Source organism: Neomonachus schauinslandi, chromosome 13, assembly GCF_002201575.2.
Source record: "Neomonachus schauinslandi chromosome 13, ASM220157v2, whole genome shotgun sequence".
In the NCBI taxonomy this organism is placed as follows: domain Eukaryota; kingdom Metazoa; phylum Chordata; class Mammalia; order Carnivora; family Phocidae; genus Neomonachus; species Neomonachus schauinslandi.
The window spans coordinates 24,913,323-24,974,564 of NC_058415.1; the positions used below are offsets into that span (position 1 = coordinate 24,913,323).

Genomic DNA, 61,242 nt, shown 5'->3' on the forward strand with positions numbered 1-61,242 from the left:
TAAAACATTGTCACTGTTTCTCTAATGGAAAAGCTCATTTCAAAAGAAGTAGATTATACTACCCTAAACCACTCCAGCTCACCCATACTTAAAATACCCAAGGGGTGTGGCAGTGCAGCCTAATTTCTCCTTTGGGGAAACTATACCACAGTTATCATTCAAAGTTTTAAGTCATGTTGTGACAATTTCACTTACCAAGAGAACACTAAAAAGGGAGTTTCACCAAAATTCTGCCTTTAAGTGAGGTTTGCATGCATGTACTACTTATGTATATTACAGAAAACTACCTACTTCATCTTCGTATTACATGCAAGTCTTTTTCCTAAACTTAAAAAAAAGCAGAATGGCATTAAGTATTTTCCACAGAATTGAGCTGTTACGTTTTCTGAACAGTTGGCGGTTAACAGGTAGAAATTTTTGGAACTTGTGAGCCAGGAACCATACTCCCCAGTTGTTACATTTATTGGTCATTATTTTCAAACATGAAACTAGAGCTATCTTAAGAAACCTAAGAAACCCAAAATTTCTCATAGGTAATGTGAGAGTAGTCTTATTAAAGAATTGGATAATAATTCCAGCTCTCATCATGACTCCCCCTTTAACAGAGCTTAATGATTGGGATTTTGTATTTACCACCCCTACCAGATTTATGCTAGAAACACACTTCACACGAAAAAAAAAATGTAATTTAAGATTACTGTATTTCCTTACAAGAGGAACGTTTGAACAAATTTTACAGGTAGTCATCAACCCTCGTTCAAATTGGGTACACATCAAATCTAGCATTATGGGAGTTTTGTTTATTTGGAAGTGAACTTTTAACTATCAATACAAATGCCAAGATACTACACAAAACATCCACAGGAACTTTTTTCGTTTTTTTGAATTGTTCACAAACATTTCCTACATAATCCAACATATAACAGAGAAATGGTACATCTTTTTCCTTCAATTTGCATACAATGGAAAAAAACAAGAATATATATATATTTTACAAAGTTTAACTAATAGACACTAGCAGGCTGACAGTTTGTCTATAGGTGAGAAATTATCTAATAAAAAATAATAAGAATTTATTTAGCATCAGTTCCTTCCATAACCAAGTATTATTCTGATTAATAAAACTTGCTGCCATTAGGCTTCTGGCATATACTTATATCATTACAATTTGTAGTATTGCTCCCCACCTTGGTTCTCCATTCAATCACTAACATAGAAAACTGTTGCAGAGTAGGGGCAAGCATTTGCAAACAAAAAAAATCCCCAGCTTATTATAAGCATTAATGTGTATGACGGAATTTCTTCCCAAGCAATAGACTTTCAAATCATCAAGAAATCACCAGAATGGAATTAGCCAAGATATTTTGCCTATGTCCAAGAAGAGATGCATTTATTTATATCCAACAGAGGAGCTGAAAATCAAACTTAGTGTTTAGTTTGGGGTGGGTTGGGAATCCAGCCATTTGAAAAATGACTGTCTTAAAAAAAAAAAAAAATGACCACCAAAATAGGTTCACTAAATTTATTTTAAAAATCATAAAACGTTTCTTACAAAAGAGCATTACATTCTGCACACTGCTCTGAATAGATGCCAGGGACAAATGGACTATTGTTACTTTTCCTCCCTGTCCCACCCCCCCAAAATGTTACAGTGACCACAAAGCAAAGTGTTCACAATAATTACATGGGGGGAATTTTTTCTTTTAAACCACCAACAATGAACAAAAATTAAAATTCACTCACTCTGCTGCTGTTTCAAAATTTCAATGTTAGTTTTTGCACGCCCTTCCCCCCCCCACCCTGTTTGTAAGGAACTAAAACATTACATCTGGTGAACAGCAAAGATTTCACTACACCTCAAATGCAGAACACCTATGAAGCAGAGGAATGTTGGCTTTTTAAACAGAAGCAGATAAAAAAAAAAAGATGCAGGACTCCTTCAGTTCTTCACTAGTCTTAGAAAAACTTTCCAGAATACTGCTTCACACTATAAAAAAGAAAAAATATCTTGCATTAGAATCCTTCAACATCTGCATACTGCTTCACACTATAAAAGAAAAGAAAAAAAAGTACGAATTAGAATTTTTGTTCGTAACATCTTAATCAACATTAAGACAATTTCAATGCTAAATTAAAATGATAAACATGTCCATTACAATTAGAAAGAATTAAAACATTAGCAATTACAAAATTAGAGCAATGTAAAATTCAAGAAAATAATTAATAGTAAATCAGACATTAGTAGAGCAGAATTAGGAAAATGAAATTAAAAGTTGTTAATACTTGGTAGAAAAGACAAAGAAATGCCAGTAAGGTGTGAAATGCTGCATTTTACAGCACCAATCATTTGTCCTGTAGAGGCATGGCCTGTGCCATATGGCAGACTGTGATTTGTTGTCGATTTAGTTATCTAAAAACAACAAAATCACTAGTCTTCCACACAGAACTAGACCAACATCCACTGAATCTTCTATATTTTCTACAGGCTCTGTATAATTTATAACAAGTGGTTTTGGCAGCAGTTTTCACCAGAGAAATGAGAAGTTTGCTTGGTTAAGGCTTCTTCCAGCAAGATTAGTATTGAATGTCTTCGTTTTTAGTAAGAAAGCAGAAGAAAATCAAAGCAAAGCTATTAAGATGTTTAGAAGTTAGGTCCCCAAAAGGTTGAGACACCATGGCTTCTAAAAGAAAAATCAATTGAGAAGAAAAGCTTTTTAAAGTTTTAGTATGGGTATGCTAACATAAAGCTAAACCCAAACTGACCTGTTCTGCAGCAAATACTGTGCATTCTGTATCTGGTCCTGTGTTCCCGTAATGGTAATGATCCGATCTTCAGACCCTTCTAGAGGCTCGTCAATTTTGATCGAAGCTCCTGACTCATGACGGATTTGTTTAATCCGCTGACCACCTTTGCCAATGATAGATCCAGCCAACTGAAAAGATTTTTAAAAACAAGTGTTTATGATATACTTTAAAAATAACCATATTACTGATATTTTCAATGAATTGTCAAGTATTAACACTGCACAGTTCATTCTAGGATTAAAGATCTCCAACTCAACAAGGTTTGAATTAAGATGTATTTATGCTGCACATCAACATTTCCTTTAATAAACAAATCAAGGGCTCAGAGCCCTCTGCTTTTAAAAGTCAAACTAGAGAAAGACACCTTGCTGAAGTCTGTAAAACACAATTTTAATCCTAAGGTTCAGTACTTTAAGACCCTTAAAGCCAGGGAATTTAAAGAAAGTGATTCATTAAATGTTCCTTGTAACATTACAAGAACGTAAAAATTTAAAGAATACTACTTACATCTTTGGGAATAGTTACTTGTGTAGTAATAATAGGTCCACCAAGATCACCATATGAGCCACGACCCCCTGCATAGGAATAATCTGATTTAAATAATGAGCATTAAGTTCATTTAGAAAGCATGAAATAATGTTTTGATTTCACAAAGGAAAAAACTTACCATATCCGGAGCCACCCTAAAAATGGAAAGAAAAAATAAAAAATTACTTTGCCTTCAAAACTATTCTTCAGGTATTTTAATATTCCTAAAATCTTAGTTTAGAAAACTAAAGTCCTCCCATATTCTCCCTAGTATGTTTCAGAAGACAATCCTTGGGGGAAGAAACCCTTCAGGTACATAGCACAGGAGCAAAAACATTACACAAGGGGAAAACACACACTTACTGGCAAGTAGGCAAGCATTTTAAATTGTTACTGATATGAATACAAACACCCTGATACTCAACCTGTGGTTCATAAGCCATCTGCCATTCTGATGGGCTCCATGTATCTATTGCAGAGTCCCAAGTTTCATCAGCACTGAAACCAACCTGTGTCAGAGATAGAAGTATTAACATAACCTGCCGTTTCAGCCACAGAGCTACCGTTTTTATACGCATTTCTATCCTGTGTCACTAAAATACCTATCATTGGCAGCAATCACACATTCTCCAGGAACAAAAATAGCTAAATAAAATCTTAATATTCTAGCTAACAACTGAAATGATTTAACTAGTTGTCTAAGAAGTCCATTCAAGCTTCCAATTAACAATCATCTTCAACAAAGTGTCAACTACATGACTTTAGAACCCTAAAAGCTCTCATATACGTTGATAAATGAAGAGTTCTTACCATGCCATCGTAGCGGTCTCCAGGTCTTCCTCTTCTGTCATAGGCCATTAGATCTCTGCAAGCATAGTACTTGTTGTTGTCATCTGTTCGCTTACATGTCACACACACCAAATAAAAACCTACCCTATCTACCCATAGAATGAAGCCTCTTACAAATTAGCAATGTGTGGATGGAAGAAACCTACCCTCCTCTAGGTGGTGGTGGTGGAGGAAGAGGAAGATTCCGAGCTCTGCTACCACCCCGGCCACCTCGTCCAGGAGGAGGTGGAGGAGGTCCCCGACGAGGGCTCATATCGTCATAATCTCTTCTAGATGGAGGCATAGGACGCCCACCCCGACCAGGAGGCATTCTGTCAAAACCACCTCTTCCCCGCATGGGAAATCCCACAGGACGTCCACGGCGGTCATCAAACATCATTGTAAAACCACCATAATCGTAGGTTTCATCATAAAAATTGGGATCATAAGGCTGTGCACGTCCTTTGATGGGAGACTAAAACAAAAACAGAGCAATGTTACAGACTGAAAAGAGCCTTGTTTCATATCAAATGATTAACAAGCCGAACGTTTCAAGTCCTTTATTTCTCCTGGGAGGTACTTGTGACAGGGAAAGGAATGCAGGCAAAGGTTAACAGTAGAAAGAATTTAAAAAAATGGAGAATTTTTGTTGAGTCCTAAACAAAGTTTTAGCAGCCTGCTTTTATTGTTCCATCTCAAGAGACTTGTACAAACCCCATTCATACATTTCACAATGGGGTCTGTAAAGAACAAAGTATCTCAAGGACTGAGGCAATCAGTATCTTGTATAAGAAGTCTGTAACTCATACTGAAGCACAGGTGGGAAGCTGTGCAATGTGGTACTATAGAGGAACTATAGAAACTTCATTTGAAGGACCAAAGGCTATTAAAAATCCTCACCAATGATCAAATGACCTCTCCCCCTGCTCAAATTTTTAAATTGAAGTGATAGCTAAAAAATTAGCTGAAGAGTAACGACAAATAAAAACCATTTGTCTCAACACTGTGAAACTAAGAATAAAACATCTGTTCCATGGAATTAAATGTAAATAAAATATTCCGAAGGTACCTCTGATATAAGATCAAGGATGATCTTGATGCACTCTACAACCCTATCAGGTTTTCCTCCAATAAGAACGACTCTGTCAGTGGAATGAGGACAGCATTCCTGGAAAAGCTTGATTGTTGTCTGTGTGTTCTGTGGTAAATTTACGAAAAAGGGGAAGCGTTAATCAGAAGGGGAAAAAGAAAATAAAGTTTCTTGGGTTCAGAAAAATTTACATTCACATCCAGGAACCCCCCTCCCATAAAAACCCTGTTAGTAACTCTAGGACTTTGCCATGGTATTGGCGAAAGAACTTGTCCTAGCATGTCCAGGCCTGTTAGATTTTAAAAGTGAACTAGATAAACAGAAGTGGTAAGGAATTTAAGGAGAGAACTCAAAAGGGGGAATGAGAGAAGCCCACTGACCCAGCTCTATATGAAATACTATTGTCTAGTAATACAGCAAGGAAAACAACTGCTTTTTACCTCTCGAAGTTCTTTGATTTTAGCACCTTTGACCCCAATAATTCCTCCTGCCAGACTCTGATGAATCAACAGTCTCAACTCGCAGTCAAAGTCACTTCCTTTATAGTGCTGGTACTGCAGAGGGAGAATTATAAAATTTTAGTCCCAAATCAAGGAATCCCCAATACACACTTATCTGCTATAAGCATGACAATATACTGTTGCAGTGAGCAACCTGAATTTATATTTCAATAACTTTACCAGTTATGTGCTTATTATCCTCAATAGCCAGGCCCAAAAAGGACATTCTGCACCACCTTAAAAAACTATTTTATTTTCAGGTCCTGCAACACCATACCCACACTGCAGCCATTTAGCATGTCGCTGTTACCACAAAATTATTATTAACATTCAAATAACACCATAATAAAAATGACTGCAAAGCACTTTGCAAATGTAGTTAATTCCCACTGCAGCATGGAGCAGGGTCAACAGTGAGTTGTAAGACCATTCATTTATCATGTCTTTAAGCCTTTTTCTATAGAGACGGGAAAAGTACGCTATGTTAAAAATAAAATTGATCCTATGGGCCAGGCTCCATACTTCAGTGGGGTTCAATGGCACTATGACATACATTTAAGCATTCCACAGCATCAGATTCGAGCGGGAGCTGGCTGGTTGCAGTGGGTGATGGCAACTGCAGGCCCTGAAAGTAGAAAAATAAGAGTAATAGGTTAAGTGTCTAGTGTGATCAGGCTATTGTCGCATATATTGGTAAAGCTACTACAACATATTTCACATCTATAACGTTAAAGAAAAATTGCTTATCTATTCTTAAGAATCAATGTGTAACCTTCTATATACCCAATAAATACATGATTACATAGAACTAAAAAAAAATCCTTGAACTAGATCATAGTCCTTTCCAACAGAGTCCCACAATCAATATTCTAATTAAAAAAAAACACCCCCCCTATAACCACAGTCCATGAAATACATGCTAAACCCATGTGCATGACCACAGGTAATTCGTATTTACTCTGGAGTGGCCAGACTACATTAAAATTTTTTTTTCAGATTACATTTTAAAACAATGTGCAATAGTAACCATATACATTTTGTTATATAAGATGTTGCTGCTACAAACTGTTATAGCCACTGTCTCTCCACCGCCCCCATTTAGCCCCAATAAAACACTTCAACAATCCCTCCTCAATTGCCAAATACATTAAAAACAAAAAAAGAGCCTACCTCTTCCAAGGTAGGGATGATTTTCTTCAGAATTTCTCCAATTGTTTCAATATCAGCACTGATACTCAATATGCTGTCAAACATCACAAATACCAGATAGTACAAAAAAGGTGGAAAAGAAAAATGAGTTTTGTGTTCATCATCAGTAGTCATACAAACTTTTACAGAGAAGTTACATACAATTATTTAATCTCCCCATTTAAAGTAGCCTATTTATAGATTTTTCACATGCATTTTGTTTTATGCCCAATACAGACATGGTAACAATATTAGGAGACTTGCAGAGAGACAGAGAGAATGGGCTCTTGGAAGGGCTCAGATTAAGTGGGCAATAAATTGACCAGAACTGAAGCAGAGTTGAATATTTATGTTCCCCGCCACCACTAAGTTAATTAAGGATACCCTCGCTGTTACATTGGTAAAACTGGCACACCTTCTCTTAGGCAAAAGTGGGGGAATATGCAAGTGGTGAACATTATATTTGGAGTAAGGTTATGGATACCAGTTAGAAATTAGATCACTAATGGGCTCTGCAAGAAAACAAATACAAATGCGAGACAAAACAAAGACAACACAAATGAGAAGTGAAGGAAAGTGAACCAGAGTTAGCATTTCATCAGAAAAAATTATGAACAGGCAATGTTGGGAAGCAAGGTGGGCCACAAAGACAGAGCGAGAGACTATTTTGGTAACAATTTGATTTACAATGCAGCAAATATGCAACACTTGAAGCTGTGCTCCTTCCATCGAAATAAAATTAGTGGATCGTTTGGGTGGGCAACTCACGGTAAAAGTTCAGTGACAAAAAGACTTAATGGGGAAAATAAGACAGAAACTTGAAAAACAATACACCGTCTAAAGGGGATACTATTTAATTATATAAAAGGCAGGTAATAAAATACATTTCTCTCTTTCTAATCAGGCAGTGAGGCATAAACTGTTGGGACATACCGCTCGGGGCCACTGCTGTCTGGGACTGAAACACTGGCATTGTACTGCATTGGTCATTGGCGTTCGTGGATGTTGGCATTGGGCATGGGCATTCAATCAGAAGTTGTCAAGTATGGTACCCGTTTGGCAACGAGCACATTTTTGGGCATAGCCAACCAGGGTTTTCACATGGGCGTTCAGGGGCGGATGGGCCAACGTCATGGTGGGCAACGCAGGGGTAAGTCGATCCAGTACATGGGCAACGGAGATATATGGCCAAAAAAACAAGGAGAGGGAAAAGGGGGAAAAGCAATAAATTTTAATTTAATACAAACTATACTCATACTCTCAATTAATGAAACAAGCTTAAGTTGTTCTGAAGACTAACACAATAATGGACTTCTCTATATCTGACTGTGGCTTAACATTTAAGGACCTTAAATGATGGTACTATTTTTTTTTTTTTTTTTTTAAAAAAAACAAACGATGTTTCAGTAGCAGGCTGGCTCATGAGGGTAGACACAAAACCTGTCATGACTCAGTTTACTGAAATTCTTGAGGAAATGGGGAAATAACCCAGATAATTATATAGAACATCTGGATTAAGAGGAGAGAGGTTTATAAAAGACAAAACAAAAATTCCCACACCACCAAAAACCCTAACTCTTAAAAAGATCAGGTTTGGTTTCCTGGAGGTTTAAAACGCATTCCTAGATCCTAGCAGGCAAGTAAAATTTTAAACAAAATTTCAAGTTCAGTTTACAAGAGGAACATACAAAGATCTGCGACCAAGAGAGAAATGAAATACTGTCAATAAGTATTCAACACAAAGTTATTATTTGCCTCAACTTTAGCAAGGAAACATTAAAAGAGTATGTACACTATGAGAAAAAAATTTAGTAATTTTGGTGTAGCCAAGTCCTAGAAATATGCTCACTTCTGGTGATACCAACATTTAATGTGTCTAATCACAAGAGTCAACCCACTATAAAATACGAAGACTCAAACAATCTTTGGCATTGACAAATGGTTTCCCAATTAAGTGTCTATTCTTTACCCATATTTAAATCATGCAACCTCAAATTAATCTGTGCTCCATGTGCAAACTGTTAAACAGATGGACGATTAAAAAAAGGAAATAAAAATTTGAGTTTAATCAGCCACCTGCAATGGTTTTGATATACTGTAATTGATTCACACACAGTAAATGGTGTAATTAAGGGTTTTTACGCTGTCGTTATTTTCTAATTAAAATGTTATCTTGAAGTGAATAATTTGGTGGAAAGTTATCAGAAAGTGAAGAGGTTTAATACAGACCCACCCCTCCCCAAACTCAATCTGGGCTTTGTTATATCAGGAATGGCAAACTGAAATCATCTATGTAATCAATTATTACAAATGGCTTGTATCTAGGCTATTAAATGATTTCTATGATGCAAAATCTTTAAATTTCTACACACAAACTGAAGCTGCTCGTTTAGTATTTAAACTCTTTAATACTTACGTCTGTACGGAGGGCCTTAATATTCTTGCCTCCTTTTCCAATCACTGCCCCAGCATTCTGGAGGAGAGAAAAAAACAAGAAGCTTACTTTTCCTTTTCCTATGTTAATGCCTTCCTATGCTCTTAAACTGTAGCAACCCCCCCCCCCCCCAAACCGTAAAACCTAATCTCTCCCTTTTTTGGTCAGAGAGCTGAAAATCTATCAGAGACAACAAACTCAAATCATCAGGTTAAAAAAAGAAAAATGAGTCTGTGGCTTCAGGGACTAAACATCAAGACAGCTTTGGAATATTCAGCATGCCAAAAAGTACACGGAACATCAAAGTTAAGCACTGATTACAGTTTTCTTCTCAAAAACAATTTAAACATTATCAGGTACCTTCACATTGTGACATGTGGTATTATCAATCAAGTAAGCCGCCAACTAGGGTGTTTTCCCCACAATGCAATCAAGGTATAAACTTTAATCCACCAATGCTTTAAGCATCACCTACACCCTTTCTGCTACTTTGACCTGCAAGGACTCATTTTATATTAAGTGCTTTCGTTTTATCAAAATAACGTGGCCTATAGATCTGTTTAGAAAGAGCCACACAAATCTTTCTTCAATCTGTAAGGCTTAGAATGCTTCCCAGAGGACCAAACCAGAACTTATTTTAATTTCCACTTTAGTTAAGAACCACTTTTAAATTTCCAAGAATAAAATTTATACCTTGCTCTGAAGCAAAATGCGTAATTCAACCATCTCATCAGTATTTCTAGATCTTTTAAAAGCTTGTTCCTCTTCCATATCTTCTGCAGGGCGTTTACCTAGAAATTAACAGTTCAGATTTCAAAGAAAGCACCAGTTATCAGCAAGAAAAAGTACCTTTAATTCAATTACATTTTAATTTCAACCCGTAGGTCAGGGAAAGCAGCTCCATTCTGTTTGTGGAGATTTGTTGCTAACTCAGTCAAAGCCCGTTCCCTTCCAATAATACTTTCTAAACACAAAACAATGTGACAAAATGCTTCAAAGGATTGAAATTATAAAATGCAAAGAAAAGGTATTTTTACTGTTTCTATCTTTAAAATCACCAATGCAAATAACAATTACATGTAGTTCATAAATAAAAACGAAGAGAAATCCGACAGGGATGTCAGACTAAACAGTTCTAAACGAAATTAACAAAATGGAAAACCCAAAAATTGTAAATTAAAATGTCTTCTCACCAAATTCACCATTGGTTTCGGTGTTGGGGAAGGTTTCCTCTGGCTGTTCAGTTTCCATTTTCTTGTATTAAATGGATACACCAATCTGTTGAAAGATAGAGAGACTGGTACATTTGGTTTACTGGAAAAATAAGCTTTGTGTCTCGCTAAATAATAAAAAAAAAAGCAAAGAAATGACTCTGCTTCTAGAACGTACCAGGTATAATATATCCTTGCAGAGCAGAACTGAAGTGTTCTGGGCAGGACCAACTGACACCCTAGTGCTGCTGTAGCCTATAAAAACCAACATAAATCAGTTTTGCTTTTTGGTTGATTACTGAATACTAATCAACAGTGATTTGAATACAAACTCAACAACTTTCTAAAATTGGGTCTTACACTCTCAAATGATCGCCTTAGGAAAAACCAAAAACCGAAGGACCCTATCTGATTTTTTGCAAAAAGAAAACCACGCAATTTTTAGCCACTGGACGGGAGTCCCACCACCGTAACTAATTGTTTTATACAATAAAGACCAAAAGTCTGTAAGACCTATACATAAGCCCAAGAGCCTTCAATTTTGTCCCTAAAGGTACACATTTACAGATGTATAAAATTAGTTATATTGGATTTTTAAATTGCGTGTGGGTTTCTTCCCTTTGGTGACTTGAAATGCCATTCTCTGCAATCTCTAAAGTTTACAAATATGAAGGCAAATTCAAGCTATATCCAACAATCCGGTCAATGTACTGAAGAAAAGATTAAATCTTAAAACCTCATACAGGAGCAGACCCCAACTGCCAATAATACCCGATTATTCAAACAGGGCAAATGAAGCCCTAGAACGCTAATACTGCCACTACCAGAATATTTTAAGTTACGTTTTAAAAGTCTATAACCTAACAATTACACCTTTAACGCCGGAGTGATGGGACTGCAAACAGCCTTTCACCAGCGCTCACAGGACTAGCAGAAAGAGGCGACAGTGGCCTCTGGTAGGTAAAAGACGGATACCTAGACAGCCCAGAACTACATTCATGGCTCCCGTTCTTCCGTAACGTTTGTCGATAACCGACTAACTGAAACGCTACCCTCACCGCCCATCACTCAGCTAAATGTTGAGGCATGATAGATTTAGATAAAGGAACTTAAAGACGGCGGGCTCTACTTCTAAGGAAAGCGTTGCCACGGTTCATCGTTCAGGTCCTTCAGTCACCATTCCTCAAATCGCTAAATATGGGAGCGACCAGCGAACGCAAACATGCCCCCCCCCCCCCCCGCCAGGCCCCGCACGGTACCGGGGATCAGCAACAGCCGAATAACAGGAGTTGAAAAAGCTGAAGGAGAGAGCAGAAGCGCCGCGCCGCTCCTCACCCAGACCCGACAGGAAATGGCGGCCCGCGTAATGGCGACTACGTGCTACTAGGCGGAGCCGAGCGCGGACCCCCCTCCCCCACCCACCACGCGGTCCCGAGATCTCATCCCCCGCACCCTCCCCCCACCGCGGGAGAGACAAAGCAACGGAGGCAGCCTCGACTATTCCATCTCCCCCGCTCAAGCTCCCAGCTCGGGCCGGGAGGGCCCAAGTGCGGCGGGACTCACACAAAGACAGCGGCGGCGTTCTCCACTGCCCTTGGGTCCCGCCCGCCGGCCGCTTCTGCTTCCTACACAAGGTGCCTAGTTTTGAAGACTATGAAGACTACGAAACTACAGCTCATCCTACAGGCACACGCCTCGCAATTACCCGAAGCCTCTAGCACCACAACGCGGACTGCGGATATACGCTCAGGGAAATGGCGGAGGTGGGGGGAGGGGAAACCGGGCAACGTTCCCTCTGCGAGAATCGGCCAACCACCAAGCAGCCCCCAAACGCCTCCCTCAGGCGCCAAACTTGATCTCTGACCCTCGCCCCCACGCGCCGTTCGTCCAGCCCCACTCCTCACCGCGCGAGGCCGCCGTCCCTGTACCGCCGCGCCGCCTCAGCCGGTCACAGCCAGACAGAGAACGAGCGCAGGCCCCCGCCGCCTTCCCCCGCCTCCCCGCGGTCTACCCCGCCGCCGAGCCCAATTGGTTGCCCGGGGTCTAGCGGTGGCGCGAGGGCAAAGCGATTGGCCCAAGGCCGCGTCAATCAAAGCGCCGAAGGCGGCGACGCCACGCCTCGCGCCGGCGCCTCCCTTCAGATTGTGAGGCCGCTAAGGGCCCAAGAAAAGCCGGGCTTGAAAAAAGTCAACGCAGCCTTTAGGGAGGCCAAACCCATGCCTGAATCTATAATACCCTAGCGCCAAAAACCCCAATTACCTATAGGCCGCAAGAAAGAGGGACGTAGGCAAGACGTCGATGTTGCTGCAGCAGAGAAACAGAGGATAATGGCGTCTGCAGTGCTTTCGCCTGGAGCGCCCTCCTCCTTTCTCGTTCGCGCACTCACTAGCGGCAGAGGGGAGGGAGGGGGGAAAAACCTCTCGCGAGAACTGAAGGCTACCCCGTTCACGCGCACTGGGAGGGGGCGAGGAAGGGGCGTTTTCAGGGCCGAAAAAGTCTTTTAGGTTTGGAGGAGGGGCGTCAGCGCGCGGGAAATCGGGCGGGAAGAGGCAAAAAAGGATTAGGGCGCGCACCGTGGCGGTTCCTGTTCTTACAGTCGCGCGGCCCAGGGACCGCTGTTGCGCGAGAGGAAGGCGGGACGCCCAGGTCGGTGCCAGGCCCAGAGAAATGCCCCCGTTTCCACAGTCCACAATCGCGTCTCCCTCCCACCCCTCACCCCGCTTCCCGCCCGGCCTGCGGGGCGAGCTGCGCGGCGGTGAGTGCAGCCCGCCGGGGAAACGCGCTGTTTGTAACGGGTCGCCCCGAGTCCGGGGCACAGCTGGCGGTTTGCGGCCCGCCATCCTCCGTTGGTTCCGGCGGGATCCCGGGAAACGCGGGCGGGTCGGCTGGCTTGTGGCGGGCCAGCCTCGGAGTCTCAGAGAACGGTCCCCCTTGCTTCCGACCCTCAGCCAGCGCTCCCTGAAGATCCCAAGTGTCTTCACGGGCGTTCTGAGGAGATTATTCTTTTTTTTTCTCTTTTTCTTCTTCTCCCCCACCCCGCCCCCATTTTTGTTAATGGAGCCTATGAGAAGAGTATCTTGTAGTGTCGCTGCAGTTTATCTGTGAAAAATTTTTTGGAAGTATTGCATTCTATCTCCCCAAATGAATGCAAATCGCACAATAAGTTGTAGACGTCCGCGTTCTGTTCATTCAGCTGTTTGAAGCTCCGACCGAGTGAGTCGGTATTCAGCAGTGGTGAAAACAGACCCACAACCTGGTCCTCAAATATTTTGTTACTGTTGTAGCGTGTTCAAGTTTGTACTTGCTTTGTGTTCGGTTACTTCTAAGGCCCTGTGCCAAGCTTTGATGATTTCTTTTGTTAAGGCCCTTAAGGTCACTTCGAATCGGTGACGACCCTGGGAAATCGCCTGGCCTGGTAGTAGCCAGTATCCGTATCCTTACTCTTCGACCATCTAGCCTTCACTCACACCCCCAAATATGTGTTGAAGCATAAAGATGTTATAATTTACATATAAAGCCAAGTCCACCATTAGCGGAATACACATATATATTTTGTAATGATGAATTTGTGCTGATTCATCCTATTGTAACTTGATTTCCCTCTTGAATAATTCGCAAAATGGATGTAACCAGCGTCGTTTATTGTATGATTGCGTTCATCCATTATCTTTTACTTGCCTGATTAGGAAGAAACTCTTGTTTGGGGGAACTGAGGACTTCATGAAGCATGAACATTTACTGGCTAGGAGGATAGTTAAATACTGTTAGAGCATAGTGCCTGGGATTGTGGAGTTTGTAGGTCCCTTTAAATGGTAATGTAATTTTTTGTGAACGTCCCCCTCCATGAAGAGTGTATCTTCACGAAGAGTCTTGTTAAGAGGTAAAACTTAGTTCACGTTTTGATTCTATGTTACATGGTTCAGGTCTTTTTTAAATATTCAGCCAAGAATTGATGCATGTATGTAGGGGTTGGGAATACTTGGATTATAGAGATTTAATCTGCTAGTCAGGATTTGCAACATTTAATTGCTGTTTAAAACCTGGGACATTTTACTAACTCTAAGAGGCACATATAGGGGTACTGTACTACTGCTGCTTTCTTTCAAGCTAGTATTTCTGGTGTAGCCATCATTTTCTACCTTGATAAAGGGAACAGAAGGAAAACAAAGTAAACAGCTCTATCTAAGAACTTCCTCCTCCCAGTTTCGCAGTCTTCTGACTGGACCCTAACTGGTGAAAGCTGTTACTGACCTTTTTTAGATGCCAGTACCTGATAGGGTTTTTCTTCTTTCTTCTTTTTCCACGTGTTTCCTCCTCAACCTGTTTTAATTTATTTTTTAGGGTTACTCTTTAAATAACAGGAAAGTCCGTCTTTTCACCATTTTTTCATCTATTGTTTTCAACTAAACTACTGTATTGTACTTTTGCTTATTCAAGGACTTGCCAACTTGATGGATACATTCAGTGGCTCCTGTCCTGTATAATTAATTTTATGGTCATTTTGAACTCTCAGTGAATTTAGAGCTAGTATTTACTTTACTTTAGATAAGCTAACATAATTGAGATTGTACGCTAGCCAGCTAGATGATTGTATTTATAACTACCATTTCCTGAGTTCCTCACTATGTGCCCTACCTTGTGCTGGCAGTTTTAAAACTTACTACAGTTCTACGAATAAGTTGTCATCTTTGTTTTATGGATAAGAAAATTAAGACACCGGGCGCCTGGGTGGCTCAGTCCGTTAAACGTCTGCCTTCCGCTCCTGTCATGATCTCGGGGTCCTGGGATCCAGCCCTGGGTGGGGCTCCCTGCTCAGCCAGTAGCCTGCTTCTCCCTCTCCCTCTGCTGCTCCCCCTGCTTGTGCTTTCTTACTCAAAAAAATAAATAAATAAAATCTTAAAAAAAAAAAAAGAAAATTAAGACTGAGAAGTTAAAGAACCTGTCCTAAGTCACATAGCAGAGGTGGGATTCAAGCTCCTAAACCTATTCTCTTTCTGTCTTTTCCTTACAGTAGGTTATGGAGGATCCACAAACAGCCCCACTGATAACTTCCTTCTAATTTCAGTCATTAAATATAACTTTTCCCCCTAACTTTCAGAGAATACCTTCTCAAAATTTTGAAGTTATCCCCAGTGAGTTAAGACATACTTTTTAGATGAAGCTAATGTAAACATGGAATGATTATGATTTCAATATTTGTTAGTGCTTTTAAGTCTCAGCTATTTGTTGAATGCCACATACAATGTCCAAAAGGATGGTACTTCTGCCATTTGTTCAGTTTTTTAAAAATGGAATAGGTGAGGCTGACTGAAAATTAACTTATAAATCCAATATGTCTAAGTCTTTGTGGTGAATGGTAGGATTTTCCTACTTTATTATAATTTCCTGGTCAGTTCCTGCAGTCAAGAACTTAAATGTAGATTATTGTGTTAAGTTTAGTGTGTATAAAATCAGTTTTTTAGAAAGCATTTTTTCATGATTATGAAATTAATGGGGATTAAGATGTATGTAATTTTGTATCTGGCCTTTTTCCTAACAAAATAAAATATGAACATATTTTCATATTATTAAAAAGGGTTTTAGGAATTTTTTTTAAAGACTATAACCTTCCATTTCATGGATCCAGTTTAGTGTAATTTCCCCCCCCGTTGTTGAACATTTAGACTGTTTCTCTTTTTTTCCGTACTATATCAACAGTGATAAACATTCTGGCACATAAATCTTTGTCCTCCTTTCTGATTGTTTTCTTAAGATTCATTTTGGAGAGTCAAAGAAGTGATGGTATGAACATTTCTTAATGTACAATTTAAAAAACATACCTTTCCCTATTTTTTTTTCTTTTCTTGGACAATGATGTTCTTGAGGATCAGGGGCTGTTCATTGTGTATGAGCAGTTGGGAAATGGTGCTCTCCAGCTCACACCTCCCCTCTTCAGTTGTTTCTACCTGCTGTGACTGTGATTGCTCAATTTCTCCAGAAAGAGAGGAAGGAAAACCTTAAGAATTCTCAGGAGTAGATGCAAGAATACAATTTATTAAATTATTAACAGGTTTGGTTATTGAAACCCAGTCTAAACTTCATAATAAATATAGATCCCACGTGATAATACTTTTCCACTTAATTAAACGTTTATTTTTTTTTAAAGATTTTATTTATTTATTTATCAGAGAGAGAGCGAGAGAGAGAGAGAGAGAGGGTGCACAAGCAGGGAGTGTCAGGCAGAGGGAGAAGCAGGTTCCCCACTGAGCAAGGAGCCCCATGTGGGGACTAGATCTCAGGACCCTGGGATTATGACCTCAGCTGAAGGCAGACACTTAACCGACTGAGCCACCCAGGTGTCCCTCCATTTAATTAAAATTTTAAATAAAATTTTCTTTCTAACCTGTAGGAAAAAATCCTATTATGTATGGAATCCTCTTTTTATTGCATTTGTTATAACATGCAGTTGGTCGGTGGGGGGGGGGGGGAACTACATCCATGTCTCTGATCAGTATAGCCTATAATTATTTGCTTTTAAATGAAGAATTCTGTGTAACAGATGTTCATTTAGCAGTCAGTTTTTTCCCCAAAGTTCTTGACTGTTTTGGTAAAATACTTGAGATTAGCTATATTTGAGTGCTTGGCACAATGTTAAGTATGTCTTATCACATTTACTTGTGTTTTAAATATGTCTTGGTTATCTTTTGGGGTTTTAGTCATTAGAATTTTTTTCTTTGCCTACTTATGGTAACATTATTATAAAATTATAGTATGTCAGCTCGAGAAGTGGAGATTTAAATCCAAGAGGATAGTACTTGGAGAAAATTATTAATTAGGAATGCCACACATTAATAGAACAATTTAGTTGTGGTTCGCTGAGCAGTGTTTCTCAGAATTTGTCCCAACTGTCATTTGAAAGGAGTTTGTCAGTTGTCATGTTAACAATGCTAACAAGGAGGTGCATGTTTGAAGTAAAGAAAAAAAAATGGATACATGTTTTAAAATATTAGTTTGTAATTTTTAAAAATTTTGAAGTTTTATGTGGTATTTTTGCAGAGTTATAGCAGAGGAAAAGTAGTAATTAACAATGGCACTGTTGTTTTGAAGCTGTTGCAGATAGATGCAGTGGGTAATGTTAAGTTTTTCTTTCACTTGACATTGCAAATGAAATAATTTAGAATGCACTAGATGAGCTTATTATTTAAATGAGGTCTGAGAAAAGTCTGTTCATTATAATAGCAGTGTAGTGCTCTTGTAGAATCACTTTTTATGATTGTGTTTTATATGTAAGTGGGTTTTATATGTAAATGAGGGACTGGCTATACTTCCTCTTTTCACAGAAGTCAACAGGGTCTAGCAAAAGGCCTAGGAATGGATATTAGAAGAACTTACATTCTAGTTCTGGGTCTGTTTCTATATAAGATCTTTATATGTCTTAATCTTCATGCCTCAGTTTTATTCATCTTAAAAAGATGACAGTACTTACTCTTTCATGTTATTATTTTGAGGTTTAGATGTAATATTACAGATGTAAAAGTATTTTGAAAAAAGCTAAAAATCTTACAAATAAAAAGTTTTAATTTTTATTTTCAGCAAACCCTTATCTTTATCTCTATTTATACAGCTGTACCTGCTGGGATATAGGATGGGTATCTCTGACATTCATCCTTGTTCATTTCATTTTCTGTCCAGCCTTGACCTTTTCAACTCACAGCCAGTCAGTCTTTCTTCCTTTCTCATTTGTTCCTTCCTCCTCCTAGAAGTATCCATAGTATTATCTCCTAGTATATAACAGGGTCAGCTAGAAAGTAGCATTTGTATTTATGTGGCTGCATGTCATAATTTTAGGGGTATATACTGTACCCAGAGTGATTTATAGTACAAAACATTCTGCAAACAACTTAATTGCAATTGTGACATTTATGCTTGATAATTTACTTAAACATTTTATAACTCAACTGAAAGTACGCTTTGTCCGAATTTCAGTTTACTTAATGACTGTCATTACATTACTATAACACCTTTGCAAATTATACTAGGTCCATCTGCCAATGTGTTTAAATTTTGTGGAGGATATAGGTAACTTACTGAATGAACACACCTAAGAGCCATGAATCTGGCTTAATTTTTGAGGTTAAAAAAATGACAGATGCAATAAAATAGCACTTTGGAATCTTAGGTTATGTAAGTACAATTGACCCTTGAACAGAGCTGGGGTTGGGGATGCTGACCCCCACACTTTTGAAAATCCCCTTAACTTTCGACTCCTCTATAACTACTAATAGCTTACTATTGACCAGAAGCTTTGCCAATAACATGAGTAGTCAGTTAGCACATATTTTATGTTACAGGTACTATATACTGTATTTTTTTTTTTTTAAAGATTTTATTTATCTGAGATGGAGAGAGAGAGCATGAGGAAGGAGGTAGATGGGGTAGAGCAGAGGGAGAGGGAGAAGCAGGCTCCTCGCTGAGCAGGGAGCAATACAGTAAAGGAAAATGGTAATATTAAGAAAACCATGAGAAAATACATTTACAGTACTATAATTATTGAAAAAAATCCGCATAAAAGTGGGTCTGTGCAGTTCAAACCTGTGTTCAAGAGTCAACTGTACAGATCTTTTAGTCTTGAGGGTAAGGTGTCACTAAGCTGTGGCTTCATGGAATCATGCTTGGAGGTTTTAACATGCTTTTAATTAATTTCATATTTGATGTTATTTTGTTTTAGGTCTATCTTTTAAGCATACAACTGGATTTGGTTTATTCATTTTGAGAATCTCTCAACAGGTGAGTTAATCTATATTCATTATGATTGCTGATCTATTTAGATATGTTTCTGCCATTTTATTGTTTCTATTTATAGTAGTGGGCTGTTCCTTTGTGTCTTCTGTTGGATTGTTTTCTTTATTTGTTTTCCTTGGCTAGTTTGGAAATGATTATATTTCTATTCTTTTGATGTTTACCTTCAGTTTTTTAATTGAGATATAATTTATATACAGTAACATTTATGTTTTTCTTGGTGTATAGCTTTGTGTGTTTTAACAAACATAGCCAAATCACTATCACCACCACCATCATGATTTGGAACAGTTTCATCACCCCCTCGCCCCCAATTTCCTTATGCCCCTGTGGTCAGTCCCTCTTATACCTTCAGTCTTGGGCAACCATTGAACTGTTTTTCGTTGCTAATGTTGCTTTGTCTAGAATGTCATGTAAATGGAATTGTGCGGTCTTTGGCTTCTTTCACTTCACATACTGCATTTGACATTTGTCTTAGTATAGTTCAGGCTGCTCTAACAATACCATAAACTGGGTGACTTAGAAACAATAGAAATTTACTTCGTGGAGACTGGGAAGTCCAAGATCAAGATGTCAGTGGTTTCAGTGTTTGGTGAGGAGGACCCACTTCTGTGTTCGTGGATGGCCATCTTTCACTGTAACCTCCCTCGGTGAAAGGGGCAAGGTAGCTAGGTGGTGGTGGTGGTGGTGGGGGTCTCTTATAAAAGCCATAATCTCTTTCATGAGAGCTCCATCCTCATGACCTAAAGCCCTACTCCTAATGCCATCACATTGGGCATTAGGATTTCAACATATGAATTTTGGGGGGGATACAGGCTGTAGCAACATTCGTCCATGTTTTTGAATCTAATAGTAGTTCATTCCTTTTTATTACTGAATAGTATTCCATTGTAATGAAGTACCATAATTTATTTATCCATTCACCAGTTGAAGGACATGTGGGTTGTTTTCGGTGATTATGAATAAAGCTACTATAAACATTAACAAAAAAGTTTAAGTAGTGTAAGTTTTCATTTCTCTTGAGTAATTACCTGGTAATGCGATTGTTGGGTTGTTATGTTAAGCGTATGTTTTTCTAAGAAACTGCATATCTGTTTTCCGAAGTGGCTGTGCCATTTTGTATTCCCACCAGCAATGTATGAAAATTCTGATATTTGGTATTCTCAGTTATTTTTTATTTTAGCTATGCTAATAGATGTGTAGTACCACACTGTGATTTTAATTTTGCATTTCCTTAAGGTCTAATAATATTGAGCATCTTTTAATGTGTTTATTTGCCATCTGCATATCTTCTTCAGTGAAGTGCCTATTCGATGTTTTATTCATGTTAAAATAAGTTAGTTTTCTTACTGAATTTTAAGTATAGATTCTTTATATATTTTGGATATAAGTCTTGTCAATTATTTCTCTCAGTCTGTGGTTTGTCGTGTGTGTTTGTGTGTGTGTGTGTGGCTTTATATTCTTTACAGTGTCAGGGCACCTGGGTGGCTCAGTCGGTTAAACGACTGCCTTCGGCTCAGGTCATGATCCCGGAGTCCCAGGATCGAGTCCCACATCGGGCTCCCTGCTCAGCAGGGAGTCTGCTTCTCCCTCTGACCCTCCCTCCCTCTCGTGCTCTCTCATTTTCTCTCAAATAAATAAAATCTTAAAAAAATATATTCTTAAAAAAAAATTTTTTTTTTAAAGATTTTATTTATTTATTTGACAGAGAGAGACACAGCGAGAGAGGGAACACAAGCAGGGGGAGTGGGAGAGGAAGAAGCAGGCTTCCCGCAGAGCAGGGAGCCCGATGCGGGGCTCGATCCCAGGACCCTGGGACCATGACCTGAGCCGAAGGCAGACGCTTAACGACTGAGCCACCCAAGCTCCCAAAATTTATATTCTTTACAGTGTCTTTCACAGAGCAAAATTTAAAAATTTTGTTAAAGGCCAATTTATTTTCTTTTTTTTTTATAATTTTTTAGATTATACTTTTGATGTTGTCCCTAGGAAAACTTTTAAGAAACCAAGGTCACAAAGATTTTTCTCTTAACTTTTCTTACAGCTTTTGTAGTTTCAGTTTTCACATTTAGGTCTGTGATTCATTTAGAGTTTTTTTATATAAGATGTGGGGTATTGGTTGAGGTTCTTATTTTTTCATATGAATGTCCAGTTGTTTCAGCACCAGTTGTTCAAAAGACTATCCTGTTTCCATTGACTTGCAACTTTGTAGAAGTTGCATTGAATCTGCGACTTTGTAGAAAATTAGTTGCTATATTATGCTTGGGTCTATTTCTACACTGTGTTGTCTTTCCATGGGCTTCTATGTTAATCCTTTTGCCAATACCTCACTCTCTTGATTATGAAATTTTATACTGTCTTGAAGTCAGATAGTGTCAGTCCTTTAACTTTGTATTTTGTTTTCAAAATTATCTTGACTATTGCAGTTCCTTTGCCTTTCCTTATAAAATTTATTGTTACTTTATTATTTTTTTCCTTACAAATTTTTGAATCATCTTGTCATTTTTTTTACCACAAAAACCGATTGCTGGGATTTTGGATAGAATTGCATTAAATCTATAGATCAGCTGGGGAGAACTGAAACCTTAAGAAAGAGTCTTCAACACAGCGGGTCTCTTCATTTTTTTTCTTCTCTTCATTTGTTTTTGTCATCTTTGATTTCTTTCATCAGTAATTTGTAGTTTTCAGGATAAATATCCTGTATGTATTTTGTTAGATTCATTTTTTTCCATTTGACACATTGCAGCTTTCTTGCCCTGGGAACACAAGACAGCACTTCAGCACTATGCTGGGGGCCATTTGAAACAGTGAAATCGGCAACAAAAAGCACAAAAGTGTGAAAAATATAGCACTAAATAGCATGGAAAAGATGCATCTTGCTAACTCATTTATTAGGCCATGTAGCTATTTTGTAGATTCTTCAGTGCTTTCTTCATAAACATTCATGTTATCTTTATTTTAGAAGTAATTTCTTTTTTTGTTTTTTTCTCCTCTTCACTGTTCTCTCTTTCTTATTGTAGAAAACACATAAATTTAACCTCTAAACAACTTTAAGTGTACATTATGATATTGTTAACTATATACATGTTGTTGTACAATAGATCTCTGGAACTTTTTCATCTTGCATGAATGAGATTCTATATACATTGAACAACAACTCCCCATTTTTTCCTCCCCTCGTCTCTGGCAACCACATCTACTTCTGTTTTTATGAGTTTGATTACTTTACATACTCCATGTAAGTAGAATCATGCAATTTTTGTCTTTTGTGATTAGCTTATTTCACTGAGCATAATGTCGTTAAGGTTCATGTTTGTTATAGCCTATGATGTGATTTCTTCCCTCCCCCCCTTTTTTAGGCCAATTAATATTCCTTCTTATCTATGTACCACATTTTCTTTATCCATTTATCTGTTGTTGAACAACTAGGTTGCTTCTACATCTTGTCAATTGTGAATAATGCCATAATAAATATTGGTTTGTAAATACCTCTTGGAGATTCTGTTTTCAATTCTTTTGGATATATACCCAGAACTGGGATTGCCGGATCATATGGCAGTTCTATTTTTCATTTTTGAGGTACCTCCATACTGTTTTCCATAGCTGCTGCACCATTTTACAATCCCACCAACAGTGGGTAAGGGTTCCAATTTCTCCACATCTTCACCAACACTTGTTATTTTCTTTGGTTTTGTTTTTGGTTTTGGCTAGTTGCCATTGTAAGGGGTCTGAAGTGATATCTCATTGCAGTTTTGATTTGCATTTCTCATGATGATGATGATGGTGGGCATCTTTTCATATGTTTGTTTGCCATTGGTATATCTTTGGGAAAATGTCTGTATGTTTTTTGCCCATTAAATTTTTTTTTTTAATTATTGAGTTGAGGAGCTCTTTATATATTCTGAATATTAATCTCTTATCAGATTATGGTTTGCAAATGTTTCTCCCATTTCCTGGGTTGCTTTTTCACTCTTTTGTTTCCTTTGCTGAACAGAAGTTTTATTTATTAAAAAAAATTTTTTTTTAAGATTTTATTTATTTATTTGAGAGAGAGAGGCAGAGATAGCAAGAGAAAACACTGGCAGGGAGAAGAAGAACCAGGCTCCCCACAGAGCAGGGAGCCAGATGTGGGACTCGATCCCAGGACCCTGGGATCATGACCTGAGCCGAAGGCAGATATTTAACTGACTGAGCCCCCCAGGCAGCCCTGAACAGAAGTTTTAAGTTTGATGTAGTTCTATTTGTCTGTTTTTGCTTTTGTTACTTATTATTTTGGTATCACATCCAAGATATCATTGCCTATTCTAGTGTTATGAAGCTTTTCCTCCTATATTTTCTTCTGGTAGTTTTATAGTTGCAGGTCTTACATTTAGATCTCCATTTTGAGTTAATTTTTGAATATGGTATAAGACAAGGGTACATTTTCATTCTTTTGCATGTGGATATCCAGTTTTCCCAGCACCATTTATTGAAGAGGCTATTCTTTCTCTTTTGTGTTATGTTGGCACCCTTGTCAAAGATCACTGGAGTATATATATATATATATATACATATATATATATATGAGGGCTTGTTTCTGGGCTCTTCATGCTGTTCTATTGGTCTGTATATCTTTATGCGTGCTATTTTTTTCTGTTTTAATTTATATACCTTTTATTTCTTTTTCTTGCCTTATTGTACTCACAGAGGCCTCCGGTAAATGTTAAAATATTGAGAGTAGACCTCTGCTTTATTTATTTATTTATTTATTTATTTATAAAGATTTTATTTATTTATTTGTGAGAGAGAGAGAGAGAAAGCACAACCCAGGGGGGAATGGGAGGCAGAGGGAGAAGCAGGCCTCCCGCTGAGCAAGGAGCCTGAAGCAGGACTTGATCCCAGGACCCCCAGGATCATGAGCTGAAGGGAGCCGCTTAACTGACTGAGCCACCCAGACGTCCCTGCTTTATTCTTTTTTGTGTGTGTGTGTTGTTGTTTTTTAGTTTTTATTTCATAAAAGTTTGGAACACTTGGTGAATTTGCATGTCATCCTTGTACAGGAGCCATGCTAATCTTCTCTGTATCCTTCCAATTTTAGTATATGTGCTGCAAAAGTGAGTAGGACATCTGTTTTATTCTTTTTTTAAAAGATTTTATTTATTTAGATAGCGTGCGAGCAGGGGAAGGGACAGAGGGAGAAGGAGAGAGAATCTCAAGCAGACTGCGCTGAGCACAGAGCCCAATGTGGGGCTAGATCCCACGACCCTGAGATCATAACCTGAGCTAAATCAAGAGTCGGATACTTAACTGACTGAGCCACTCAGGCACCCCACCATCTGTTTTATTCTTGATCTCAGGGGGAAAGCATTTTGTCTTTCATACCTTTAATTTTTTTTTTTTAGTATAGTTGATACAATATTATATTAGTTTCAGGTGTGCAACAGTGATTCAGCAAGTTTATGTATTATGCTACGTTCACCATAGGTGTAGCTACCATCTCTCCCAATATATTGCTATTATAATTCATACCTTTAATTTTAAAACATACATACTTTTGTACTATTTTGTTTATTTCTAATGAAATGAAAAACTCAGTAGAGCACATGAAAGGTAAAGTTAATATCTTCCCCCCCAAGTTAAACATCAGTACAAAGAAATCAATGGAAGAAGATTAAAATAAAAAGTTTTATATATATTTAAAAATCAAACTTTAAAGAATTATTTTGAAAAATAGCAGATTTGTTTGTTCCTTTGTTCCCTTTCCCTAAAAGCAACCACTTTCAACTTCTCTAGCAGAATGATTTTTGTACTTACTTCTGTAACTCTGGAAACCATACAGATATTGCTACATCTTGATTTTTCAGTTTTAGGCATTATCTGTTGACTTTTACTATAGAGATGAGAATTTAGCTCTCTCCACCTACCTTTCTCACCCACCCCTACCCTCACACACATCTTTTCCCATTTTGCTATTAAATCTGTATAACTATGTTAAAATTTCTGTCAGATAATTTAGAGTGTCTGTTATTACTACACACGTTATTTATTTATTTATTTATTTATTTATTTATTTTTTCTAAAGATTTTATTTATTCATGAGAGACAGAGAGAGAGAGAGAGAAGCAGAGGGAGAAGCAGTCTCCCAAGGAGCAGGGAGCCCGATGCGGGACTCAATCCCAGGACCCTGGGATCATGACCTGAGCCGAAGGCAGACGCTTAACCGTCTGAGCCACCCAGGCGCCCAACACACATGTTATTTAGAACTAAGCCATGTAGTATACAAATATTGCTTTACCTTTCCTGTACAACATTTTCTTTTCTCTTGTGGCCTTTTTTTGTTTTCTCTACCATTTTTCATCAGATCAACCCCTAACTCTTGTGGTTACTTAAATTTCTCCTCTACATTGGGATACATTAATGTTCTAACTAACAGAGGTGTAAACCAAGAAAGAGAAGGACATGAGATCCTAGAAATAGTGGTCTCACATGATTTTATCTTCTTTCAAAAATAATTTCTCCTCAGGCCTTCTGAGCTGTTTGCCTTTACATCCTGCAAATACTTCTCACTATAATGCTTTTCCCCTCACTTCTTCCTCTTTCCTGGTTTATTTCTCTATTATGTTAGAGCACATCCTCCATTACAAAAATTGTTTTAGACAATGCTGATCTGAAAATGTTTTTATTTCACTGTCATACTTGATTGATGCTTTGCCTGGGTAGAGGTTTATAGGTTGGAAATAATTTTCATTGGAAATTTGAAGGAATTGCTCATTTACCTTCCAGCTTCTATTGAGAAATCTAAAACCATTTTTAAAATTTTTTATTGTTATGTTAATCACCATACATTACATCATTAGTTTTTGATGTAGTGTTCCATGATTCATTGTTTGTGCATAACACCCAGTGCTCCATGCAGAATGTGCCCTCTTTAATACCCATCACCAGGCTAACCCATCCTCCCACCCCCACCCCTCTAGAACCCTCAGTTTTTCAGAGTCCATCATCTCTCATGTAAAACCATTTTCATTCATTGTTTATCATCCTTCTCTGGAAGCTTGCAGCATCTTTATCCCTGCATTCTAAAATTTCATAAAGATAATGCCTTGTTGTATGTCTGTTTTATTCATTGTATTGGGTTCTTTCCATCCAGAGGCTCTTATCTTTAAGTTCTGGAAATTTTTCTTTTTTTTAAGATTTTCTTTATTTATCAGACAGAGCACACGCCGGGGGAGCGGCAGGCAGAAGGAGAAGCAGGCTCCCCACTGAACAAGGAGCCCGATGCGGGACTTGATCCCAGGACCCTGGAATCATAATATGAGCCGAAGGCAGAGGCTTTAACCGACTGAGCCACCCAGGCATCCCTGGACATTTTTCTTAATTTATTTCTTTGATTATCCCTTCCCCCTCCCTCCTTTGTTTTCTCTCTTTTCTCCTTCTGGAACTCCTAGTCTGTTAGACTAACTGGGCTATTCTTTTTTTTCCCCGTGTGTTTCATGGATTTCTTTGTACTGATGTTTTACTTTTGGAAGAGATTTTCTTAACTTTATCTTCCATTCGTTCTACTGTTTTTCATTTCCACTATCATATTTTAAATTTCTAAGAGTTGTTTTTTATCCTATGAATATTTCTTGTTACAGAATCCTATTCTTACTACACAGACAATAATCTTTCTTAGGATATTAATGATAGCTTTTTTGAAGTTTTTGTCTCCCTTCATAGTCAATGCATTGCATTTTTTTGTTTGTTTGTTTGTTTGATGTGCCTTACTGTTAAAAGTTTTTCTCAGATAATCTTGTTATAGTTAAGAGGGGAACTAGAAAGCTGGTTGAAACTCTGAGTCTGGCTACAGTCTCAAATGGGCTGTTTAATTGGAGAACTTCTTGTGTTAATATCCTTAGGTCTTTTCTGTTAAGGTAGTAAGATTGCTCAGAGAAAGATTTTCTTGTCTTCTTTCTAGGAGAGTATAGGCCTAGTCGGTGGTATTTCTGGAAAAGAGAGTAATATGTGTTCAGCATTTAGGAATTAGGAATTTATTTCTTCCCCCTATTTTCAGTAAGTTATTTCCACTTCAGCTGTACTCTGGCATCCCCTAGTCTAGAGATCTTTTTTACCCTCTCTAGGAGCAGTCTCTCTGACTTGGGATAGGGGTGCCATAGTCTTAAATGCCTTAAAGAGTCTTTTGATCAATCTCTACATGGTCAGTTTTCATCACAATGGGCCAGGGACCTTTCCTACCTTTGAAATTTTATATTGTTTTTTGTATATAATTAAAAAATATATATATATATTCTAATTTTTTTCACTCTAAAGATTCACCAGTTCTGTAATTATAATGACCTTCTTAGCCCTTCCTTTAAAATGTTATTCATGTAAAACAACTATAACTCCTTTAAATTGTAACCATTTGTTAAATTAATAATGTGATCACTTGTTTAGGGTCACAAAGTTTATAAGTGTGAGACAATTTGGCAGTTATACTCTGAATCACTAGACTATATACTGGCTCTCCCATCTATTTTATTTTGTTTTATTTTGCTTTTGTGCATGATAGTCTTTACTTTTAAATGATTATCAGTATACCCAATAATAACATGTAATAACATGTAACCAGTTCTTGAATTCTGTCATATAGTAATTTTGATTAAGAGGAACTAAAAGCAGCCCAAACAATTATGCTAGTATGTATGTATGTATGTATTTACTTATTTATTTGAGAGAGAGAGAGAGAGCACATGCATGTGTACAAGAGGCAGAGGGGAGAAGGAGAGAGAGAATCCCAAGGAGGCTCCACACTCAACATGGAGCCCAAGTCAGGGCTCCGAGATCACCACCCGAGCCAAAATCAAGAATCAGGTGCTCGACTGACTGAGCCATCCAGGTGCCCCTATTGTTCTAACCCTTAGCCAGAAAGGACTATTTTAAGGCTGTCTGCTGCTTAACACAGGTTACAAATAACTATTTAGTACTTTCTCCTAGATAAAGCCGCTGATCCTCAAGAAAGCTTTATGGGGGAAAACCATGTAATTCCCCCTCCCTTTTTATTTCCAAAAAATTTATTTTACATCTAATAAAGAAAAAGTCACTATTGATGTATATGTTGCTTGAGTTAAAAGACATAGGGAACCAGACAATGTATGCGTATTAAATTTCTAAGAAATACAAGGTAAAAAAATGAAATCTTTAGGTAAGCTCTTTTTTGGTGTGTGTGTGTTTTTAAAAAATTGAGGTATAATTGATATACAGCATTCTATTAGTTTCAGTGGTTCAACATAGTGATTTGATATTTGTATACGTTGTGAAATGATTACCACAATAAGTCTAGTTAACATTCATCACCATATATAGTTAACAGAATTTTTTTTCTTGTGATGAGAACTTTTAAGATTTGCTCTTTTAGCAGTTTGCAAATAAGAAGTACAGTATTATTAACTATAGTTACCATTTACATTAGGATAAGCTTTAAGTTCATACAAAGAAGCTAGATTTATTATTCTCCAAAAAGTAAAAGGACCTCCTATATAATATACAGAAATAATTTACTGCCTTTTCACAAGAATATAATTCAAGCTTTGCTAAAATTTCATATTCTATGAAGGCATCCAAAATTCTAATCCTTGGAACAGGCACTTCTTTCTTCTTCCCCTGTCCATTTATGTGGTAGTCTTTATGGATTTCTGGTTGATGTCTCAAAGGCCAAGAGGTTATCTAGGACTTAATCCCTGTTTTACTGGAATTAGGGCTGGAGGATGGTCATCATCTCTTGAGTCTCCTCCACTTCAGTACCACCCCTGCCATGGGATCCCAGAGCTGTAATTTCCTCAGCCTTGGACACTTTTCTCTCTTTGTAGGTTGTACTATTCTATTTCAGCTTGAGCTGCCTTGGCCTGCTTCAGCTTCCATTTATTTTGCATGTGGACCTTGGACACTTTCTGGGCACCCACTGCCCAGCCTGTAGAAGCTGCTGTAAATCCTGTGACTGACTGGCCTTGGTGGTGGGGATGCTGAGGCTAGCTGGATCACTCCCTTGGGTCACCTGACCCAGCTGCCCAAGATATGTGCCTGTGCCAGTGCCTTGTGGGCCATCCTCTCCTATCTTTTTTAATTTTTACAAGTAACTCTATGAGGTTAAGCATATAGACAAGGAAGCACACTTGGACTATATAAATTTCTCATGGTCACTTGCTTCTGTTTAGCTCACTCCAAACCTCATGTTTTTATTATTTTACCTCCACTCTGCCCTGACTGATAATAGGAACCCCCAAAACCATACCACCAAACTCTTACACTCCTGCAAATAGACCAGTATTCTTTCTGCAGCTTCGCCTTTTAACCCTTACTGCTTCTTGTCCCAGGGCCATTTCTGAACAGTAGAGGTAACAGTTACTCCACTGAACAACCAGTTCCAAATCCTGTCATCAAATCCTATGTTCCTGTTCCAAATGGTAAGTTTTCTTGTGGTCATATTAAAACTTTTATAAATTTTAACTCTAGATATTTTCATCTGTGGGAGGAAAAAAATACTTTTATGAACACAGGGTTAGTGTTTAGTGTTTTGAAACCACTTTTATACTGAGAAAATCAGAAGTATAGGACTGTTGAGATTTATTTAGCCAAACAAATAAGATTCTTTACATCAGTTCAGAATCTATTGTTATTTGTTATATTTTTATCATAGACCACATATTTAAGTACTAGATGGGCAAACACAATGGTAAAAGTTTTAATAGAATATGAATTATAGATATGAAGAGAACCTTAGTGACTATTGTTTCTTGACTAAATTTTAAGTGATTAGAATCTGATTATTAATATAATAATAACTACCTTTTACCGACTATCTTTCATAGGTTTGACATTATGCTTTACAAATGTTAATCATATAATCTTCACAACAACCCTTGACGATAGATTGGTTGTATTGACACTTTACAGATGAAAAAACTGGGTTAGAGAAGTTAAGAGATTTATATTAGGTCACAGAGCTTGTAATTTGACAGTTAGCTTTCAAACCTGAAATATCTGTCTCAAACCTTTTGCTTTTCTCACTGTATCATCTGATGACTTGTGGTATTTGAATTTTGGCCATGCGGAAAGTCAAAGAATTTTAAGATGCTAAAGAGAGAAAAATCTAATGGGTGTGGTTATACCTGTGGGTTGTAGAAAATTGTAGAAACTATATTTAAATGTACTGAATTATCATAATTTTTTTTGTTTTTTTGTTTTCAGGTAATACATGCATAATATTTCTTTTATTTTAAAAGAAATGAGTGTAACTAATATTGCATTAAGAGTTGAAACCTGGCTTTTAGCTACATGGCATGTTAAAGTACCTCTAATGTGGCTGGAAGCTTGTATTAACTGGATCCAAGAAGAAAATGATAATGTTAATTTGAGTCAGGCACAAATGAATAAACAAGTGTTTGAGCAATGGCTTCTTACTGATCTGAGAGATTTGGAACATCCTGTTTTACCTGATGGCATTTTAGAAGTTCCAAAAGGAGAACTGAATGGATTTTTCGCTCTGCAGATTAATTCATTGGTTGATGTCAGTCAACCTGCGTATTCCCAGATACAAAAGTTGAGAGGAAAGAATACAACGAATGACCTAATTACAGCTGAAACACAAGTAACCCCAAAACCTTGGGAAGCAAAGCCTTCACGAATGTTGATGCTACAGCTAACTGATGGAATAGTACAAATGCAGGGAATGGAATATCAGTCTATTCCAGCTCTTCATAGTGATCTTCCGCCAGGTACAAAAATTCTGATTTATGGAAACATTTCTTTCCGTCTTGGTGTTCTCTTATTGAAACCAGAAAATGTGAAGGTGTTGGGAGGAGAAGTAGATGCTCTTTTAGAGGAATATGCCCAAGAAAAAGTACTTGCAAGATTAGTTGGGGAACCTGATCCTATAGTTTCAGTCATACCAAATAATCCTAACCAAAGCATCCCTGGAATTACAGATGTTCTAGATCCTGCATTAGGACCTTCTGATGAAGAACTCTTGGCAAGTCTTGATGAAAATGATGAGCTTGTAGCAAATAATGACACCTCCTTAGAAAGAAGATGTTTCAGTACAGGTAGTTCCTCAAATACTATTCCCACAAAGCAGTCAAGTTTTGAACCACGACATATTATTTCTCCAAAACCAAAGGAGGAGCCACCAAATCAATCTGTGTATTTCACTGATGGGGAATTAGATGACTTTTCACTGGAGGAGGCTTTGCTTTTAGAAGAAACTGTCCAGAAAGAACAAATGAAGACTAAAGAATTACAGCCATTGACTTTGAACAGAACCCCAGATGAAAGTATAGAGAGATTTTCACATAAACCTAATACTCCAGATAATTTTTCTTTGATTTGCAAAAATGGAAACAGTATTTGGAATGAAAAAAATGTGTCTGAACAAATGACTAATGAAGGCAGATCTTTTAGTTGTCCGTCTGCTGGAGAGCAAAGCAGTAGTATTTTTTCAGTTCATAATGTACCCCTTCCCCATGATTTTACAAATAAAGATAAGGACTCAGAGACAGATAATAAAATAAAACAAACCTTCAGTAGTGCAGATGGACATTCCTTAAATAATAAAATATCAATATCAAATGGAGAGCTGGTAAATTATGTACCAAAAAGGAGCTCACACATTTCTAATGAAAATGATCACCATTTACAGACTTGTTCTTTAAGATCATCAGAGAACAGCGCTAATCTTTCTATTGCCATGGGTTTATATTCTCCACCCTTTATCTATTTGTCTGTTCTAATGGCCAGCAAACCAAAGGAAGTTACAACAGTGAAGGTCAAAGCATTTATTGTAACCTTAACTGGAAACCTTTCAAGTTCTGGTGGCATTTGGAGTATAACAGCAAAGATTTCCGATGGTACTGCATATCTAGATGTAGACTTTGTAGATGAAATACTTACTAGTTTGATAGGGTTTTCAGTACCAGAAATGAAACAGTTAAAAAAAGATCCTCTTCAATACCAGAAGTTCCTGGATGGTTTGCAGAAGTGTCAGAGAGATTTAATAGATTTGTGCTGTTTAATGACTATTTCATATAATCCTTCCTTGTCTAAAGCAATGGTACTGGCATTACAAGATGTTGAAATGGAACACCTTGAGAACCTAAAGAAGCGACTGGATAAATAATTTAATAAAATAGTATTAGAAAACAATTAAAAAAAAAACCCAAGAAAATATTTAGAACTAAATTAAACCTTTTATGTTTGAAACTTTTTTTTTCTTGTAAAAGGGAAAAAGGAAGTCTTAAAACTTATTTCAGTTTAATTTTTAAATGTTTAATCATGTTTGTGTATTTAGGTTTTTTAAATAAATTTTTTTTATAGTAACAGATGAAAGAATTTGGTGATCCATTGTTGTTTTGTTTTCCACTTGTCATTCCACATAAGATGATTGCTAAAGTATTGTGTTGGTGTTTACTGATGAGTCATATTGTTTGAAGTTAGCAATTATAAATAGGTAGTTGTACTTCTAATATGTTGAGTACCCAAAGAGATTTTTTAATATTATTATACTTAGGAAAAAATCTAAATCCAGTGGATCAGAATGTCAGGCTTTCAGATGCAAAAATGCTTTGTTTTTATTTTGCTGATAGTAAATATTTGTCTGGTATACTTAAGGCAAATATTATGTTAACTAGATACTATTTCAGAGATTATATTGAATGGTTTAATTATTTTCAAGGATAATTTATCTCAAACGGCATATTGAAAACTTGAATATAAGATTCAGTAAATACTTTTTTTGGATTAAAATAAGGTGTTTTGTCCATGTCTTATGTATTATACCCCCCCTTTTTTTAAAGATTTTATATATTTATGACAGAGAGAGAATACAAACGGGGAGCAGCCAGCAGAGGGAGAGAGAGAAGCAGGCTCCCCACTGAGCAGAAAGCCCGACGTGGGGGCTCATGACCTGAGCTGAAGGCACACTTAACCGACTGAGCCACCCAGGCGCTCCCCATCCCCTTTCTGAATTAGTGCTATATATAAGCCTATCTTTAGTTTTGTTGGGAATACTGAATTTTTTTTTTTTTAATGGAGACTGTGTACCACTTTTCCACTTTGCTGTTAAAAAGTCACATTTGAAAAGTAAAGTTACTTTTATTAATCTTTTGTCTTTAGAAATTTAAAGTGTCTTCAGTTTTTTTTTAAAGTAACCTCTACACCCAATCTGGGGCTTGAATTCCTGACCATGAGATCAGGAGTTGTATGCTCTATGGACTGAGCCAGACAGATGCCCTAAAGTGTCTTAAGTTTTAAAACATTAAACAAATACTTAAGTAAGAAAAAAACATGGTGTTTTGTTTTAATTAAAATAACATAATAGAAAAATACCTAGAAGAGAAATACATATGTACAATTATGATATAGATATAGTAAAAAATATTTTTAAAATCTTTGTCATTGTGTTTGAAGGATGATAATCAGAATTCAAGGCACAACACAGATTTTGCCTCTTCTGTAAACTTGCATAACTCTTTTACTGCAAGAGATCTAAGTGAGATGGCATTATCTTTTGTGATCTTTCTCTTAAATGTTCTGAACATTTACCTCTGTGACTAGTGCTTGAAAGCTGGGATTGGACCTTATTTTCTCTTCATATTCAGTCACTGAAGACTGGGTACATCCTTTTTTTTTTTTTAAAGATTTTATTTATTTGACAGAGAGAGAGACAGCCCAGAGACATAACACAAGCAGGGAGAGCAGAAGAGGGAGAAGCAGGCTTCCCACAGAGCAGGGAGCCTGATGCGGGGCTTGATCCCAGGACTCTGGGATCATGACCTGAGCTGAAGGCAGATGCTTAACCATCTGAGCCACCCAGGTGCCCCTGGGTACAACCTTCTATATTGGTGCTGTGATTCTGGTTCTGGTCTTCTCTGGCCTCGATTATTCCAGTAGGTTTACTTATTGATCTATGACTTATTTTGTCTTGAAACCTTTTCCCATAATTCTACCTGAATGGTCTTTCTAGAATAAATTTGTTGTTTTCTCTTTGTTAATCTTTAATATTAACCTCCTCCTTGCCCCTTACTTACAGGGTGAAGTACAAACTCTTCATCTAGTGTGTAAGATCTTTTGTGATCTGGCTCTTGCCTTCTTTTTGAGCTTCATCTTGCTCTGTTACTCTCCACCTACCTAGTCTGTCCCTAAATTTAGTCATATCAATTTGTAATTCCCCAAACATGTGGGGAATATACCTCATGTTTTTATACTGAAGCTCATGGTGATCCTCCTCCCTCCCAGATTCATTCATATAGATTTCCAACTCAACTTAAGCTTTCGGTGCCCATTGAAGTCTTTCCCTGCCTACTTTCATGCTGTCCTATACATTGTACCGACTAATATTATGTATGTTTTACTGTACTTACTTGCTTCTCTCATTCTACTGTTAAATTTTTGAACAAAATTCAGTAGGGAATTAGGAATTTAAAAAACAAAAACAAAGCTAAAATTAAGAATTTAGTGAATGAGTTTAACATCAGGTGAAATACAACTGTAGGAATAGTGAATTAAGTTTGGTCAGAAGAAAAAAATTCAGAATGATGTATAGAGAATCCAAAGGATGGAAAAGAACCAGAACAGAGGGGCGCTTGGGTGGCTCAGTCATTAAAGGTCTACCTTCAGCTCAGGTCATGATCCCGGGGTCCTGGGATCAGGCCCCACATCGGGCTCCCTGCTCCGCGGGAAGCCTGCTTCTCTCTCTCCCACTCCCCCTGCTTGTGTTCCCTCTCTCGCTGTGTCTCTCTCTGTTAAATAAATAAAATCTTAAAAAAAAAAAAAAAAGAATATAACAGAGAGATGGGCTGACTTTAATGTAACTGTAGTCCCAGAAAGAGAAAAAAGGAATATTTGGAGTTACTGCTTAAGAAATTTCTAAAATGAAAATCATCGAGCTACAGGTTTTGGAAGTCCCACAAACCTCAAACAAAATATATTCAGAAAATTATACTTATGCAAATATTACCATTATTGAAAACTAGAAAAAGAAAAAATGTCTAGAGCAGTGAAAGGAATAAGGCATGGTTCAAAGTACTAAATATGTGGCAACTGACTACTCAATAAAAACAATGGCAGTCGGGGCGCCTGGGTGGCTCAGTTGGTTAAGCGACTGCCTTCAGCTCAAGTCATGATCCCACGGTCCTGGGATCAAGCCCCGCATTGGGCTCCCCGCTCAGCGGGAAGCCTGCTTCTCCCTCTCCCACTCCCCCTGCTTGTGTTCCTGCTCTCGCTATCTCTTTCTCTGTCAAATAAATAAAATAAAAATCTTTAAAAAAAAAAAAAAAACAATGGCAATCAGAAGACAGTGGAATGGCACCTTCAAAGTGATGGAATAAAATAACTGCTAATCTAGAGTTCTGCATAAAGTAAAAATGTCCTTAATAAGAGTTTGAAAGGTGGGCGCCTGGGTGGCTCAGTCGGTTAAGCGACTGCCTTTGGCTCAGGTCATGATCCTGGAGTCCCGGATCGAGTCCCTCATCGGGCTCCCTGCTCAGTGGGGAGTCTGCTTCTCCCTCTGACCCTCCTCCCTCTCATGCTCTCTGTCTCTCATTCTCTCTCGCAAATAAATAAATAAAATCTTTAAAAAAAAAAAAGTTCGAAAGATAAAATTAAAATTTCACACAAAAAGAGAAATTTTTCCTAATAAACTACACAAAAATGATGTCATTAAGCAGAAGGAAAATGATACTAGATAGAAGCTTGAAGATGCAAGAAGAAATGATGAACAACAGGATAAATATGGGGCTTTAAATTAATAGTGATTTTATTTTTTATTTATTTATTTTTTTAAAGATTTATTTGACAGAGAGAGATAGCGAGAGAGGGAACACAAGCAGGGGGAGTGGGAGAGGAAGAAGCAGGCTTCCCGCAGAGCAGGGAGCCCAATGTGGGGCTCGATCCCAGGACCCTGGGATCATCACCTGAGCCGAAGGCAGCCACTTAACGACTGAGCCACCCAGGCGCCCCTAAATTAATAGTGATTTTAAAACAAAAATGTCTTCGAGGGTTTAAAAAAATGGAGGATCAAAGTACATGAAAACAGTTGCGTGTAAGTTGAGGGGGATAAATGGAAAAGTGTTTTAAGGTCCTTATGTCTAAGGAAAGGTTAAGCTGTCATTTTGAACATTCAGAGTTGCATGGTGTAATATTTAGGGGTGTAATATTTACCACACTGAAAGGTTTGTAAAGTGTATTACTAAATACTAATGGTATGAAATGGAACAACAGGAAAAAAAGGTACTCAACCCAAAAGAAAGCAAAACAGAAAAAAAAGGAAAAGTGACAGGGAAAACAACTGGCGAGGTGGTACATTTTAAATCCAAATGGATCAGAAATTGCAGTAAGTGTAAATGGGGGTAAGATCGCCTGAGTGGCTCAGTCGGTTAAGCGTCTGCCTTCGGCTCAGGTCATGATCCCGGGGTCCTGGGATCGAGCCCCGCATCGGGCTCCTTGCTCTGTGGGAAGCCTGCTTCTCCCTCTCCCACTCCCCCTGCTTGTGTTCCCTCTCTGACTGTGTCTCTCTCTGTCAAAAAAAAAATAAATAAAATCTTAAAAAAAAAAAAAAAAAAAAAGATCCTCCAATAAAAGACATTTTCAGATAATGATAAAACCCAGATATATACAAGAGAGACACAAAATGTAAAGATACAGAAAGGTGAAAAGTGAAAGGATGAAGAAAGATATGTAAACACTAAACAAAAGAAAGATACTGTGGCTATATTAATAGCAAACAATTTCAGGCAAAAAACTAATCAGTAGTAAAGAGAGACAGTTGATAATGAGAAAAGGACAAATTCACCAGAAATGTTTAGCCATTTTAAATTTATAGAACTCAATGACTTCTAAATTTATCAGAAAACAAGGAGAAATAGAGAAATGCACAATCCTAGAAGATTACAGTCATAAAAAAATAGTTGGTAGGGTTATAGAAAATACAATAGAACTAAGCACCATGTATAGGTTGCTGTACTCAACCAATACATAATACATGTTTTTTTCATGTACATGTTGGATATTTCAAAAGTTGGCCACATGCTTAATAGAAAGTAAGTTTAAAGTGTCAAAAAATTATTAACGATACAGAGTATATTCTCTGACCATAAATAAACTAGGGGGGTTGCCTGGCTGGATCTGTCAGTGGAGCATGCGACTCGTGATCTCAGGCTGTAAGTTTAAGTTCCATGTTGGGCATAAAGCTTAATTAATTAATTTATTTATTTATTTTTAAAGATTTTATTTATTCATGAGAGAGAGAGAGAGAGGTAGAGGCAGAAGGAGAAGCAGGCTCCCTGCGGAGTAGGGAGCCCGATGGGGGATTTGATCCCAGGACCCCAGGATCATGACAAGCTGAAGGCAGATGCTTAACCGACTGAGCCACCCATGCATCTGGAGCATAAAGCTTACTTTAGGAAAAAAAAAAAAAAAAAGGAAAATAAGCTAGGAAAAAAGATTTTAAAAAATCTCATGTTTAGAAACTATAAAACATACTCCACAGTAATCTTGAGTTAAGGAAGAAATCACAATGGAAGTTAGAAAAACTTTTATTACGAAAATAGAACATCAAAGTTTGTGAGGCATGAAGCTGTGCTTAGAGGGGACTTAATATCTTAATTTATTAGAAAGAAATAAGGCTAAAAATGAGTGAAGCATTTATCTCAAGTTATAAAAACTGTAAATTAATCACAAAGAAGGAAGAAAAAACATAAAGAGCTTAATTTATTGGAATAGAAAGCAAACATAATAGGATTAACAAAGTTAAGAATTGCTTCTTTGAGAACAAAAATCTCCAGCAAGACAAAGAAAAAAGTGTGCCGGCACAAATATCAGAAATGAAATGGAGACCTCACTCACTGCTTCTGCATTCATTAAAAATCTTTCAGGAAGGTATTATAAATAACTTCATGCTGATGCATTTAAAAATTTATGTGAAGTGGGGCACCTGGGTGGCTCATTTGGTTAATTGTCTGCCTTCAGCTGGGTCATGATCCGGGGTCCTGGGATTGAGCCCCGAGTGGGGCTCCCTGCTCAGCGGGGAGCCTGCTTCTTCCTCTCCATCTGCCTGCTGCTTCCCCTGCTTGTGCTCTCTTTCTCTCTCTCTGTCAAATAAATAAAATCTTAACCCAGCAATGCACTACTGGGTATTTACCCCAAAGACACAGACGTAGTGAAAAGAAGGGCCATATGCACTCCAATCTTCATAGCAGCAATGTCCACAATAGCCAAACTGTGAAAAGAGCCAAGATGCCCTTCAACAGATGAATGGATAAAGAAGATGTGGTCCATGTATATGATGGAATATTATGCAGCCATCAGAAAGGATGAATACCCAACTTTTACATCAACATGGATGGGACTGGAGGAGATTATGCTAAGTGAAATAAGTCAAGCAGAGAAAGTCAATTATCATATGGTTTCACTTATTTGTGGAACATAAGGAATAGCATGGAGGACATTAGGAGAAGGAAGGGAAAAATGGGGGGGGGAATTGGAGGGAGAGATGAACCATGACAGACTATGGATTCTGAGAAACAAACAGGGTTTTAGAGGGGAGGGGGGGGATTGGTTAGCCCGGTGATGGGTATTAAGGAGGGCACGTACTGCATGGAGCACTGGGTGTTATATGCAAACAATGGATTGTGGATCACCACATCAAAAACCAATGATGTATGGTGACTAACATAACATAATAAAATTTAAAAAAAAAAAAAGGAAAAAAATAAAATCTTAAATTTTTTTTAGATGAAGTGGTCAAATAATAAAAAATATAAGAAGAAAAAATCTAGGGGCACCTGTCTAGCTCAGTCAGAAGAGCGTGTGACTCTTGATCTCAGGGTTGTGAGTTTGAGCCCCCATGTTGGGTGTAGGACTATTAAAAAAAAAAAAGAAGGGAAAGGGGAAATCTGAATAGCTCCATATTTGTTAAAGTAGTTGCATCTATTTGATGAGCAGAAATAATAGTCTTTTCAATAAATGGGGTTGGGACAACTGCATAGCCACATGCCAAAGAATGAGCTTGAATCCCTACCTCACACTGTATCCAAAAATTAACTCAAAATGGATCAAATACCTAAATGTAAGAACTATAACTATAAAACACTGGAAGAAAACATAGTTGTAAGTAGTTTTTGTGACCTTAGATGAGGCAGTCATTTCTTAGATATGTCCTGTGAAGTACAAGCAACCAAATCAAAAATAGATAAATTGGACCTTATCAAAATTAAAAAAAAGTTGTGCTTCAAAAAACACTCAAGAAAGTGAAAAGACAGCCTTCAGAATGGGAGAGTGAAAGAATGGAGCAATGGGAGCAAATCACATATTTGTAAGAGACTAGTATCTGGAATATATAAACAATTCTGCAACTCAACAGTAAAAAAAAAAATGTAAAAACAGGCAAAATATCTGAGTAGATAAAGTTAGCTTTCTAAAGGAGATATACAAATTGCCAGTAAATACATGAGATGATGCTGAACATCATTAGTCATTAGGGAAATACAAGTGAAGCCACAATGAGATACTATTTCATACCCACTAGGATGACTGTGATTGAAAAGACAGACAATGGCAGTTGTTGGCAAGGATGTGGGGAAATTGGAACCCTCATGTTGTGGATGGGACTGTAAAATGGTACAGCCACTTTGGAAAACAGTCTGGCAGTTCCTCAAAAGTTAAATATAGTTACCATATGATTTAGCAATTCCAACCATATCCAAGAAAATTGAAAGCATATGCTCACACAAAAACTTGTAAATGAATGTTCATAACAGCATTAGTTATAATAACTCCCAAATCAAAATAACCCAAATGTCTATCAACTGATGAATGGATAAACAAAATGTGGTGTGTGTGTGTGCATAATATATATATATATAATGGAATGTTATTCATCCATAACAAGGAATGAAGTCCTGATACATGAAACAACATGGATGAATCTTGAAAAACATTATTCTAAGTGAAAGAAGCAACACAAAAGACCACATAGTTTATGGTCCCACTTATATGAAATAATCCATAATGGTTAAATCCATAGAGATAGAAAGTGATTGGTGGTTACCAGGGGAAGGAGGGAAGATGATTGGTGAGTAACCGCTAATGGATATGGAGTTTCTTTTTGGGGTGATTTAACTGTTCTAGACTTAGTGGCGATGATTGCATAATTTAATGAAAATACTAAGTGCCACTCAATTTTACATTTTAAAAGGGTGAATTTTATGGTATGTGAAATATATTTTAAAAAGTAACCAAATATGTTATTTAAAATCTTCCCACTAATTCCAGGCCTTGATAGCATCCCCACTGAATTCTAAATATTACCAAGTCTACATAAATTCTTCTGGAGACTGGACAATGAGAGAACATTTCCTAAATTTACCAGGCTGGCATAACTTTGAACATACATTGGAGATTAAAAGAAAGAGTTACCGACCAACCCTTTCATGAGTATAATTTCAAAATACAAGTTCAACCTAAATACAGTGTAGTAAATTAAATATAAAAACATGAAAAGGAGAATACATGACAAAATGGGGTTTATTTCAGGAATGTAAGGATAGTTTAACCAATCAATGTAATTCACATCAAAAGAAAAAAGCTGTAAGTTCATTTCAATAGGTGCAGAAAAAGCATTTGATAAAATTTATGTATTCATAATAAAAATGAAATTAATAACTTATTCTAAGAAAGAGTATCTACATAAAACCTACAGCAGACATCATACTTGAGTTTGGGAATAAGATCAGGATGTCTGCTATTTACTATTTCTATTCAACACTCTTCTGAAAGTCCTAGCTATAGTGAATGGCAAGAAAAAACAAAAAACAAACTTAAGTATTTTTTTTTTTAAGATTTTATTTATTTGGCAGAGAGAGACACAGCGAGAGAGGGAACACAAGCAGAGGGAGTGGGAGAGGGAGAAGCAGGCTTCCCGCTGAGCAGGGAGCCTGATGTGGGGCTCGATTCCAGGACCCTGGGATCATGACCTGAGCTGAAGGCAGACACTTAACGACTGAGCCACCCAGGCATCCCCAAACTTAAGTATTCTTGAGAAAGAAATAAACCTTATTTGTAAATGACAGAGTGTGTATGTAGAAGATTAAAATCTGTAAACTATTAGAAGTATTAAGTGTACTTGGCAAGGTTCCTATATATAGAATAATATAAAAAGAGTTGTGTTTAAAAAAAAAAGTTGTGGCGCCCGGGTGGCTCAGTCCTTAAGTGTCTGCCTTTGGCTCAGGTCATGATCGCAGGGTCCTGGGATCAAGCCTCGAGAAAGGCTCTCTGCTCAGCAGGGAGTCTGCTTCTCCCTCTACCCCTCCCCCTGCTTGTGCTTGCTCTATCATAAAAAAATCTTAAAAAAATTTTTTAGAAAAGTTGTGTTTTTATATACCAACAACAAAAATGAAAAGAAACTACTATTTATAACAGCATAAAAAAATCAATCTTTGGAATAGGTATAGTGAAATATATGCAAGACTTGTATACTAAAAACTACAAAACACTGAAAAACCCTAAAGATCTGGGTAAATTCAGTTATGAACTGAATACTCAATTGGAACACTTAATATTTTAGAGATGTCAGTTCTCCCCAAATTGATCTATGGATTCAATGCAATATCAAATTCTCAGCAGGATATTTTAGTGTATATCAAGCTGATTCTAAAATTTATATGGAAATGCAAACTCAAGTCATATTACCTCCAGATAGTTTAGCAAGCACTTCCCATAAACAGTTGTAATAAATGTACATAATCAGAATAGCATAATTCTGATATGCCTGTACATAATCAGGAAATACTATGTTACTACCGTCTAACTCTCAGACTTCATTCCAGTTTTTTGTTTTTTTTTTTTAAAGATTTTTTCATTTATTTGAGAGAGAGAGCAAAGTAAGCAAGAACACGAGCAAGAGGGTGAGGCAGGTTCCCTGCTCAGCAGGGATGGTGCAGGGCTCAATCCCAGGACTCTGTGATCATGACCCGAGTGGAAGGGAGACAACCGACTGAGACACACAGGCACCCCAGATGTCATTCCAGTTTTGCCAGATGTTTCAGTAATGGTGTTTTTTTGTTTTTTGGTTTTTTTGTAGCATACAGATCCTTCCCTAGTTAAGCGTCAGATGCAACAAGCCCTGACCAGTACCTTGATTGCAGTCTTATGACCCTAAGCATAGAACCCAGCTAGTCTGTGCCTTACTCTTCACCCATAGAAATGGTGGGATAATAAATGTGTGTTGTTTTAAGCCACTAAGTTAATTTGTTATACAATAGAAAATTAATACTCATCCCTTTCTAATTGATTTTAGTTCTTTTTTTAAAAGTTTATTTATTTTAGTAATCTCTACACCCAACATGGGGGTTGAACTTACAACCCCAAGATCAAGAGTCACATGCTCTTCCAATTGAGCTGGCCAGGCACCCAGATTTTAGTTGGGTCATTACTTCCTATCTAGATCCCTCTAGCCCCAGGGTTAAAGCTTCCTGCTTTCTTTGCTCATCTCTGGGTTGCCTCATGATTCCCTCAGGCTTGTCAGCATTTTCAACTCTTTTGTAACTAGTTCTCCATATTAAGTTTTTCTGTTGAATTACCTGCCTTGAGTTCTGTTTTCTTGATTACCTTTGACTAATACATGTGGTTAAGAATTGCTATTCTCTTGGGGTGCCTGGGTGGCTCAGTCGATTTGAGCATCCAACTCTTGATTTTGGCTTAGGTCATGATCTCAGAGTTGTGAAATCAAGCCCTGCTTTGTGGTGGGTGCTGGGTGTGGAGCCTGCTTAAGATTCTCTCTTTCTCTCTCTCTCTCTCTGCCACCCCCTGCCCTCCCCCCACCCCTGTTTGTGCTCTCACTCTCTCTCAAAAAAAAGAATTGCTATTCTCTTACCACAATTAAAAATTTAAAAGCAGGGAGGGGAGGGAAGAATATCTATTATCTACAAATCTATAGTAGTGGTTTGATAATAGGCAATATTCTTTTAAGTATTACCTCCAGAACACAGCTCCAATATATTTACTCTTCTCCACGTTGAATCATTCTAACCCTAAGCCATCATTATCTCCTGATCAAGGATGCTCAGGTAATAGGTTTTCTAATAGATGTTCTCTTCCCCTTGCCCCTGTTCATCAGCCAGTGTGATGAAGCCAAGTAACATGGAAGTGGTTGGAGAGAGAGAGAATTTTAAACATTCTGTGTTGGATATGCTTCATTTAATTCAGAGTTACTGGTATAGACCTGTCTTTATGTAATAGATTAAAATACCTTTTGACTTTGTTGATGAGTGGTGCATTTCAATTATCTAATGAGTATGAACTATAATATCAATTTATTTCCAAGATCAGCTGTAGCTCAGAGAAGAAATTAAAGTAGAATACAGACTGAACTGTATCCTAAAGAGGTAAAAGAACTAGTTAGGACAACCTGTGATTCTGTTCCACAGTGTTAAGTAATTTTCTTTCTTTCTTTTTTTTTTTTTAAATTTTATTTATTTATTTGACAGAGAGAGAGGGACAGCACAAACAGGGGGAGCAGCAGAGGGAGAGGGAGAAGCAGACTCCCTGCTGAGCAGGGAGCCCGATGTGGGGCTCGATCCCAGGACCCTGAGATCATGACCTGAGCCGAAGGCAGACGCTTAACCGACTGAGCCACCCAGGTGCCCATCCTTAAGTAATTTTCAACTAGCTCTTTCTAGGGCTTATTTTGTTACATGTTTGTTGCTGATATGAATCTTTATAAACTCAGAGATACAAGAAATCTTACATTTATTACTTTCTGTGAAAATCTAATTTTTTTTTTTTATAGATTTTATTTATTTATTTGACAGAGAGAGAGCGAGAGCAGGAACACAAGCAGGGGGAGTGGGAGAGGGAGAGGCAGGTTTCCCACCGAGCAGGGAGCCCGATGTGGGACTCGATCCCAGGACCCTGGGATCATGACCTGAGCCGAAGGCAGACGCTTAACGACTGAGCCACCCAGGCGCCCGAAAATCTAATTTCTTAAAAAGTAAATTCAGGCTCCCATACAGATATAAAATTGAACACTTTATAGATTTTATTTAACTCAAGCAATGAAGGAACCAGGCAGATGTTATAACTGGTTGAGAGGAAAAGTTTTAAAAAGCACAAATTTATATGTAATAAAGGAATGTTGAAATTAATGTACAAATGGAGGCAAAACTGATTTTTCCACAGTGTAGGAGGAGGGGGAATGCATCTGAACCTCTGTCAGATAAGACAGAATTTGGGAGGTCTATAGACAAGAATTATTTTGCATTGCTATCAATTATCTACAACTTACAGACTTGTAAAATATCTCCTATATAATGATCATTATCATAACAAGGAGGGGTGTTCTCTAGACAAGACAATTTTCTATTGCAGCACACATTTTCTCCTACATCTTTAATTTGACTAAGCCCTGTCCTTGGGCTGGTAGAAAACTCAACCACAGATAATAGTTGGGTTTCCATTCCTTAAATTCATGAGACATTTCCAGAGGGCTTTAGAAAGAGCTGAACACTTGGTGAGGCCCTACTGGTCCCTTACGTGTTTACTGCTGATATATTTATGGCATAAACCCAAATGATTCCTTTTGTGCTATGCTGGGTACATCCAGGTTTGCCAAGGATTGAAGCTTAGGGCAATATCAATGGTGCAGGAAGATGAAGGATAATGTAGTGGTTTTTTGTTCTCACCAGAATTTTTAGCAATAGCTTAGGGCATATCAATGGTGCAGGAAGATGAAGGATAATGTAGTGGTTTTTTGTTCTCACCAGAATTTTTATTTTTTATTTTTTAAAGATTTTTATTTATTTATTTATTTGACAGAGAGAGACACAGCAAGAGAGGGAACAGAAGCAGGGGGAGTGGGAAAGGGAGAAGCAGGCTTCCGCCAAGCAGGGAGCCCGATGCGGGGCTCGATCCCAGGACCCTGAGATCATGACCTGAGCTGAAGGCAGATGCTTAACGACTGAGCCACCCAGGCGCCCCCTCACCAGAATTTTTAAAGACTTGCTTCTTTTCAGCTTCCCCATAGATTGTGCATTAGGCTGTTTGACCCTTTACTCTGGTTTCTTTAGGTATTTGAGCCCACTATCAAGTCCAACTTTCCTAGGTGGACCAAGCAGTCATTCCTCTTGAGTCCTGTCATCTATGAGGGCACTGGTAGGAAGGGGGACATGGTCTCATTATTTGGGGTCCTGTACCCCACCATCTGCTTTCCAGTCTCGGAATTCTCCTCCTCCCCTTTCCAATTTCTCATTTTCCTCTTGTACCTCCCTCTAGCTTAATGCCCTGAAAGATTCCAGGCACACTCTTTTTTTTTTTTTTTTTTTAAACAAAATTCACATTTTATTTAGGTTGAAATAAACTATACAAAATTGATTTTCTTCACCAAAAATAACAGCAATATTTTCTGTATTATTCCTAGATAAACCACAAAACACTTATTTTTGTAGGTTTTCCAGGTTTTGTTTATAAATCAAGACGAGGCAGTAGATATAGTCATGGAAAAAGAGGAGAACAGACAAATCAGTTGTCAGTATCCATGGCCTCTGATCCTGTCTTGACCATGAACAGAGGTGTTCAACATATACCTGCTAAAAAGCTTATGAAGACGTAGGTGTTCTACATACACTTGCTGAAGAGCTTATGAAGATGTAGGCTCAACAAAGGAATGTAAACAGCAACAATCCAATGTGGAACAACAATGGCAGGCTCTCCCATTCAAACTTTAACTGTAACTTGTTCCTTTAAGTTTATTTGATAAAGACAAAATCTCTACTGCAATCCTTGCCTGGCAAGCTCACGTGTTTCTCTCTCTCTCTGTCTGGTAACTCCCTTAACTGTCCATTACAGATTTTTAACATACTAACACTCCTACTATTCAAAGGTCACTCTGAGCTTCATTGTAACATTTTATAAAATGTACTCCTTCCTCCCATACCTCTTCAAAATCTTTATCTTCTAAGAACTGATAACTCAATACCAGACAATTGGATCCAGTGACAATAAATGTTTTATCTAAAATGACTTAACTAAAACAATTCCCAAGTGCCATTAGCAGAGATCCCACAGAAGTGTAATGTGGCACTTTCAATGCTATCTTCTGGAACAGGTATGTCTCCAAAGCATGAGAGTTTAAACAGGGGCCATTTAAATTGGCAGATTATCAATGGCTAATGTACTCAATGAGAGGTCGACAGGTCAAGATATTCAGTGATTAAGTGGCCTACATACACCTGACAGCTTTTCTGTAAGATGTTTTCAAATTTCTTACAGATTTTTCCAAATATCAAACATAAGAGAAAGCCTACTTTAAAAGTCTTTTAGGTATTTTCAATGGTTTCTGAGTTATCTGTAGGAAGCTCTGACTTAGTTGTATAGAGTTTGATATATGTGTCCACCATTAAATCCAGATCATGTTTTATATCAAAATTTATGTTAAGCAAAGCCAAGTTACTTGACCTTTGGTCTGTCAAAGTGTTCCTCAGGTATGCTTTGAGACGCTTTCGCCCATTTTCATAGCGTTCATTCTCAACCTTCATCACAGGAAGAATACATAGGACTTTTAGCAATGCATAAACATTAGGAAAAAACTTAATGTCTGGTAGATGCAGGGCTTCATAAATGGTGGATGGAAGCTCTATATCTTTCCCTCTGTGTTTCCACTTGATTCTCCAGCAATGCAGCTCAGCTGAGAGTGTGTCGGGATTGGGCAAGTCACTTCTGTACATGTCAGCATGGTGCTCCTCCGATGTATTAAATTTGAGCTGTCCCATGACAGAGGGTACAAGAGATAAGCATTTAAGAGCTTTGAGGTGCTGTTCTGAGAATATATCTTTCAGTTCCTGAATAATGTGTTCCACTGTTGGAACACTTAGAGTTTCTTTATAGTAACTCTCAGAAGTGAGCTGAGATTCCAGGTTACCTTGCTGGGCTCTGCGGAATTTCCCAGGGAGTTTCATCTGAACATCAAGCTTAGTTGCCAAATTTGTGGCTTCTTCAAACCAAAATTCATGATAAACTTCAATATTTTCCATCACTTCATTTAGTGAATGCAGCACTGCAGTCAAGCTACTGGCTGCAAAGAAGACATCAGAGGTTTGCCCTTGAAGGTTTTTCCCAAAGGCTCTTGTAAAAGATAGAACATTTTTAAGAACAACAATGGTAACGATGAAATCAAAATCTGTTACTGCACTACAGAGTACAAAAGCTCGACCAGCTATATAGTTATTCCATCTAATATTTGTATCACTATTTATACCATCTAAACATAAAACAAGTGCTTGTAGGAGGTCCACTAAAATTTCAAAAGCATCATGCCTGCCTGTCCACTGAGAATGGCAGATTTCCTTCAGTTCTTTACCCTTTTCCTCATTGTTCTGAAAGAGGACAGAAATTACATTGTCAAGCTCCAAAAGCAATTGTGGAGATCGATGGAAGAAAGAACAAACTTCCTCAATTGTTCCTAACGCAACAGATACTCCCACAACAGGCACTGATTTTGCCAACCATATATTTAAGGCACAGGAAGAGCAAAGTGTGTAGACAGCTTGGGGATATTTCTCTAAAAGTCTAGAAGCAACGACTTTCATTTTGGAAGAAAATCCACTGGACACAATGTAAGCCTGGCCACGACAATACTCCATGTTTAACCCCCACTTCTCAGTTATCGTAGTGTGAAATTTTACAGCCAAAATTTCTGCATCAGCTTCATAAGGCAAGAAGCCCACAAATTCCTCTCTCAGGTTATGAGATTCATCAACAAACCTCACCAACACAGGCAAGTGTTCTTCCCCTGCTATGTCCACTACGTCATCAGTGATGATGGAAAAGAAGTGGGAGTCTCTCACTTCCCTGAGGGTCTCCTCCCGAATGCAGCTCTCACAGATGTCTAGCATCTGTTTCTGCTGTGTTTTCGAGCAGAACAATGTGTTAACTGCTGTTGTCTCAAAGCGCTTTCTCAGAACCTCTTCACCAGAATTTATCCGGCACTCCAGCAGTGCTTGGAAGTTATCCGGAGTAAACAGACCCTCTGGGATTTCATCAGTTTCATGCCCATCCAGAGGGATGTTTTGTTTTCCCATAAGAATCAAAATTTCAAATAAAGATTTTAAGTATTCCTTGTTTTCTTTCTCTTCAAGGGTTAAAGGTAAAATGTCTTCATCCTGTTCTTCACCCCCTTCTTCTGCACTGGGATTCTGAGCATTGCTGTTATTTATTTCTTTATGTTTTGGTTCCTGTTCAGAAGTTTCATCAATTTTTTTCTGTTTCAGTGTCCTGATTTCATCTTCACTCAATTCTTTTATTCGTTTTCTGTGTCTACTATGTGGATTGTTCAAATGACTGGTAAGATCAAATATTGTTGGTATTGCATTATCTCGAAGAACTGTCCTATAAGGACTAGTTCTACAGATCATAGAGGTCTCAAAGTGTTTGGCACATAATCGATAATGTTTATTTAGTTGATCAGGTGTTTTATCTTCTAAGTCTGCTCTCCTACAATTCTCCACCCACTTCTGGCATCTGGCCGGATCCCGCGGGAACCTGAAAAAGGCCAGGTCCGACTGCGTACTCTTCCTCGTGCAGTTGGGGGCAGCGCAGAAGTTCGGCATCGTCGCCCACCCGCCGGCCGGCCCAGCCCTCCCCTCCCCGCCTCCTCAGGGCAGCCCGCCCGCCCGTCGGGGCCGGGGAGGGGAGCCAGGCCGGCCGGCCGGCTCGGCAAGGCCGGCGCGCCGGGGGGAGGGGCGGCGGGCGAGAAGCCGCGTCCAGGCACACTCTTAACAAAAACTAGGAAGGGAAGCTGAAGCAAGGGAAAGCTTTCCTGGTTACTCAGGGGATCTAAAAGGGGAAAAATCCAGAGAACAAAAAAAAATTCTTATTTCATTTTTTTGTTCTTTTACAAGGTAAACAAATATCTTGCTACCATATTTCCTCATTCATTCACTCAAACATTTAGCATTTATTGAATATTTCCTGTATTAGCAGCTGGAATTATAACAAATTCTTCATCTAGGGATCTCGTAGTCTGGGAGATAGTCAAAGGAGTCATCAGAGTGACAGTGCAATATTTTAAACATACAGTAAGATCATTCTAAGGAAATTTAGCTTTTTAAAAAAAATTTTTTTTTAAAGATTTTATTTATTTATTTTGACAGAGAGAGGGAGACAGCGAGAGAGGGAACACAAGCAGGGGGGAATGGAAGAGGGAGAAGCAGGCTTCCCGCCGAGCAGGGAGCCCGATGCGGAGCTCGATCCCAGGACCCTGGGATCATGACCTGAGCCGAAGGCAGATGCTTAACGACTGAGCCACCCAGGCGCCCCGGAAATTTAGCTTTTTAATTGTTAAAAAGTATAATCACAAATATGAAAAAGTCAGTTTATATCACAGAATCTCTGCTTTCTGGGTAGGTTATAGATAAGTTCAAACCTAATTCCTGAGACCAATTTGTCATTTTTAAGAGAAAACCCAAATTCTAGTTTTGTATTAATATAATTTTGGACAAAACTCTCACTTGTTGCAGGTATGAATCTTAACTCCACAAACTTGAGTGTGTGAGATGTCACCTTTTTTTGTGTTCTTAAAATCAAATTAAATTTGACTGTGAACCTAGCAAAGTCAACTACATGGCTGTGTGACCTGTGTAGTGTCACAGGGCTGCCTCCCCAGCAGGGCTCCCTCCACACTTGGTTCAATGCTCTGCTGTTGCTGTCTTGAAATTCTTGATAATTTTATATTTGGACTTGTGCTTTGTAACTGAATCCAATAGGACTGCAGAGCATGCACTGGAACAGAGGGGATAGACAGAATATGTGTCTATCTGATGCTGTTCCTTGCTGCCCTGTTGGTGCGTAGCATTTGAGGTGCCCACGATTTCAGAATTCCAGTGGACACACAACGCCTGAGTCAGCAAGTCTCAAAGGAGTACAAAGAGTGTTGGGTTTCCCTCTGAGTAAGAGGCGAGGTAGGGTGGCTGACAGTTCTAGAGCCCATGCTTTCTTTTTGAACCAGAACTTCCTTGGCAGAAAGAAGACAATGACATATTAAACACAAATAACCTAGGAATGCTATCGTCCTTTCTTACTTGTGTCACTTGCCTGTTTTAGCCAACCACGTACCCTGAAAAAGATGACATAGAAGGAGAGAGAAAGATAGGGCAACCCATAATTCTTTTTTCCATCAGTTCTTCCTTATTCAGCAGTCAACTGAGGGTAGAGTATTGATTGAATGTGTGCATATGAAATGAAATAAAAACCAGTTGCAGTGTTTCCACTGTTCTGGTAAGAATAAAGTACATATACATCAGTGAGCTACAAAATAAGGATTCTGTAATTTTGGTGATTCCACAGATGAGTTACATGTTCTTATATTTGCATTTAGAACTGTCCTTGAGGGCGCCTGGGTGGCTCAGCCAGTTAAGCATTTGCCTTCATTCAGGTCATGATCCCACGGTCCTGGGATTGAGCCCCACGTTGGGGTCTCTGCTTACTGGGGAGCCTGCTCCTCCTCTCGCCGCTTGTGTGCTCTCTCTCGCTATCTCTGTCTCTCTCTCTAAAATAATCTTTAAAAAAATAAAAAATAAATAAAAGCAGGTCTTGAAATTCCCCACAAGAAAGGTGCCCTCCTTGTGCCAGGAAGAGAAGTTTGTTATCACCATGAGAGTCAACACCAAAATGGACCTGTACAAACAAACCTACTAAAATGACCCTTATCTTCCATTAGTTTCTCCCCTGTATTTCCTAGTCACTGTTCCACAATTTCCTAGCTCCTAGCCCAAGTTCCTGTCTTGTTCCCAACCCACAATTTATTATTTTTTGTTTTAAAAGGTATATAAGCTTTTGGGCCTAACAGCTTTTTGTCCCATAAAGACCTGCTTTTAGGTAGAAAAGGGAATTTAGGGAGTCTTTCCTGCATCTGCTGTTTCTCAGGTGCCTTCAGGTCAAAATAATCAATATGCCAATCAAATCAATCAAACCAATATGCCAATCAAATCAATCAAAATATTCATTTCTTCTTTCAACTCTAGACTATTTCTTCTAACTCATTACACAGCAGGATTATTCGTACTCATAACTTTCCCTTCCATTTCGTATCTCCCCATTCCACCTCTTAGCTTTGAGCAGTTATACCTCTATTTACCATTGTGAGACTGATAGCATTTGTATTCTGTTGATTAATCAGATTTATGACATCTGTTTTTTTCTAGAAACTTAATATAAAACTTAAAAATCATTAAGCAGTGGTCACATTGTTACAGCTATTTAAGTATGGCCATTGCATGGGTGTATGTAGTATATTGGGATTGCCAATCTTTTTATAGAGCTGGAGTTTAATTGTCTTTCCATTTTTAGGGAAGTTTTTCACCGTTATCTCATCATTAAGTTCTTCCAACTTATTAGGGACAGTATCAAATCTTTTGAATCTTCCTCTTTTCCGAGATACCTCTTTTTTTAATAATAGGCATTTTTTATTTTTTATTTTATTTTTATTTTTTAAAGATTTATTTATTTGAGAGAGAGAATGAGATAGAGCATGAGAGGGGGGAGGGTCAGAGGGAGAAGCAGACTCCTGCTGAGCAGGGAGCCCAATGCGGGACTCGATCCTGGGACTCCAGGATCGCGACCTGAGCCGAAGGCAGTCGCTTAATCAACTGAGCCACCCAGGCGCCCCATAGGCATTTTTTAAATTAAAGATTTTATTTATTTATCTGTCAGAGATCATGCACAAGCAGGGGGAGGGACAAAGGGAGAAGGAAAAGCAGGCTCCCTGCTGAGCAAGGAGCCCGATGTGGGACTCGATCCCAGGACCCTAGGGTCATGACCCGAGCTGAAGGCAGCCGCTTAACCAACTGAGCCATCCAGACATCCCAGTAATAGGCATTTTAGATTCACAGAAAAATTGAGAAGATAGCACAGAGTTTTTAAACATCCTACGCTTAGTTTCCCCTACTATTAACTTATTAGGATGGTACATTTGTTACAATGAATGAATCAGTATTGCTACATTTTTACTAAAGTCCATATTTTATTCAGATTTTTTAAAAAAGATTTTATTTATTTATTTCACAGAGAGAGAGAGACAGCGAGAGCAGGAACACAAGCAGGGGGAGTGGGAGAGGGAGAAGCAGGCTTCCCGCCGAACAGGAAGCCAGATGCGGGGCTGGATCGCAGGACTCTGGGATCATGACCTGAGCCTAAGGCAGACGCTCAATGACTGAGCCACCCAGGCGACCCTTATTCAGATATTTTAGCTTTACCTAATGTCTTTTTCTCCTCCAGGATGCCACATTACATTTAGTTGTCATGTCTCCTTAGGCTTTTCTTGGTTTTAACAGTTTCTACCACTTTCCTTGTTTTTGATAACATTGACAATTTTGAGGAGTGCTGATCAAGTATTTTGTCAGATACCCTTCCAGTGGAGTTTTTATAATGTTTTTTCATGATTATACTGAGCCTATGGGTGTTGGGGAGAAAGACCACAGAGGTAAATTGTCATTTTTATCACACCATATTAAGGATACACATTATCAGCATGATTCATCACTGCTCACATTCACCTTGATCATCTGGCTGAGATAGTGTTTGTCAATTTCTCCACTGTAAAGGTATTCTTTCTCTCTCCCTACAGTGTTCCATACTGTATGCTTTGGGAAGAAGTCCACTGTGTGTAACCTACACGTAAGGAGTGGGGATTTATGATCTCTTCCTTGAGAGCAGAGTATCTGCATAAATTATTAAAAATTCTTCTGCATGAAGATTTATCTCTTCTCCCTCATTAATTTATTCAGTCATATCAATATGGACTTATGGATATTCATTTTATACTGTGGGTTATAATTCAGTATTACTTTATTTTGTTGCTCAAATCGTTCCAACTTTGGCTATTGGGAGCTCTTTCTCTTGGCTCCTGTGTCCCTTTGACACATCCCAATTTTTTTTTTTTTAAACACTTCTGTACTTTCTGATACTATGAAATGCTCTAAACTCGTATAGTTCCTGCTCCAGACCTAGGATCAGCCATTTCTCAAAAAGCTGTTTCCTTTTATTAGAGAGTGGTATTAGAAACAAGATTTAGACACTGGATGTTAGATACCTCTTTTCAGAGTCATTGCTTCAATCTACTCAGTATTTTCTAAGCCTGCCTTTCAGCTTTCATCCTAGATTATCTCCCATTTTTCTCCTGACTTGGATCTACTCTTTCTGAGATCTGATTTTATATGCTCTAATTTTTGTGGGAGTACATCCTCAAGTAACTTTCTAAAAATGGGGTATTTGAGGTAAATTTTCTAAGTCTGGCATTTTTATAAACTTCATATTCTACCTACACTTATACTTTTTTGTTCTTCCAAATTTTTATTTAAATTCTAGTTAGTTAACAAATAGTGTAATATTGGTTTCAGAAATAGAATTTAGTGAGTCATCACTTACATGTAACACCCTGTGCTCAGATCACAAGTGCCCTCCTTAATACCCATTGCCCATTTAGCCCATCCCCTCCTACCTCCCTCCCTCCCTCCATCAACCCCCTCAGTTCTCTATCGTTAAGAGTCTTTTATGGTTTGCCTCCCCCTCTCTCCTTCTCTTTTTTTCCCCTTCCCACATGTTCATCCGTTTTGTTTCCTAAATTCCACGTATGAGTAAGATCATATGGTATTTGTCTTTCTCTGATGGACTTACTTCACTTAGGATGATATAATGTAGCTACCTTCATGTCACTGCAAATGGCAAGATTTCATTCTTTTTGAATGCTGAATTGTATTCCATTGTAAATATATACCACATCTTCTTTATCTGTTCATTAGTCAATGGACTCTTCCCATAGTTTGGCGATGTTGACACTAACCCTTTATCAGATATGTCATTTGCAAATATTTTCTCCCATTCTTTAGGCTGCCTTTTAGTTTTGTTGATTGTTTCCTTTACATTATAGATTTTCCTCACAAGTCTAGCAATCCTTGAGTCCATTTACTTTTAAGAATGAGGCAGTAGAAGGATTGACTTTGAACTTTGTATACCTGGGTGGACTTCTAGACAACAGTGCCCAGTTCAGCTGCACCAATTCTTCTTAGATGGTCCGATAAATTTCTTTATAGAAAGTGGCTTCTTAATTTATTATCTTTTTTTCCTAGAAGATAATCACCTGCCTGATAAATATTTTGCTCTCTGGATTTTTTTTTAAATTTTTTTTAAAGATTTTATTTATTTATTTGAGAGCGAGAATGAGAGAGAGAGAGCATGAGAGGGAGGAGGGTCAGAGGGAGAAGCAGACTCCCTGCCGAGCAGGAAGCCCGATGCGGGACTCGATCCCGGGACTCCAGGACCATGACCTGAGCCGAAGGCAGTCACTTAACCGACTGAGACACCCAGGCGCCCTAGATTGACTCTTTTAATAACAAGTAAGGAGGTATCTTAACCTCGTTAGATGTAGGTACAATCTCTTAATATATCTGCAGTCTTTTTTATTTTTAAAGATTTTATTTATTTGAGAGGGAGGAGGGTCAGAGGGAGAAGCAGACTCCCCGCCGAGCAGGGAGCCCGATGCAGGACTCGATCCCGGGACTCCAGGATCATGACCTGAGCTGAAGGCAGATGCTTAATGACTGAGCCACCCTCTGCCCCTCCCCTGTTCATCGTGCTCTCTTTCTCTCTCTCCCTACAAAGCACTTTTTTTTTTAAAGATTTTATTTATTTATTTGAGACAGAGAGAATGAGAGACAGAGAGCATGAGAGGGAGGAGGGTCAGTGGGAGAAGCAGACTCCCTGCCGAGCAGGGAGCCCGATGCGGGACTCGATCCCGGGACTCCAGGATCGTGACCTGAGCCGAAGGCAGTCGCTTAACCAACTGAGCCACCCAGGCGCCCTTGCTCTCTGGATTTTGAGAGGAAAGTGGGTGCTTTCTATATGCAAGCTTTAAATAATACCCCTGCTTTCAGACCCCACTCTCACTCCTGTGTCCTTCCTAACTGGAATTTCCTAGTTCTAAGCATTTTGGGTTTCTCTGGGTAAGGTTGATGCTTTCCTCCATGGCCATCTTTTCTGCTCAGAATATATTCTAAGTAGTGGCCCCTCCTGCTCTCTTCATCAGTCATTAATCCTCCATCCTCTTTCCGTCTCCCAGAAATTTGTTAAAATCACTTGTTTGCTGATGGCTTTCCTTCCTTTCTCTTCAATGTTGTGGATTTTTGCCCCAAACATAACTTTTACTGTTATTTAAATAAGTTCTTAGGAAGGACTAATAAAAAGCATACAGCTCGTCATCTTGGAGAGGAAGAAATAATCTCATTTAAATCTCAGAATGACCCTATACCATTCTATTTTACAGATTTAGAAACATTGGCACAAGCAAGTAAATTATTTAGCGATGGAGTGGGGATTAAATCCCAGGAAATCCACTCCAAAGCTTCCTGTTCTTGTTTTCTTTTTAAATTCACTACAGTGAAATCCTAAGGCATTTAGAAACATCCTAGTAGATAACAAAAATATTGTATTTTGGACTATTTCTTTTAAAAGACCCAGAAGATATCTGGTTAAGTATATGGCTCCTAATTAACTAGTTCGGCAGATGATTCTAAAATGAATCAAGTTACCTCTGCTCTGGATTATTCCACTTTGCATCCTCTTATTCAATCATTAATCGCTATATGTTATTTGACTTATTTAGGATCTGTTTTTATCTGTTTTAGGGTTTTTAAAAAAGACTTTATTTATTTTAGAGAGAGTGAGCGAGGGAGCTTGAGCGGGGGGAGCAGCAGAGGGGTAGAGAGAGGGAGGGGGAAAGAATCTCAAGCAGACTCTGCACTGAGCATGAGCCCATCACTGGGCTTGATCTCAAGACCCTGAGATCATGACCTGAGCTGAAACCAAGAATCGGAGGCTTAATCGACTGTGCCACCCCGGTGCCCCTAAAAATGTTTTTAATCAGAGAAGTGCAATGAAAAAGAACAATATCATTTGGAGAAATAAACAATAATAGGAAAGTGGGGTGATTTAATGTGGCATCATAAAATATGGTTGTTCTTTCATCCTTTTACCTCGAAGGGTTATTTTATTTTATTTTTTTAAATCTATTTGACAGTGAGAGAGAGCAGAAGCAGGGGGGAGTGGCAGAGGGAGAGGGAGAGGGAGAAGCAGGCTCCCTGCTGAGCTGGGAGCCCGAGGAGGGACTCAATCCCAGGACTCTGGGATCATGACCTGAGCCAAAGTCAGCCCCTTAACCGATTGAGCCACCCAGGCATCCCTTGAAGAGTTATTCTTAAGGAGCTTCTATAAAATGGAATGAATCAGATGGCCATGCCGATAGCTGGTTAACACTTTCTAGCAAATACTTCTTTGTAAACTCTAGCTGAGACTGTATGTTTGAATATTGTAATCTATATATTGAAAACCAGAAAACTGATTTTGAATTTTCAGTATATATCCTGGCAACTGACCATTGAGTAAAGTCCTTGATTTTCTGTCCAGTTTTGCCATTGAGAATAAACAAGTCATATTTCTTAGAACCTCAGTTTCCTCATTTCTACAGTGAGGAGGTTGGGCCAGATGATCTCTAAGGTCTTATCCTTCCAACAGATTTTGGTTCTATCATCCAGCCCTTCTTATTTTATTTTCGGTAGTTCTTAATGTGTCTTTTGATCAATATTTTATAGATATATAATTTACATATGGTCAAATACACAAATTTTAAATATATTGCTTGATGACAACCCAGCTTTCTTGAGATATAATTAACTACCATGAAATTCACCTGTTAACATGTACAATTCAATGGTTTCTATTCTGTTTATAGATTTTGTAACCTTTATCATAATCTACTTTAGAAAATCTCCATCCCCACAAAAAAGAAAACTTGTACCCATTAGCAGCCGCTCCTAGTTCTCTTTCTCCCTCCTTCCCTCTCAGCCCTTGACAACCACTAATGTACTTTCTATCTTTATGTATTTGTTTATTCTGGATCTTTTATATAAATGGAATCTCACAATATGTAGTCTTTTGTGGCTGGCTTTTTTCATTTAGTATAATGTTTTTAAGGTTCAGACACGTTATAGAAAGTACCAAGAGCTCCTGGGTGGCTCAGTCAGTTAAGCATCTGACTCTTGGTTTTGGCTCAGGTTGTGATCTCATGGTTGTGGGACTGAGTTCTGAATTGGGCGGCTTCGTGCTCAGCTGGGAGTCTGCTTGAAGATTCTCTTCCTCTGCTCCTGTCCCCACTTCCATGCGTGTGTTCTCTCTCTCTCTCTCAAATAAATAAATAAATCTTAAAAAAAAAAGGGGGCGCCTGGGTGGCTCAGATGGTTAAGCGTCTGCCTTCGGCTCAGGTCATGATCCCAGGGTCCTGGGATCGAGTCCCACATCGGGCTCCCTGCTCCTTGGGAGCCTGCTTCTCTCTCTCTGTCTCTCTGTCTCTCATGAATAAATAAATAAAATCTTAAAAAAAAAAAGTACCAATCCTTTATTCCTTTTTGTTGCCAAATAGTGTTCCATTTTATGTATATATTACTTTTTTCTTTACCCGTTCATTAGTTGATGGGCATTTAGGCTGATTCCACCTTTTAGTTATTATGAATCATGCTGCCATGAACATTTATGTAGATATATATTTATATTCTTCTTGGGTAGATACCTAAGATTGCAGGGTCATATGGTAGCTTTGGTTAACATTTTGAGGCATTGCCAAACTATTTCCCAAAGTGTTTGTAACATTTTACATTTCCACTAGCAGTGTATGAAGGTTTCCATTTCTCTACATCTTTGCTAACATTTTTTGTATTTTTGGTTATAGCTATCCTATTATGTGTGAAGTGGTATCTCATTGTTTGATGACTTTTTAAAAAGACTTATTTATTTATTTGAGAGAGAGCACACATGAGCTGGAGGGGCAGAAGGAGAGGGAGAGAGTATCCCAAGCAGACTCTGTGCTGAGCGGGGAGCCCAACATGGGGCTCGAGCTCATGACCCTGAGATCATGACCTGAGCTGAAACCAAGAGTGGGACACTCAACCAACTGTGCCACACAGGTGCCCCTGTTCAGTGATTTTTTACACATCTACACCTTTGTGACTTCCATCCAGATAAAGATATCTGACATTTTCATCGTCCCTGAAAGTGTTTTTACACCTTTTTTTAGTAAACATCAGTTGTCTGTCCCTAGGTAACCACCCTTCTGACTTCTATCGCCATAGATTAGTTTTGCCTGTTCTTGAACTTAACAGAAATGGAATCAAAGAGTATATATGACTTATGCATCAAAGTACATGAATGTTCATAGCAGCATTATTCATAATAGCTAAAAAATGGAAGAAACTTAAATGTCCATTAATTGATGGATGGATAGATGACATATGGTAGATCTATAAAATGGAATACTCTTTGTCCATAAAAAGGAAAGATGTACTTACACACACTTTTGTGTATGGCTGCTTTTTACCAATGTAATGATTTTGAGATTTATCCATGTGTGTATCAATAGTGGATACTGTTCCATTGGATACTGGAACAGCATTCCTTTTTATTGCTGATTCCATTGCAAGTAGACCCTTCATAGTTCTTGACAAAATGACACTCAAGAAGCATCTATGCTTGTTTATAAAATCTCTTAGCCATCTAGGAACAGAAGGAATTTACTCAAAGTGATGAAAAGGGTGTATCAGAGGACCTTTGGTAAGTATTATACTGACTAATAAAACTTGCAAAGCATTCTCAATTATGTCAGGGATGGGCCTTAGTTTGAATTGCATTCATGGCTGTTAAGAAACAAACCTCAAAATTTCAGTGGCTTAACAAAATAGAGGTTTATTTCTTGCTAATATATCAGTACAATGTGGATGTTCCTTATTAGCAGTGGGCTGTTCCAGAACTCATTCAGAGACCCAGGCTTTTTCCGTATGTGACTCTGCCAGCCTTTAAGACAGCAGAGTTCTCTGCATTTAGCCACCACAGCAAAAAAGAGTAGCGAAGGCATTCTTCTTTCTTAATTAACTTTGCCTAGAAGTGACAAATCTTTTCTGCTTACAACTGCAATTATATCCATGGACTTTCAAATTTAAATTATCAACTAAATTTAAATTTAAATTATAAACCAAAATCATGAGTACATTTAATACTAGCTCAACCAATAGTTCCTTTCTGAAGCTATGTCTTGTAGAATAGAAATCTGAATCAAATACAGTTTTGCTGAGTTTTGAAGAAGAAAATAGAATATTTCAGTTCATGAGTTGGAAGGCAAAGCCAAAGACTGAGCAACACAATTTAACATTATAGTCAGAAGATATCCCATATTATAGTAGCAACATTAAAACTGTGACTATAGCTTCTAAAAGCCTCACAGTTTTTAGACAAGTCTGAAACCTTGAATATAATTCAGTATGAGTTGTTACAGTCATCCTCACTTTATATTTCTTCCCTATTCTTAATGATTAACTATATCCATGGCTCCCAAACTGCAGAGATATGCCAGGCATTCTACTGAACTTACAGGGTGAGAATATTTTACATTTTCAAGATGGACACAATATCATCTGTGGAGACACCACACATACTATGGTATTAAGTTCGAGCCTAACTAATAATAAACAGTAATTGTTGGGTATTTCTTTTAACCTATGATGATTAGTCACATTGAGCATCTTTTTTTTTCAACTTTTTTTATTAACATATAATGTATTATTTGTTTCAGGGGTACAGGTCTGTGATGCATCAGTCTTACACAATTCACAGCGCTCACCATAGTACTTACCCTCCCCAATGTCCATCACCCAGCCACCCCATCCCTCCCACCCCCCTCCACTCCAGCAACCCTCAGTTTGTTTCCTAAGATAAGAGTCTCTTATGGTTTGTCTCCCTCTCTGGTTTCATCTTGTTTCATTTTTCCCTCCCTTCCCCTATGATACTCTGTCTTGTTTCTCAAATTCCTCATATCAGTGAGATCATATGATAATGTCTTTCTCTGTTTGACTTATTTCGCTCAGCATAATACCCTCCAGTTCCATCCACGTCATTGCAAATGGCAAGATTTCATTCCTTTTGATGGCTGCATAATATTCCATTGTATAAATATACACATCTTCTTTATCCACTCATCTGTTGCTGGACATCTAGGCTCTTTCCATAGTTTGGCTATTGTGGACATTGCAGCTATAAACATTGAGGTGCATGTGCCCCTTTGGATCCCTACATTTGTATCTTTGGGGTAAATATCCAGTAGTGCAATTGCTGGGTTGTAGGGTAACTCTATTTTCAACTTTTTGAGGAAACTCCATACTGTTTTCCAGAGTGGCTGCACCAGCTTGCATTCCCACAGTGTAGGAGGGTTCCCCTTTCTCCGCATCCTCGCCAACATCGGTCCTTTCCTGACTTGTTAATTTTAGCCATTCTGACTGGTGGGAGGTGGCATCATGTTAGCATCTTTTCTTGTGCCTATTGGCCATTTGTATATCTTCTTCAGAGAAATGGACTTGAATAAAGTCCTTTGTTGATTTTTTGATTTGGGTTTTGTTGTTGTTGAATTGCTGGAGTTTTTTATATATTCTGGATATTAATCTCTTGTCAGACATATGATTTGCAAGTATTTTCTCCCATTTTTATGGGTTGCCTTTTCACTTTGTTGATTGTGTCCTTTGATGAAAAAAGTTTTTAATTTTGATATAATCCAATTTACTTTTTCTTCTGTTGCCTATGTTTCTGGTGTCATATCTAAGAAATCATCTTGAACTCCAAATTCAATAATGTTTTCTTCTAAGAGGTTACATTTCGGTGTTTGGTCTATTTTGATTTAATTTTTCCATATGGTGTGTATGTTGTATGAGGGTCCAACTTCATTCTTTTGCGTGTGAATATCTGGTTTCCTTTCTTTCTTTCTTTCTTTCTTTCTTTCTTTCTTTCTTTCTTTCTTTC

General features: G+C 38.2%; 3 protein-coding genes, 1 non-coding gene and 1 pseudogene across 11 annotated transcripts; 1 reads left to right on the forward strand and 4 right to left on the reverse strand.

Annotated features, from left to right (window-relative positions):
- Window positions 1-682: 682 nt before the first annotated feature.
- On the reverse strand, window positions 683-13,006 carry HNRNPK (heterogeneous nuclear ribonucleoprotein K). 8 transcript variants are annotated; one of them, XM_021677953.2, is made up of 17 exons: window positions 12,844-13,006; window positions 10,763-10,839; window positions 10,567-10,651; window positions 10,067-10,164; window positions 9,356-9,412; window positions 7,873-7,916; window positions 6,922-6,994; window positions 6,305-6,376; window positions 5,692-5,805; window positions 5,231-5,359; window positions 4,329-4,636; window positions 4,144-4,198; window positions 3,759-3,842; window positions 3,473-3,488; window positions 3,313-3,395; window positions 2,764-2,933; window positions 683-2,047 (listed from the first exon to the last, which is right to left on the reverse strand). In XM_021677953.2, the coding sequence occupies exons 3-17, from the start codon at window positions 10,622-10,624 to the stop codon at window positions 2,014-2,016; spliced, it is 1,395 nt and encodes a 464-aa protein (XP_021533628.1). In that variant the 5' UTR covers window positions 10,625-10,651; window positions 10,763-10,839; window positions 12,844-13,006; the 3' UTR covers window positions 683-2,013. The 8 variants fall into 8 exon arrangements, with proteins under 8 accessions (XP_021533628.1, XP_021533632.1, XP_021533627.1 ...); XM_021677957.2 differs by having other exon boundaries at window positions 683-1,987; window positions 12,844-12,974; XM_021677952.2 differs by lacking the exon at window positions 12,844-13,006 and adding an exon at window positions 12,489-12,584.
- A 1,600-nt stretch (window positions 13,007-14,606) lies between these two features.
- Window positions 14,607-29,474, reverse strand: LOC110569977 (annotated as a pseudogene).
- LOC123326523 lies at window positions 24,357-24,466 on the reverse strand. Its single transcript, XR_006541146.1, has one exon. It is a non-coding gene; the product is annotated as a U6 spliceosomal RNA (small nuclear RNA).
- Window positions 29,475-30,604: 1,130 nt separating the features above from the next.
- On the forward strand, window positions 30,605-32,728 carry RMI1 (RecQ mediated genome instability 1). The gene has a single exon (XM_021677919.1). It carries the CDS (start codon window positions 30,605-30,607, stop codon window positions 32,489-32,491), a length of 1,887 nt encoding a protein of 628 aa, XP_021533594.1. The 3' UTR covers window positions 32,492-32,728.
- Window positions 32,729-45,683: 12,955 nt separating this feature from the next.
- On the reverse strand, window positions 45,684-49,061 carry LOC110569951 (52 kDa repressor of the inhibitor of the protein kinase). Its single transcript, XM_044920488.1, has 2 exons — window positions 45,989-49,061; window positions 45,684-45,947 (listed from the first exon to the last, which is right to left on the reverse strand). The coding sequence occupies exon 1, from the start codon at window positions 48,966-48,968 to the stop codon at window positions 46,680-46,682; it is 2,289 nt and encodes a 762-aa protein (XP_044776423.1). The 5' UTR covers window positions 48,969-49,061; the 3' UTR covers window positions 45,684-45,947; window positions 45,989-46,679.
- Window positions 49,062-61,242: the final 12,181 nt, after the last annotated feature.

Bases quoted from the DNA above. Each gene is read 5' to 3' on its own strand.
- HNRNPK (XM_021677953.2), bottom strand. From the start codon at position 10,624: ATGGAAACTGAACAGCCAGAGGAAACCTTCCCCAACACCGAAACCAAT. The intron at 10,165-10,566 runs GTGAGAAGACAT...GTTAATTTCTAG, and splicing joins CGAAACCAATGGTGAATTTG to GTAAACGCCCTGCAGAAGAT. The intron at 4,199-4,328 runs GTAGGTTTCTTC...CTATGCTTGCAG, and splicing joins CCACCACCACCTAGAGGAGG to AGATCTAATGGCCTATGACA.
- RMI1 (XM_021677919.1), top strand. From the start codon at position 30,605: ATGAGTGTAACTAATATTGCATTAAGAGTTGAAACCTGGCTTTTAGCT.
- LOC110569951 (XM_044920488.1), bottom strand. From the start codon at position 48,968: ATGCCGAACTTCTGCGCTGCCCCCAACTGCACGAGGAAGAGTACGCAG.